Source organism: Gigantopelta aegis, chromosome 3 (genome assembly GCF_016097555.1).
Source record: "Gigantopelta aegis isolate Gae_Host chromosome 3, Gae_host_genome, whole genome shotgun sequence".
Taxonomy (NCBI): domain Eukaryota; kingdom Metazoa; phylum Mollusca; class Gastropoda; order Neomphalida; family Peltospiridae; genus Gigantopelta; species Gigantopelta aegis.
This window is the reverse complement of record NC_054701.1, coordinates 32,818,975-32,869,745: the sequence shown is the minus strand read 5'-3', so window position 1 is coordinate 32,869,745 and position 50,771 is coordinate 32,818,975. Positions and strand designations below refer to the sequence as shown.

At 38.9% G+C, this 50,771-nt stretch overlaps 1 protein-coding gene and 1 long non-coding RNA gene across 2 annotated transcripts in view; both read left to right on the top strand.

Moving 5' to 3' along the window:
- Window positions 1–1,323: 1,323 nt before the first annotated feature.
- Window positions 1,324–39,006, top strand: LOC121389841 (MFS-type transporter SLC18B1-like). Its single transcript, XM_041521493.1, has 13 exons — window positions 1,324–1,732; window positions 2,992–3,087; window positions 12,085–12,158; window positions 12,821–12,968; window positions 19,690–19,758; window positions 21,510–21,597; window positions 27,815–27,954; window positions 28,191–28,292; window positions 30,265–30,359; window positions 34,224–34,319; window positions 35,464–35,538; window positions 36,995–37,088; window positions 38,142–39,006. Exons 1-13 carry the CDS (start codon window positions 1,469–1,471, stop codon window positions 38,238–38,240), a joined length of 1,440 nt encoding a protein of 479 aa, XP_041377427.1. The 5' UTR covers window positions 1,324–1,468; the 3' UTR covers window positions 38,241–39,006.
- Window positions 39,007–50,742: 11,736 nt separating this feature from the next.
- LOC121368443 overlaps window positions 50,743–50,771 on the top strand; it is a 6,036-nt gene continuing 6,007 nt past the window's right edge. The window contains exon 1 of the long non-coding RNA XR_005957518.1: window positions 50,743–50,771. This exon is cut by the window's right edge and continues 109 nt beyond it. This is a non-coding gene — a long non-coding RNA (uncharacterized LOC121368443).

Below are 50,771 nucleotides of genomic sequence, written 5' to 3'. Positions count from 1 at the left end.
TATATATTATTTATTTATTTATCCTATAACTTACCCATGATATCCATGTAAAAAGCCATGTGATAATTTACGTTATTAACCCGGTTAATAATGGTATGCAACTTTACAAGGTCTCTAGGTAATGTGTTGCTGTGGATGGGTCATTTGTTTACAACCCAACAAGACCCATGTACCTGAGCGTAACGTTTTCAAAGATTTGTTTAAAATGCGTGATGTCAAAGTAATCTGTGCTAATCGTGATGACGTCATATTATCGATGGCGGCGACTTTAGTACTGTGATCTCACATATCACCACATTGAATCGTAAACTTAACATATCGTAACGCAATACAAGAACCACATTCTACACGTTTTCTAACGTAAAAGGTATCAGAGTGAAACGCCCAAAAGGATCACACTAAAAGGGCGTCTTCAATGTGTATGTATTACACATGCGTCAGATTGCTTAACAATGGTCTCAGTATCACTAAAGCTATGTCGTGATTGCCCTGTTATTTTATAAATTTTTACATGAATGTGATTACTTAAAACACTAAATGTGTGAAACAAAATGTCACTAAACCCATGGCTAATTGAGATGAGTACGCATGGAAGTGTGATAATTAACATAAGTAGGTGTTGATTCTGCCAACTTCACAATTCAAGTTCTAATATTATTTATAGTACCTGATGTCAATTCATCACTGCTAAATTGTTTGCGAACGCAGCACAGATCCACACAGTTAACGCACATTGGAATAAGACTATTCTTAAAGTTTGTTTTGTTTAATAACACCACTAGAGCACACTGATTATTAGTCATCGGCTATTGAATATCAAACATTTCGCAATTTTGACATATAGTCTTTGAGAGGAAACCCGCTACATATTTTCCATTAGTAGCAAGGGATTTTTTATATGCACCACCACACAGCCAGGGTAGCACATGCCACGGCCTTTGATATGCCAGTCGTGATGCACTGGCTGGAACGAGAAATAAAGACGATTCTAAAGCCCAGGTTCCCATTGTGGCCACAAGTAATACAAGCACATGATATGTGGCTTTAATTGTTGCCATCTGTTGACTGGGTTTGTGAACAATAAAGTACAACAATGCTTTCATAACAAAATGTTACCGTGGGTAACTGCCACTTTTGAACTTTATTGTGTATAATTTATACAATAAAAAAACTGAGAGCCATACATTTCAGAAATTAACCGTTACGTGCTAATTTACAGACCAAGTATTTGTTAATACGAAAGTAATACCTTGTCTTTTCAGATTACAACAGCTGTCAATAATTTGATGTATAATATTGTATATTATGCATCCAACGGGAAATCCACGCTTGAATGTGTTCATTCATTTATAGCTGCATAGTGTTTACAACGATGAGTAGAACTAATTTACGAAAAGACATATCGTAAAGAACGTGTGAACCTGCTTAAATTAAAAATATATATATATCTATATACAAATCTCTAATAATGAATGGACATGACTCGGGAGAAGATATGTCTCCAATAATTAGTCAACATTATTTAGGTGAAGTCGGATCGTCATGTGTTCACGGACAAGAGCTGCAAACAGAAAAGGATGGAAGTAGTGTTTTTAAAATAAAGAACAAAAGAAGTGGATTCAAACTTAAGGACTTACCAAGATGGAAGATCATAATGTTGGCGATTCTCTGTTTTGCCAGTACACTTCTAGAAATGTGGTTCTCCTTATTGGGACCATTTTTCCCTCGAGTGGTACAGTATTGTGTTAACTAATTTCAACTATACCCCCAACCTTCCTCCCTCTCATTCTTTCTTTATACATTCCTCCGCTCTCAATTTCATTTTCTCTCCCTTTCCTCATTTCCTGCCCTCCCTCCCTCCCTCTCTCCGTCTCTCTCTCTCTCTCTCTCTCTCTCTCTCTCTCTCTCTCTCTCTCTCTCTCTCTCTCTCTCAATCTCTGGGGGGGGGGGGGGGGGGGGGGGGGGGGGGGGGGCGGCGTAGCAGTGGTAAAGCGCTTGCTTGATGCGCTGTCGGTTTGTGGTCGATTCCAATTAATATTTTTTCTGTTCATATTTAAATTGCAAAAATATATATTTCCGTTTATTCTTTTTCTACTCTTTAATTTTTGTGTACGTCAGCATTCTGCGTCAACATGTTCAATATTTAAAGTCATTCTACATTTGAATTAGCAATGTTGGAAAAAGCAGGTTTTTGATCACACACAACAATGTTTTTGTCATTCCACTGAGGTTTTTGTTTTTTATAGAAAGAAACAACTGACACACTAAACAAAATCCTATTAAACGGGTGAAACGAGGTTTTCAAAGATTTGATTGTCTAAATTTTAAACAAAGATCTATTTTCCAGACAAAAGACCGTGGACACCATTTGCCTCAGTTATATGGCAATCTTATTTCAGTGTGGCAGTGCACCAACAGATTATGCACATGGCAGTTGTATCGCGTAGCTGTCAGAGACTTGTCAAAACACAACTTTGATTCCGTTTTATGCAGATATCCTATTGTAGACGCAAGCTCCTATATGTGCAGTATAGAACTAGCTCATGTGAAACAAGCATGTGGGATATTACATTCAGTGGTGGGTGTTTTGATCCCTGGAATCGACAAGCCCCGTCCCAAGTTGAAATTTCCACTATCCTGGGTGTACTTTTTTCATCCCACATTAATATCGCATACGATGGAATCTTTATTTTTTTCTGATCTGTAGTTCTATCTCCAAGTTAAGACATTGAAATTTCTCCGAGATACCAAATTTTATTCTAAATTTCAATTTTATTCCCACCTGTGATGTTTGTATTTCACACAGTGTGTTTGAATTTAACCTTTGCAGTTTTATATTGATATGTTCATCGATTTATTCATTTATTTACCATTGTTTGATACCCAATAACCGATATCTGTTTCGTGCTGGGGTATCATTATACATTAATTCATTCTTTCATTCATTCAGTCATTATTCCTTTTGTTAACTGTATGTTTATATTTTTTCAGGCCTACAGTAAGGGTGTGTCTTACACAGTTATTGGAATAATATTTGCCAGTTTTGAGATCCCAATGTTTATCTCATCTCCCGTGTTTGGATCACTGGTACGTTTAGTTAGATAATTACAGTCAGAAATGATAATATAACAATATTTATTATGGACATTTTGACTCAAAAGGGAACAGATGAACTGGCGTGTAGTTTAATAATGAATAATGTTAAAGCTCGTACAAATATAGATACAGTGAAACCCCACCTAACGACCACCCCGGTTCTAAGACCACACCACTATAAAGACCAATATTTTAAAGACTGGAATATTTTCTTATTATTTTATAGTAAAAAACAACAACTCCCGATACTACGAATTACGACCAGTAAAGATAGACCCAATGGTCGTTTTTAGTACATTTTACCCCACATTAATTCATTTCAACTTATGTTCGTGCTTATATCCAATTAAGGTTCACGCACGGGTTAGTTGTTAGTATAGTTGTTAGAGAGAGAGAGAGAGAGAGAGAGAGAGAGAGAGAGAGAGAGAGAGAGAGAGAGAGAGAGAGAGAGAGAGAGAGAGAGAGAGAGAGAGAGAATAGGAGAGGGTGTAGTGGTCTTACACCCACCGATTGAATTGTTAAAATTCGCTCTGAGTGGCGGAATGTACCGGGTTGCGAACCCTGTACCTACCAGCCTTATGACTGCACCAAGACCAGTATGTTACCCTACAAATGCGACCACAGAATTTTGCTGTCATGTAACACAAGCGACAAGCCATACAAATATGGTAAACTATTATCTAATTGTCCTCGCCATGGTGTTAATTGCGTTTCCCAAACAAAAGATCAACAATAGATTTATGTTTATGTAGCTGAAAAGACAAAGGTATTTTCGTAGCAACAAACAATTGGAATGTGACCCAAAGGTCACGCGTTTTATTACCTTTGGGCAGTGAATGTTTCGTTTCATTCATTTCAACTTATATTCGTGCCTATTTCCAATTAAGGTTCAAGCACGCTGTCCTGTGCACACACGTCAGCTATCTGGGCTCTGTCCTGGGCAGTGGGATAATTGTTAGTGGTTAATGATTAGTGAGAGAGAACAGGGTGTAGTGGTCTTATATTGAGTCGTTAAAACTCGCTCTGAATGGGAGCCGGTACTGGGTTGCGAACCCTGTACCTACCAGCCTTAAGTCCGATGGCTTAACCACGAGACCGACCACCGAGGCCGGTACACCATCACGTCGGGAGGGTGTTATTTATCAAGACAGTTGTTAATCTCTTTGGTGTGATAATTAAGAAAATTAACGCACCAAAGCTTACAAATAACTGAAGTAAGCTAGATACTTGATTATTCTTGCATTTCAAAGTAAATGTCAATACAATATACCAATACCTATTTATTTTATCAATTGAGACATTGTTGATGACATTTGGGAAGGAGGGTTGGACGTAAAATATTTACTAACAATCATCATCTCAACATTCGTAATTCGGTATATAAGGACCACCCCTCTATAAGACAAGTTTTAACAAGACCCGCCGATGGTTGCAATAGCAGAGTTTCACGGTATAATATTTTTAAGTGCTAAAATCATATCAGCCCCCATAATAATCTTTACAAAGGTATCTTAACACATTACCTTTAAACCGAATAGGTTAAATCTCCTTATTTGATACAGGGGTGAAGACAGCTGCTGGAAGAGCCACGATAAAGTAAGTACACGTGTATCTTGGCAGTTCCATAATTTTCCATCCCTGTATTAAACATGAGATTTAATCCATGAAATTTGATAATGTGATAAGAAATCAATTGTGTTACACTGACTGTACTTTTGTTAAAGATATCATGATAGCTGGTATGGGTTTAAAAGTGAATAATATATCATTTTGATTCTTGAGATACGATTGTGTGTATGATAATTATTGTTGCTTGTTGCAACTCTATTTAAATCAGTGGCGTAGGAATGTTCCAAAACGTGGGGGGCACACTTTTATATTTACACATGTTTACACTATTATAAAGCAAATATAAACATGTCCCCTTGCCCCCCCCCCCCCTCCCCCATTTCCTACGCCAGTGCAAATAGTTATAGGCAACATACATTTGATATTCAAATAGGTATTTTTTTCAACACATATTGCTGATGTAACCTTGGACATTGACATCATGACCTCTGTGTGTGCTATTCATCATCGCGGTGCAGGGGTGGAAACATTCTTTTGGGTTTCCTTGAGAGTGTCGAATACAGTACATATCCGATATCTCTTAGACATTTTAAAAACAAGTTCTATAAGTTATAATGTTTTCAAATATGTTTTTAGTTTTGTGCAATATGGGTTTGTTTACCACAGCTCTGTACACTATGTCCATGATCTGGCCACAGCGTTTGGTTTTTGTCCTTTCGAAGATTTTAGTTTTGGTATATTGTGTTGATCGTTCGAAACTGTTTACATTCAATTTTGTTTTTTGTCTTCATAATTCGGTTCAATATTGATTTGTTTACAACAGCTCCATACAATCTTTGCATGGTCAGACCACAGCATTTATTTTTATCTTTTTGAAGATTGTATGTTTTGGACTTTAATGTCTATATGCTTCATTGCGTCTTTCAGAAATACTTTTATTTTGAACGTGTGCTTAATAAAAGGCATTTCATTGGAAAAGTTCTTTTTGCACTTACTTGGCCTTTGATATTGTGTGACCTTAACCACGGCATTTGTTTTCTTAAGATTTCCATTGAAAAGAAATTTATTTTGACAAATTATACATTATAGGGCCTCAAATTATTCTTATTTGGTACGTATGCCTAATAAAAGGCATTTCATTAAACATGTTGTTGGGAGGTGGGGGGGGGGGGGGGGGCACTTACTTTTGACATTGTGTGACCTTGTCCACAACCGGCCAATCTAAGATGTAACTTTTGTAACAATTTAGGGCATTGCTTTTTCAAAAATGTCGAGTTTTACGAGTTTTAGCATTATTTACTATGCATAGTACGCCAATTCATCGGTTTCCTATTTGACGCAAACGGACTATATGCTGCAGACTGTATTTGGATTTTTAGTCTTAACCCAGAACCATTAATTAATACGCCTGACTTCACTTACTAATGACGATATTAGAGCTGGGCGGTATTGAAATTTCAGGTTCGGTATCGGTAATTTGGGGTGACTTACCTCGGTATCGGTACAGTATTCCGTATGGACACAATACTGATATCGAGCGGTCTTTTCAGTATATTCGGCTTTAACTGCATACTCGAGTTAAGGCTCACGCACTAATTTCATCTAAACAAAACTAAGTGCCATTACATAAGCCCATCATCTCTCTCTCTCTCTCTCTCTCTCTCTCTCTCTCTCTCTCTCTCTCTCTCTCTCTCTCTCTCTCTCTCTCTCTCTCTCTCTCTTAGCTATTTTGCGTTCGTCAAATATATTGTTAGTCCCTTACTAAATGGCGGGAAACCTTTTCGGTATTTTGATATTTGCTCGGTACAGTAAATCGGTATTGACATGATACTGAACTGTATATACGGTATACCGTTCAGCTCTAGACGATATTCCTAATTTTTTCTATCAAATAGGTTGCAACACAGAGTTAAATTTACCATAATTATGCATTCAGTTCATGTATATCAACATGATATAATCTATTATTTTTATCATGGTTCACATAGGAAAGTGTTACACTCGTGAGCAGGGTTTCTACGCAATAATCTATCTTTATTATAGTCTATGCGATCTGCAAACATGGAACAATTGCGGTTTGTTAAATTCACATTGAATTGCATTCATTAACACGAAAACCCCCCAAAACATTATGGAATAAATAACTTAATTGATTAATTATGGCTGGATTTCTGTTGTTTTGTTCCTGTAAAAAACCCAACCTGGAATGCAAAACCATTTTCCTATGTATTTAACATTAGGATATTACTTTGTAACTGACCTCATTCAGTGTTATGAATATCAGACATAATTAATGTTGGTTATTATAAATTACATTTTGTAAATAATCAATACATGATCAAACTCGTGTAAATGCTAGGAAAACAATTATGGAACTTGTTTGGGAACCGTTTTATACCTCTCGCTCTCGCTCGAGGAATATAATTTCGGAGCGCATTCCATAAGTTTCGTATGGCACTCCCACTCACGCAATAATATATATTTATGTGCACTTTGTTTATCTCCAAGTCGAGAAGGATTAATAACTCAACAAGGATTTGTCGATTAGGCCACATACGTGACATGTAATAAAACTAAGACATACATATAATAAAACAAAGACAAGAACCATTGATATATCAATTTAGATACAATTTAGACATTATTGTCACACAACAATGCTGACATGATTGTTACCACTGACATCCATTGTATAGCAGTGACAATAATTGGAATTAACGTCTGATATTGCTGCGAATGGTATTCCTGGCAAAGTTCTAATGTGTAACTGTGCTCAAAATGTTCAGAAAAGTAAATTCCTTCCAACTGTTGTATCAGGATGGTTGTGAACCCACAAACTGCAATTATAAATGAAAAGCAAGCAGAAAATGTATTCCCGAATAACATTAACTCAATTCCGAAGTACAAGTGTATATAATATCTCTAGCTACATTGTATAAAGTAAATGGGAGGTGATGGGTTTATACGGGAGGTAGATGGGGCGGTGGTAAGAATTGTTGTTGAAATTTTCCCATCAGGTCAGCGTGACAATTGGGTCCGAAAAGATAGACAAAAGTCAGTTAATTACGCTTCCGGTTATGTAAAAAACGGACCGGACTGATTGAACTGAACAACATTGATACGGACATAGATATTTACAAATTCCCCGTAAAATCTTTTACTGACGTAAAATGTCTTTATTTCTTCAAATGTTTTAGCGTGTGATAATGATACTCCAAGAGGTAATGGCTTTAATACGATTTTTGGTAAGGATTGTTTGGAAAGTGTATTTTATGTAAAAAGTGGTGTTGATTCCAAAAATAGCAGTCTTATTGACCCTACTTAAGACAAATTTGCCATTGTTTTGCCAAAATTAATCGATTTCAGCTAATTATACACACTATCTAGTATTGTACCTAATAAGCTACTGAATATTTTACATTGCTATTGTTTGGTCAACGTCCAGCCAAAGAAAAACAATCTCATCAATGCCAACATTTTGCCACATTTAGCCAATATTTGGCCAAAACCAGCTATTTTCCATAGGAATAGTAACGAAATTGTACTCGATATGAATAGCAGTAAAATTCACGAAATAAATCAAATTTATGAAGCCAAATGCAGATCAAAATACATAATGGCACTTTATGGTTTTAAAAATGCGGTTTTAACTCAAATAATGTGCTGTAACCTCACCGTGGTGCAGGGGTGTAACATTCTCTTTGAGAATGGCCAATACAGCACAAATTGAAGTTTAGAATTAAAGTCAGTATCTATCTGTGATATTTGTATTTGTATTTTTGCACAATTCTTTACACTGTTTTTATTTATATCTTGAATTTTTCTGTTGATGTTGATCATCACCTTATTTGTTGCCATTACCATAGTTTGACACCCAATAGCCGATGTAGTTTTCGTGCTGGGGTGTCGTTAAACATTCATTCATTCATTCATTCATTCAAATAATGTGCAACATTTACGCAGGAAAACGATATGAAGTACATCAACTTCACCATGCACTGTCATCATGATTACCACCACTATCCTGTCTCATGGTATGAGATGACACATTTTGCATCTGATTGCTGGTAAACCAGTGGTAGAAAAACTGTATGACCTAAAAACAATTCTAGCCACGATCGGTTGTTGTATTTAACGACCCCACTAGATCACATTGATTTTTTATCTTATCATCGGCTATTGGACGTCAAACATAAGGTCATTCTGAACATTGTTTTTTAGAGGAAACCTGCTGTTGCCACATAGGCTACTATTTTACGACAGGCAGCAAGGGATCTTTTATTTGCGCTTCCCACAGGCAGGATAGCACAAACCATGACCTTTGTTGAACCAGTTATGGATCAATGGTCGGTGCAAGTGGTTTACACCAACCCAGGGTTTGGAGTTGGTATCTGGATTAAATTCCCATGCCTCGACTGAGATCTGAACCCAGTACCTACTAGCCTGTAGACCGATGGCTTAACCACGACGCCATCGAGGCCGGCAGCCACGATCGGTGTTTGTATGTCGAATGCTCTCTGTGAATGAAAAGAAACATGTAATGATTCTTTTTTAAAAGTGTGAGGAATATTGCATAACGACGACCTATAGTCAATCCAGCTTCCCAGCTACACTATACAAGCAAAATATAAGAATGTCTTTGCTTTGGAGCTTTCCATTCTATGTTCAATATTAAGAAGTAATCTGTATATGTTAAATACTTAAAACTTAATATTACATTCACAAGTGTTGACGCATGTTGTCATAAACAATTCAGATAAAAGCGTTTATTATTATTTATTAATACATATAATTCGGAACCTATTGTAAAATAAACGCAGCCATTTGTTTCTTCAAGATCAGTATTTAGGCCATCTTAGTTTGCTGTTAAAATCAATGTTATAGCCATCCTTGTGTATTAATCATGACAACTAAACTTAAGTGTGTGGATGGACTTCGGATATTTGCATATCATTACAGTAGAAAACTATAGGTAGCTTGGTCCTATTGTATGCGATGCATTGCCAGATTTTGATGATCTAACACGATGTTCGAAAGAAAAAAGTGAATGACTCGTCAGTCTTGGCGATAACACCATCTTTGTTGGTGGAAAGCTTAAGAGAGTTGCGTTTGTGAACGAGACCAGGTTAAAATATTTTCCTACAGAAATACAAATCCACTTATCCAGTCAGGCAAATTTTCAACATGTCAGAAAGGTAATTATGTGACACACCTAAGTGGACCACGAGAGTACATCCAAACCACATAGCATGGTTAGAAAGAGGATAATGGAGTTTCTCTACCACTAGGGTTTATTGGCAATCAGATATACATTTTTGATATCATGGAACATGAAGATGTTGCAGATAGAGATGAGAGATGATGATGATGATGATGTTAAAATGTTAGATTGTAATTTGTATTTATATTTGGCTTTATAAATGAGAATTTTCAGGAGTTTTTACATACTATTCATATCGGGCACAATATAATTAGTAATCCTATGGCAAACAACCATTTTGGGCCACACATTGGCCAAATTAGGCCAGATATTTACCATATTAATGAGACTGTTATTCTTTGGTGAAATCTATACCACAAAACAGTATTACAAAATATTTAGACGCTTGTTAAATACAATATGATAACACAAGACTAATCAAATAACAAATATCTGATTTGGGCCATTTTGTGCCAAAAAATGGCCAAAATGGCAATTTTGTCTTAAGACTGCTATTTGTTGTTTTTTTGGAATCAGCACCAACGTTTACAAAAAGTAGGCTCATCAAACCTTCCTTACCTAAAATTCTGATTAAAGCCCAATACCTCTTAGACCATGATGCATAAAACACAGCTGCAAGCCAATTGATTATCATACTACATCTTAAGACAGTGTAAGAAAGATAGTGATTGACCCAAACAGGAAAGCTGAATGGATGAATGGATGGATGAAAGGAAGGAAGGATATATGGATGGGCGTCTGTGTGGATGGATGGGTGCATGGGTTAATGGGTGTGTGGTGGATGGACGGACGCGTGGGTGGATGGACGGATGGATGGATTGGTGAATGGGTAGATGGACGGATGGATGAGTGGGTGGATGGAAGGAAGGAATGATGGATGAATGGATGGATGAATAAGCTACGTAGTAATTAAACCGGAAAAGGAATGTTTACCTTTCTGCCTCAGACGACGAGTATATAGTGAGTCCTACTAAAACAAGAATTTCGTCACCTAAGCGAGTGTAGTGAGTCCATGTGATGTCATTCTACTAAAACAAGAATTTCGTCACCTAAGCGAGTGTAGTGAGTCCATGTGATGTCATTCTACTAAAACAAGAATTTCGTCACCTAAGCGAGTGTAGTGAGTCCATGTGATGTCATTCTACTAAAACAAGAATTTCGTCACCTAAGCGAGTGTAGTGAATCCATGTGATGTCATTCTACTAAAACAAGAATTTCGTCACCTAAGCGAGTGTAGTGAGTCCATGTGATGTCATTCTACTAAAACAAGAATTTCGTCACCTAAGCGAGTGTAGTGAGTCCATGTGATGTCATTCTACTAAAACAAGAATTTCGTCACCTAAGCGAGTGTAGTGAGTCCATGTGATGTCATTCTACTACAACAAGAATTTCGTCACCTAAGCGAGTGTAGTGAGTCCATGTGATGTCATTCTACTAAAACAAGAACTTCGTCACCTAAGCGAGTGTAGTGAGTCCATGTGATGTCATTCTACTAAAACAAGAACATCGTCACCTAAGCGAGTGTAGTGAGTCCATGTGATGTCATTCTACTAAAACAAGAACATCGTCACCTAAGCGAGTGTAGTGAGTCCATGTGATGTCATTCTACTAAAACAAGAACATCGTCACCTAAGCGAGTGTAGCGAGTCCATGTGATGTCATTCTATTAAAACAAGAACATCGTCACCTAAGCTAGTGTAGCGAGTCCATGTGATGTCATTCTACTAAAACAAGAATTTCGTAACCTATAGTTAAACAATATTACCACTCTTAACTTTGAGGGGTCTGGAAAAGAACACAACTCGCATGAAACACAGGCAACACACTACATCGATATGACATTCAGTTCTAGAAACATGAAACGCCAGTATACAGGCAACACACAACATCGATATGACATTCAGTTCTAGAAACATGAAACACCAGTATACAGGCAACACACAACATCGATATGACATTCAGTTCTAGAAACTTCAAACACCAGTATACAGGCAACACACTACATCGATATGGCATTCAGTTCTAGAAACTTGAATCAACCCTGTTTTTATACCATAATTATGGGAGTTGACCCCATCTCCAAATTGCATAATTTTAGCAGTCAAATCAGTTCTAATTCTAATGTAAATAAATCAATGAAAATGATACCATTTTTAATGGAACTATATTCGTTATCAAGCGTTTGTTGTTTTTTGCAGATCTCCACAATAGGTCCGAAGTTCATGCTAGTTTCTGGTTTGTTTATATGTGCAGCCTGTTCTGTCCTGTTCGGGTAAGGCTACGTACAATACTACACTAGGCGCCTGTGCAGGAGTGGGTTTCATGGGTCGAATATCTTCCCCCACCTTCCCCCCGCTCAAGCAAATTTCGTCTTTTTTAAAATACATTTTCAGGGGAGCATGTCTCGACCCCCTTATTCACAGCTTGACCATACAAACACACACTAAAATTACTGCACACGCACCTGTACACATATATACTGTGGTATACGAAGTTTTACTTCATAGAGGATTTAGAATGTTTTATTTACCCACTGACTCGAGACATTTTTGTTTACAGGGGTTAGAGATGATTAAATATCAACCGCTTGTAAACAGCATTATATTGGCACGAGACAAACTGGCTTTGGGCATATTTCTCAATGAGCAATATATTATACATAATACACATAATTATATTAACATGACAAAGAGTAGCTATGGGGATTATTTCTAAATGAGAACTAAGTACATAGAAGTATATTACAATGAAAAAGGTCGTCTTTCAGGATATTTTTCAATAGGCATCAAATACGTTTTTGCTTTGATATGGATTATTTTCACAGCATTGACTGAACTAAACAAACAAAAACAAAACAAAGTATTAGTTTAGCCTAAGCTAAAAAGAAATGTTTGCATATAAATGTGTTGCTTATGTTGCTGTTTACATTTTCAGTTTTTTGGATGGGAGTCCCCCTGGAAATACATTCATCGCACTGTCTATTGCCACGAGGTGTGTAGAGGCACTGGGATATTCTGCATTTTATGTCTCAAGTCGTGCCATTGTTGGATATGTTTTCCGAGACAACGTCGCTATGATATATGTAAGCAACAAAGTATTTAGTGAATGTGTTTTATATATATATATAATATAATATAATATAATATAATATAATATAATATAATATAATATGTATATATATATATAACACATTCACTAAATACTAATACATAAACCATACAAATACCAAATCAATACAAGTACATTTCTTCCCAAGTATATGGGACAAGGGCCCCTACTTGATATCAGCCCACAATACTGGTAACGTTCATGTGCCTATAAAAACAAATAATCTACTATAAGCACACGATCAGCACATTATACACTCTATAAAATAAAGCTTAATATATACAATGTCTTCAAAATAAAATGTGTTAAAATACAAACATGCTACCCACCGAATTCAACAAAGTATAAATTTACGCATCCATCAAAACATATGCGCATGCTACTTTATTTAAATATATTAGCTTAATCTCACATATACGGGTACGTATATTTACTTGAGAACCTTAAATTAATAACTACACAGATTTAAGGTAAGTAAATTATTACCTAAATAAATATTCTAACACATAACACATTTGGATATATATTAAAGCCACTAATTATATTTAATTCTATAAACGACAGACTAACAGTTTAACATTATAATACTTTATCTATTTACTAACGTTAACTTGATCTTCCAAATCTTAGAAATGGTCAATACTTTAAAACTACTAAACAGGTATGTCTTGTCTCTCTCAAAAGTCTGAGTTGGAATGCCCAGAATGTAAGTGTTGTACAGATTTTACCCAGGTATGTCACCTAACACCCACGCTACAGGGGTATACGGCAAAGGGAGAGGGCATTAGTTGACAGAGAGCATGCATGTGTTCAGGTGAGTAGTTTGGTATAACTAAGTGAACTGCTGACACTGTGTGCTAAATTAAAACTACTACTGGGGGTCACTTTTGACAAGAGACAGACCTGGAAACCACATGTGGAGAAAGCCGAAGCCAAAGCTCGAAGAAAACTTGCCATAATGAGAAAACTAGCTGGCACCAAGTGGGGTGCAGATCATAACATACACTGAAAATAGTCTACCAAGGAGCAATCAGACCACATATTGAGTACAGATCCATGCATGGTCAACAGCAGCAAAGTCACATCAACATAAACTAGACAGGGTTCAAAACCAAGCACTCAGGATAATAACTGGAGTAATGAGGTCAACCTCCATTGAGAAAATGGAACAGCTCACTGGCATCGTACCCCTGCTCACTGGCATCGTACCCCTCAGTAAACGCCGGGACTCCAAGCTCGTGATACAAGCCACTATGTTCAACACCCACTGAAAAAGAGAATGAATGACTATCCCTGCAACAGACTCAAAAGAACTAGCTTTCATAAACAGAGCAAATCACTCCTGAGGCAACATAAGGGGCTCTCATTCATGCTGCCCACATCATCAGCACCAGAGAGGAGACTGCTCACATGTCGTCTTCCTGACAGATGCTCTCTCTGCCTAACAGGCTCTTGAAAACAACAAGCTTGACATACTTTCAGAAGCCCGACATCCTATCAGCAGTGTCAAGCAAGTCGTGTTACAATGGATCCCTGCTCATTGTGGCATACCAGGAAATGAAAATGCAGACTCGCAAAACTTGGCGTAGCTAAAGAACAGGAGGATAACTGGGTGACATACGAAGAGATGGAATTCCATATTAAATCTCTCTATAGACCTCCCAAACAAACTAATGATTATTACCTGCTGTCCCGTCAGGAACCAGTCATCATTTTCCGACTAAGGACTGGACACAACAGGCTGAACCAGCATATGCATAAGAGGTTCCGGCTGGTACCTTCTTCCGTGTGCTCCTGTGGAGAAGCAGAACAGACGACCGAACATGTCATCCAAGACTGCATAAACCTACAGCAGCTGAGGTAGACTACCTGGACAACTACAACAATTCTCCAGAAGAAGCTGTACAGCACAAGAAGTGATGAACAGAGAACAGTATCGTTCATACTCACTGCTGGCCTCGACGTGTAGTCAACAAGCGAACAAAAAGAAGAAGAAGAAACTACTAAAATACATATAATAAATAAATGACATACACATAATACAATGACCCTGTTACATATATAAGTTTTATAATGGGGCGACAGGTAAATATAAAATGCAGTGGGGAAACAAAGAGGAGTGGTGAAGGAGGGTCATGTGACGCACGACGTCACCGTTTTATCGATTCCATTGTACATTCTGTTTTCAAGTAACTTCATATATAAGAATAGATTTTAATTATTACTTGATCATTATTACTACAATACACATTATGACGTCACCATTAATAAACTGAATTCATTTCTCATCCGATTTTCATGAAACTTCACATATAGGAATAGGATCATGATATTTTTAACCAGTTCGCTTTCTCGTCTCTGCGTCAAAGGTCAAGGTCAAGGCACTATTTTTTAAATTAATAATTATGAATTCACCACTCTCACGGCTTCATTTCTCATCCGATTTTCATGATACTTCAAATACAGGAATAGGGTCGCGGTATCTTTATTTTCAAATGTTTGAATATATGATTTGGAAAATGTCAGAAAGTCCCATTTGTTTTTGCACACATCATCTGTGGTGCCTAGGTAATATTTACTCTTATTGACCATTTCACTAGGGTAAAACTTGCTAAACGTATGCTCTACTGGTGTAAAGAAATTAATTATTCTGTTTATATATGAAGCAGTTCATGATTCTCTCAGTTCATTACCGACGGCAATCTTGATGTATTGGTCACCAATAATGGATTACGGATTAGGGAAACGTATTTAAGACCATGAAAACATAAGAAAACGATATATTACAAGCTATATATCGTTTCAAATATATATGATTATTTGTGTCAGCCATATTGAATTTTAAGCCGCCATATTGGATTTTTTGCCACGTTGAACTTTTTAAAATGGTTTTCCAGCATGGAAACGTGCACAGGCACCTAGAAAACCCTCAGCGGATATACACGGGGGAGGGTGTGTGTGGGATGGGGGAGGGGTAACCGTTAGCATATAAAATATTGAAAATGTGTAGTTGGTTCACAGTTATGAAAGGTAAATCCATTTTGTGATTGTCAGGGTGTCAAATGTGATTAATCAAAAATAGAACCATGCTGAAAAAAATACAAAAATCATCAGTCTTGCAGCATTTGTGTTGTCATAAATTAAACATAATTTTAGGGCTATATTTTTATGTTGCAAGTATTTAATAACCATTTGTTTTGATTCCAAGTGGAAAACGAATTAAGAAAATAGTTCTTAACATTGTGTATTTTTTATTCATGTTAAATGACCTTATTGAATTATGTGACCTATAAATGACCTTAATATTAAGCAAAGTGAAACTGGCAACCACCTTAAACGTGTTTAGTAACCCTGTTGAATAATATTAACGTGGGGTACTGCTTTTAACACGTAAATCCCATCAATCCTTTTTTTCGACATGTTGGATGGTCTACTATCGGTTGATGCATCTTCCGACGCCGGTGACACTGAAACGCGTTTTAAATGTGACTATAATGGTCATTGTACATATATTTATTATGTAACATTTAGTGAAATATCTTAAAATATCAGTGAAATAAAAGTGTTATCAGTCACTCAGTGACGATAACACATTTTAGAGTGAAATTCACTCTAAAATGTGTTATCGTCACTGTAGAAAGTATTATCGTCACTGTAAGAAAACCGGAACTATTTTGTTGCTGGCATTTTAAAAATAAAAGTAAATTGCCAAAAGGTATGTAATAAATGGAACATTTCATGTTTTTTGTCAAATATGATTTATATCTCATCTCGTGAAGTTTGCAATCATATCACACTCGTCGAGCATGTGCGACTCGTGAGATATGATTGCAAACTTCACTCGGTGAATTATAAATCATATTTGACAAAAAACATAAAATATCCTCTATATACACTTGTGCTATTCTAACACGGTTTCCCTTATAATATAGGTATTATATCTTGTTGGCGAAATGATCCTTTTCTTTGCCGAAAGTCAGATTAAGTTGCCGAGTTATTAGCATTAATGAGAAGTCGAAGTCGTCGTAATATTTTGGACCTAATCCGATTTCAAAAACAAAATAAAACACGTCAAAACCACGACTTGTTTAGTGTCATAGCTCACTTAGCACCTTGTGGCCGCATAAATATGTTTTAACTTATTAATTTAAGCTCCAGGTATAAGTTGGGATAAAACTCTATTTTCTCCAAGGTTGTATTTTCTTTATTTAAGCCGAAAGCTTGATGGTTAAGCCATGGTGGTTAATGCAGAGGTTAAGCCATGGGATGTAAGGCTGGAAGGTACTGGGTTTAAAGATTGTTTTGTTTAACGACACCACTGGAGTACATTGATTAATTAATCATCGGCTATTGGATGTCAAACATTTGGTAATTCTGACACGTAGTCATCAGAGGAAACCCGCTACATTTTTCCTAATGCAGCAAGGGATCTTTTATATGTACCATCCCCCAGACAGGATAGCACATACAACGGTCTTTGATATACCAGTCGTGGTGCACTGGCTGGAACGAGATATATTTCAATGAGCCCACCAACTCACGATCTCAGACCGACTGCGCATCAAGCGAGCGATTTACCACTGGGCTACGTCCCGCCCCGTACTGGGTTTAATAACTCAGTGTGTACTTTCGGCGGCGGCGAGACGTAGCCCAGTGGTAAAGCGCTCGCTTGATGCGCGGTCGGTTTGGGATCGATTCCCGTCAGTGAACCCATTAGGCTATTTCTCGCTCCAGCCAGTGCACCACGACTGGTACATCAAATGCCGTGGTATGTGCTATTCTGTCTATGGGATGGTGCATATAAAAGATCCCTTACTGCTGATCGAAAAGAGTAGCCCATGAAGTGGCGACAGCGGGTTTCCTCCCTCAATATCTGTGTCCGACGCCATATAACCGTAAATAGCATGTGTTGAGTGTGTCGTTAATAAACAAGTTCTTTCTCACTAACTACTAACAACTAATCACTTGCCCGATTCTTGTGTTCTTTGTACAATACAATATGTTTTAAATCAACTAATCACTAACTCACTGTCCTAGGCAGACAGCCCAGATAGCTAATGTATGTGTGTGTTCCCAGGACAGCGTGCTTTAAGTGTATAGACCACGAAAATACGTATAAATGAAGTAATGAATACTTAAGGAACGAAGGAAGGAAATGTTTTATGAACGATGCACTCAACACATTTTATTTACGGTTATATGGCGTCGGACATATGGTTAAGGACCACACAGACAGGATAGCACATACCACGGCCTTTGATGTACCAGTCGTGGTGCACTGGCTGGAACGAGAAATAGCCCAATGGGCCCACTGACTGGGATCGATCCCAGACCGACCGCGCATCAAGCCACTTTGCCCCTAATGAATACTTAAATTCCTGTATGTATTAAAGGGAAACCTTTACCCTCACTATACAGTATAATACGCTGATTTTCTTCTATATACATTTTATACCGTTCTGCTATTCAACTTCAAAAAGTGTAATTTTCAGTGAATCACCCAATACAGAATATTTTATTACATATTAACAGCTAGGTAATAAGGCCAGTATGACACAAACGAGTGTTAAAGTTAGTTATCCGACAGCAATGAGTGTGGGTGCATTTATTACCCACAGAGTGAACATATGGTTGTCCTAGAAACAAAATTTAAAGCAGCATGTGTTGCGAATAACAAACTACATGATGACTAATTGAACCGAGCCTATTTTCACTGGCTGCACAGCAGTTGTCGTTAATACTATGTTAATGGTGTAAGTCTTTATAGTGTTGTTCAGCTAGCAGCGATTGTGAATATGATATATTCTCAAGATGGCCGCCATTTACCAATATGGCTATCAAATGCCATTTTATTTTACACTTTTATATATATTATAAGAGACGCCTAGAAAATTGATGAGCACAACACCGACTACACAGTTGGTTTGTCACGTCAGGCTGCTTGGGGAATTGAAAAGATTGGTCTTAAATATGGCAACGTTTCTCGTTTTTTAAAGTGACATAGCCTTGTTTCTTCACATTATTTGTTTCTGGTATTCGTTGTGTTTTTTGTCATGTCAACTTATTTTCGAGCTTATATCCAATTAAGTTCAAACACGCGGTCAGCTATCTGGGCTGTCTGCCCAGGACAGTGGGTTAGTGCTTAGCGAGAGAGAAGTCGATGTAGTTGCCTTGCAACTACCCATTAAAACGTTAAAACCCGCTCTGGGTGGGAGCCGGTACCGGGCTGCGAACCCAGTACCTACCAGCTTTATGTTCAGTGGCTTAACCACGACACCGCCGAGGCCGCTCCTTGTGTTTTTAAATTTTTTTAAAATTAATTTAAGAACGCACAAACCTCCGAGAAATAATGGTAATGTAGACAAGCTCCACTCTAAAACATTTTATAGGTATTTCCCTTTCATTGACACAGACATTAGTTTCACTCTATTGTAACTTTATCTCAGTGTGTTACGTGTTTGAAGATTAACCAAACTTACTGTCCATTTTCACGGGTTGAAACTAGGCTTTGCGACTTTAAGCCCATGGACTTCATTTCGTATAGGCTTACATAATTATGGGTTCGCCTGTTTTATCCTGCTATTAACAGCATCTCACTCTGCTTTTTATTCCGTAGTATTCTGTCCATACAAAAGTTAGCTGCAGGATAAACATCTTTATATATTCTAGAACATCCTTCTGTTTGTGTCTTTCAGGGTATTTTGAACATATTCACTGGACTCGGTGATATGCTGGGCTACCCGTTGGGAGGTGTGCTATTCGAGGTTTGTGTCTTCAGTTTTGTTCAGTAATCCAGCAGTGTATCCACCCGAGGTCATGAGCTGTAAGCTGCTGGGTCAAACCCCTTTTGGAAGACCCACTGACATAGTTTTCTTTGTTATTTCCAATTGTACTACGCTTAGGTAGTTTTCCATCATTGACAAAAGTGTGCAATAGATCTGTATAACCACACACGTTTTAAACTACACCTCTCACAGAACCAAACGTCCTTATCGCATCATGCAATTGTCACTTAGTGGCGTGGTACCAGTCAATTACCGCATAAAGGTATGAGTGCTATGCATGATTACTGCGCAATTTCGATGTATCTCGGCTGTCAGTTAACCGCGCATACTACTTGTAACTTTATGCGGCACCTATATCGCGACAGCGCACTTTTGTCATGTGACAACAATGACGTCATGTATTGTGAAGCGTTACAGTAAAGTCTTGTGGCGGATTATTATAGTCCAGTTCTACGTTTTGGGTTTAAACAAATTACAATAAAACAAAATTATTTATAAATGTAATATAACTGTATATAGTTCCTGTTTCTAAATATCATATTAAAAGTATACAAACTGTAAATTATCGAAAGTGTTAAAATGTATAATTAATTACATTATCAGACATATGACTCGTGCCGTTATGGATTTTATCAGTGCTCCACAGCAAAGTCCTGTCATCAGCATTGAATGGAAGTGACGTAGTTATCCAAATTTTAAAAAACACAATTTATCACAACCGTCAAATGTACTTGTAGTTGAAACAGCATTGAAACACTTATTTCTTAGCAACATACGTTTTTTATTTAAATATACAAACGTTTGTCGTCACCAAATTTTTTATACAAAGTCATTATTGTATAGAAAATTATAAATTAGCAGTTTGATAGTGATGCATATTCTTTATTTCTAAATATGGAAACGGGTTTGTGTCGTCCGGACACTGAATTGGCCATCATTTGTTTGTTTGTTTGTTTGTTTTTGTTATTTGTTTTCTTTCCTTTTTTTTTTTTTTTTTTTGGTTTGTTTGTTTGTTTTTTTTTTTGTTTTTTTTTTTTTTTTTTTTTTTTTTTTTTTTTGCGGGGGGGGGGGGGGGGGGGCTGGACGTAGCCCAGCGGAAAGGCGCTCGCCTGGTGCGCGGTCGGTATGGAATCGATCCCCGTTGGTGGGCACATAGGGATATTTCTTGTCACAGCCAATGCACTACGACTGGTATACCAAAGGCCGTGGCATGTGCTATCCTCTCTGTTGGATGGTTCATATAAAAGATTCCATGCTACAAATGGAAAAGTGGTAGCGTTTTTCCTCTCTAAGATTATACGTCAACATTATTATTAAAAAAACATATAACATCCAATAGCCGATGATGAATAAATCAATGTGCTCTAGTGGTGTCGTGAAACAAAACAAACGTTTTTCTTTTTCATGATGATGATGCTAATTTTTTAATCTCACTGCCTCCTTTCCTGTCTCTTTTGAATTCCATCTGGGGGTTTTATCTCCTGATCTGTATTCTCTTCTTTCCTTTGTTGTTTACCTGTACATCTGAATCTTTTCTCTCAAACATCGACACGTTCTAGATAGTCTCTTGTAGCCATTTGAGCTTCACATTTGTAATTTCTCGACATCGTTTATAGTCCGCACGGCATCAAAAGAAGGGTCCGGGGTTGGGGCGCTCTTAGAAAAAGGTCCTAACATGTTGTTCGAGTGCAAGAAAAAAAACCCACCCACTCCTTTCATTCTGTTTTCAGCTTGGCGGGTTCGGAATGCCGTTTTGGAGCGTTGGTATTGCTATGTTGGTTTGCACTGGAGTAGCCTTTATGTTTACGCCATCACAGTGTACGTATATTCATATAATATGCAAATGATTTGTTGGAATGGGTTGAATAAAAAAGGTAACATTTTGTTGTTTAGAGAAAAGCGTGTTTCCATTTAGGATTCGTCACGAGTATTTTTTAATATGGAAAATATTAACCGAGTCTATGTTAATCGGTATTTGTCCAGGCTCTGCCGAGACAAATGCCGATTAACTAGATGAGGTTGATATTTTAGATATTAAAAAAAAAAACGAATAGCGAATTCTATTTATCCTATAACAGTTCTAAAATAACATTTTAATTTTAAAAATTAGGAAATCACAGTACTAAAATCGCCGCCGTTGGTAATATGACGTCATCACGATTATCACAAATTAGTTTCACGTCAAGCATTTTAACTTAATGTTTGACAACGTTACGCTCAGGTAAACAGGTGTTGTTGGTGTGCAAGCAAATGACCCATCTACAGCAACACATTACTTAGATACCTTGTAACCTTGCATACCATAGTTAACCATGTTAATACACTGAATTATCACATGGGTTTATGACATGGATATTATGGGTAAGTTATTGGATAAATAATGTTACATACCACACGATGAAATCTGCTGTCATATTATACGGTAATCCGGATGGACGTAGTTAGTGTGGTATTGCCTTAATGTGTCCCGTGCACTAATTATAAGGGGGCGGGATCTAGTTCAGTCGGTAGAGCGCTCGCTTGAGGTGGTTGTGTCGTATGATCGAGCCACCACATTCTCTGAATGAGTTCATCCCACCGCCACCCCCTACCCCTCCGTCTCAGCCAGTACCCCATAACTAGTATATCAAAGACTGTGATATGTGTATTCTGTCTGTGAGAAAGTGCATATAAAAGATCCCTTGTTATTAATGGGGAAATCTAGCTGGTGTCCACAAAAACTACGAGTTGAAAATTACCCAATGTTTGAAATCCAATATCTGATGATTATTAAAGCATCGTGCTCTAGCAGTGTCGTTAAACAAAACAAACTTTAACTTTTAACTTGTCATATTATGACCCAAGGTCAAATGTAGAATGGTTAGTTAGTAAATGGTGGGTTCTTATAAAACAAAAATCCTTAAATGTTTTAAACTTTAATTTCTTATTTTCTTCTCTTTTTTCTCTCTTTTTTATCCCACTGCCCCCTTTCATTTTTCTCTCCTTTGACTTCCATCTCATTTCTTCCCGATCTGGCAGCTCCTCCTATCTTTCAACTTCTTTCGCTGTCCACCTCCACATCCCAGTCCTTGTCTCTCCAACCGCGACAGGTGCTTGTCTTTTGTGGCTATCCATGACACACATCTGCTATTCCCCATCAGTTTTAGCTGTGGGCTTAACCGGACTACTTCGGAGAATGTTAATAGTTGATTTCTAATTTTCTAATCAATTGGTATGTTGTTAACAGTGATGACATACGTGTACGTTACACACATATTTAGTTAAAACTTTCTAAAATATAATTATCAAAACTAAAATTTAATATGATTATTTAACACGAAAGTTAATGATTACTTAACAGGAAAACAAAACAGTTATAGAATAAGAGATTTTAAATATTAAAAAAAATCCCACCTTTATCTAACTTGCCCCTTGCAAGGGATATCAGCTTTTGTCATAATTTCTGAAATAAAAAAGAAAGTTTGCTTTGTTTAACGACACCATTAGAGCACATTGATTTAATAATCATCGGCTATTGGATGTCAAACATTTGGTAATTTTGACATAATATATAGTCTTACAGAGGAAACCCGCTACATTTTTCGATTAGTAGCATGGGATCTTTTATATGCATTATCCCAGACATGATAGCACATACCACGGTCTTTAATATACTAGTCGTGATGCACTGGCTGAGACATGCACAGACCAATGCTGTGTGCTAGATGATGTGGTCTTGGATGGCTTGAGAGACGCATGGTTAATATTTATCAGTTCGATTCGTCAGATAACAACAGCTATCAATATCGATGCATAATAATGCATAAGTATGCATTTTTGTTACGCTGTGATATATATGTATATATGATAAGTTTTTACTGCCGTGTATGAAACGTTATAACATGGAAAGAGAAATGTCCGAAGGTATGGAAACGAGTAATAGTCCATGAAAAGGGCGCACCTGCCATATGCAAATGAGCCACATCACTAGAGGGGGTCCAGAGCGAAATTCACAGTCAGTAGTGAGTGTGCCCACCTTGAGCATTGATACAGGACTGGCACCGTCGGCTCATTGAAGCCACTAAACGGTGGAGAAAGGGATGGTACGGGCTGTGAGGGTTGCTGCCTAGAACCTGTTTCGCAGATGCGTGGTTCGGATCCATGTGTCTTGGCGAGAGGTTGTCGCGGGTGGTCGGCCGCTACGGGGACGGTCCCTGATCTGGTTGTTTTGTTGATATCGTTGCCATTAGTACTATAATATTATGGTGTTTCTGTGGACGTTAAATTGACGTGCGATGTCACGCTGCAAGATACCAGATTCAAGCATCCCTATGACTCGCCATCTGTCATTTTCACTGAGGCGTGGCATGACGAAAATTGCATCAAACAGTCCACTAATGGTGTTTTTCTGACTTCTGGACTTCTGAAGGCTGCACAGAGTGGCAATGATTTGCGACTGAATGTCTGGCCTTTTATGGTGAACACTGGACAGCATTTCTCCCGAATATTCCATGTTTCTTGCACAAAGCATGCAATCGCTGCAACAACTGCTTGGTTGCATTTCTTTGAGCAGTTTCATGCACATTTTCTCTGGTTTACATCCATAAATCCATTCACAAATTTATTACTCCAAACAATCCATGTCACAATACCTTTTGCCTTTGAGTATATGTTGATGTCAGAGTCAATCTGTTTCAATATCCTCTGTATACAGTCTAACATTAATTTCAGTGTTTAGTATCTATAAAATGTTCACAACTATATGCTAAGTATAAACCACACGGTCAAAACTAGGTGGTGCTTAATTAATGTCCAGGTGTATACACACAGACATATATAAACATACTTTCACACGTGATTTAATGTACCAAATTGTTTTATTACTCGTTCCTGAATACTGATTTTATTTGAACTAATGTCTACAATACACACGTACCTTAAAATTAAGGTGTGTATTTTCATGCATTTAAGTGGAGTAAAATGCTATATGCTCGAACGAGAAATAGCCCAAATGGGCCCCCGACGGGATCGATTCCAGACCGATCGTGCATTAAGTCCCGCCCCACGCAGATTGACCTTGCAAAATGAATGATGTAGATGACTCACGTGCACGTTCCATATACGTCTTAGACTTGGATATAAACGATTGCTGTCATTTGAGACAAGCTGTGTGATTTTAGGTGCATCTACGTTATCCATAAATAAATGAGTAAATGTAATAGAGTAAAATTAGAAACACACTTTGTGAATTTCAAACAACACGCGAACACAGGAGCGCATGAGAACACACGCATACATAAACACATACATACATACATACATACACACATACATCTTCCTGCTAATAGGAAAATTACGACTGGTTTATCAAAGGCCGTGATATGTACTATCCTGTCTTTGTGATGGTGCATATAAAAGATCCCTTGCTACTAACGAAAAAACATACAGGGTTTCTTGACTAAGACTATATGTCAAAATTACCATATGTTTGACATCCAATAGCCGATGATAAATATATCAGTGTGCTCTTGTGGTGTCATTAAACCAAAAACAACCAAAAAACACACACAAAAAACACACAACAACAACAACAACCAATAACCGTCGGCTTGATGATTTATCGAATAGGACATTATACAATGTAACAGAAATTTTCAAAGTTCTTAGTTATGTCAATTTTTGTGTTGATTATGTTTAGTTAAAGTGTACTGATTACAAAAATGTCACTACTTCTTCTATAGTGTTAGTTTTAGTCACAGAATCTCACTTTCACTATTTTTAGGAAATGTTTTACGAATTTATGAGATTTCTCGCTCCAAAGACATATACAGAACACTATATTGATGGATTTGTAATGGCATTTATTAACACAAATATTACATAGATATTCTGCATGTTCTACTATATAGGTATAAATCAACAACAAAGATTACAAATCACAAATGAACAGTTTGATGAGTCATCACGTATTAACCCCCACAGATAGTCACCCATCATGTTGCAGTCCCATTTCCCTTGATCTCTTTTTTCCATAGTTGATATATCTTGGTGAAATCTTTCGCCGTGTTCTTCACTAATGTCACCCATATTTTCACTGAAGAAATTTAGGTGAGAATGGAGGAAATGCAATTTCATAGCCATCCGGCATCCAAGCTTTTTGATGTCATTTTTTCTTCAAATTCTTGTGAATGAAGCATCTTTCGAACATCTGGTCCGGGGAAAATACCACCTTCGATTTTTGCTTTTGACAATGTGGAAACATGTTGGAAATGTATTTGAAAGCTTTGCCTTCTTTGTTAAGTGCTTTCACAAACTGTTTGACAAGACCAAGTTTGATATGCAGTGGATGGATAAGGACTTTCTCTGATTCTACCAAGGGCTGGTACTTCACATTCTGTGTGCCTGAAATAAAGTGTTCTCTTTGAGGCCAGTGTCTTTTGCGGTAGTGTTGAGATGTAGCACAGCTGTCCCACAGGTATAGCCTCCTTGGTGTCCTTTTAAGAAGATAATCATTTTGAAATCGCCACAGACCTGCCATTTGTACCTTACATTTACATTTTCGTAGTTTTCCTTTATATGCACAGAGTGCCCAATTGGTATTGATGGATGCTGATTTCCATTGTGCAGAAGAATACATTTGAGACTTCGGGAGGAAATGTCTATGAAGAAATGCCAATCATTTGGTTCATGACCAATACCCAGTTCTTGAAACAAGTTCTCAATGTCATTGCAGAAACATAAATCATCTTTCACCGTAAAAATATTTTGAGAACCTTTCATGTCTTTTCCTAGCAGCTGTTGATCGACAGCTGTTCTCCAAAAGGTTGCACTCCATCAGTCTTGATGTTAGAAGCTCTGCATTAGACTTCGTCAGCCCGAGATTTCGAATCAAATCATCCAGTTCCTGCTGGTGGTTGCTTCTTTTCTTCGTTAGTATGACCAACATAAAATTCTTCAGATTCAGATTCAAAATGTTCACCTTCACTCTCCAAATCTTTAGCAGGCAGACAGTTCTTCAGAGTGTGGAACTGGAGCAATAGATGATGGAATATCTGGATATGTGATATCATGTCGATTTTTCGTTTTCTTGAATCTTGAAATATCCACCATACAGAAGTAGCAGTCATTCACATGGTTCTGTGGTTCTCGCCATATTCGGGGTATGGCAAAGGGCATTGAGGGGCGGTCACCTCGCATCCATCCCTCCACATTCGATCGACATGTACCACAAATTACGTGTGGAGCCCATGATTTGTCTTGATCCCCAATGTTCATCCAAAAGTATAATTCATAAGCTTGTGCAAATTTCGTAGATACTTTGATTCCATGTTTTACCTGCCTTGGGCTAATATAGAATCCACAAACGTAACAAAATGAATCGCTATAATGTAAGCAGCTTCGCGATGAAGACATTGCGCACCTGAAAAATACTAATTTGACCTATGCACGTCTAGGCTTATATATACACCATCTGGGGAGGGGGGGGGGGGGGGGCAGCATTAGGACATTCTAAAAAGCACTGGAACATTCTAGACAACACTGGAACATTCTAGAAAGTACTGGAACATTCTAAAAAGAACTAAAACATAGTAGCCATTGGAAGATTCTAGAAAGTACCAAAATATTCTAGAAAGCATCAGCTCCCAAAAGGTACTGGAATATTCGGTGCTTGGAATTTCAAGAATGTGGAATATTTTTCTAAAACCTGACATATAGTACAAGTTAATGCCAATTGTATGCTTAATCTAGCAAAACTGAATGTAAAATGCAAAAATATCAACATAACCTTTAGTTAGGTGATTTATCGAATAGGATATTATTGAATAAAGTGTAAAACTAACACTGTCCTTTAGGTTGGTGATTTATCGAATATGACATTATTCAATAAAGTGTAAAACTCGCACTAACCTTTACTTTGACATGATTTATCGAACAGGATTAAATGAAGTGTAAAACTAGCATTCACCTGCGGTTTGGTGATTTATCTCATAGGACTTTATTCCATGAAGTGTAAAATGTTTTTCTTTTGTTTTTTCTTCTTCTTCTTCGGTTTCAGATGGATCTTTAGTCACACAATCGAGATCTTTCATTGGTCTGTTTAAAAGTCCAATCGTCTGCATCGCTTGTTGGTGTCAGCTTTGTTTTGCTATGAGGTTATCTGTCGTCGAAACCACATACGCCGTTTATATTGAAAAGGTAAGAAGATCGTACTGATTTTGCACTTTCTAATGTTTTTATTTTTATTTTTTATGTTCAAGTGTTGCCCTTGGACGCATTACCCTAATGGCCGCTTAATAATCACTGTGGAAGAGTTGTGATCACTGGTCATTCCTTTTGACATTCAGTGGTAGGAACTGAAGGTATCAACATTCATTTGCATTTTCTGCTTGATATCAATAAAATATATTCTTCTTCCATTATTTTCCTTTCAGGCATTTGGGTTTTCACCTTTGTGGATTGGACTTTTGTACCTCGCTCCTGTTTCGTCGTTTGCCATCATAGCACCCGTATGTGCCTGGATAGTGGATAAAAAGGTATTTTTATTATCTATTATCATAGGCAAAGTGTCATATTTCTATAGTGGGTTGTTGTTAGGGTTTTTTAATAATATTTGTGATATTTCGCCAAACGTAAACGATTCCATACATACATTTTGAAAGTGTTGGAAAATATGAAGATTGTTTATCTGGTGGCACTGGGCTTAAATTGTGATTCTGAAAGAAACCTTGGTTGAAAATAGGATGTACACAGAAAATACATTTGTATTACATTTTCTGGCCGAATCAGTAGTGCTTTTCTTTATTTGTTTTCTAGCTAATTTAATCAAGAACAGTTGATATAATAATGTGTGCTAAACATGCCCACATAACAGGGATGTAGATCAGTGGTAAAACCCAGAGGGGGCGGGACACAGCCCAGTGGTAAAGCACTCGCTTGATGCGCTGTCGATCTGGGATCGATCCCCGTCAGTGGATCCATTGGGTTATTTGTCGTTCCAGCCAGTGCACCACGACTGGTATATCAAAGGCGGTGGCATGTGCTATCTTGTCTGTGGGATGGTGCATATAAAAGATCCCTTGCTGCATTAGGAAAAATGTAGCGGATTTCCTCTGTTGACTTCTAATCAGAATTGCCAAATGTTTGACATCCAATAGCCGATGATTAATTAATCAATGTGCTCTAGTGGTGTCGTTAAAAAAAAAAAACACAGGCGAATACAAGAGGGGACCAGGATATTCATGTGCCCCTTTTTTTTCCTTTTTTTTTTCTTCCATTCGTATGCTCCTTTGACGAGGTGGTCCATGTGCCCTATTCCTATTACCACGCCACAAATATTTGCTGGATCCACCCCTGATAGCCATACCGGTATAGTGAAAAGATTTCCTTCAAACTTATAATGATGCGTGATCGGTCTGGGATCGATCCTCGCCACTCACAGATAGTTAAAGAAAAAAACCTCTGTCACCTGTGCTATTCTTTCCGATTAGCAGCAAGGGATCTTTTTGTGAATCATCACACAGACAGGATAGTACATACCACGGCCTTTGTTATACTAGCTGTGAAAAGTACTGGCTGAAACGAGAAATAGCCCAATGGGCCCACCGAATGGAATCGATCCCAATACCGACCGTGCGAGCGCTTTACCAACTGGGCTAATTACGCGTCCCGACCCCACTTATTAGTGAATCATAGCTGAATTCACCATAACCTCTTTTAGAATCAGTCTTCTGCAGAGATACGTTTTTAAATGAGTTAATGGAAGGTTCATCATCTGATGGCTGTAATTATCACATATCTAGATTAACTCATATTATAAATCAATTTTCTCAAAAGTATCTTTACTATTATTTGGCTGTTATTTCTATGGACATCAAGCTGTATCTCTTTGTAGTTTAAAGCATTTCAGCAATGGATTTTTTATTTAATAATTTATGCACAAACGCATAAAAATGTGTGCCAGTAAACATACAAAACCAAAGTCCAGTATTATCAATAATTAAGGCGCAAATTCCATTTATCCGTACTCGGTCTGCGTACACGTGTACACAATTAATAATGCACTGATACGCACACGCGTATCAGACGCATCGATGTAACCTACTCAACCTATTTACGTCGAAAGTTATTCCTACGGATTACGTTTTGCAGACTAGTACATATGGTAATACTACAGTTTACGGACATTTCATTTCATCTTATTTTCGTGCTTATATCCAATTAAGGTTCAAACACGCTGTCCTGGGCAGACACCACGGCTATCTGGACTGTCTGTCCAGGACAGTGGGTTAGTTGTTAGTGGTTAGTGAGAGAGAAGAGGGTATAATGGTCTTACACCTACACACTGAGTCGTTAAAACTCGCTCTGGGTGGGAGTCGGTACCGGGCTGCGAACCCAGTATCCACTGTCCGATAGCTTAACTACGATACCACCGAGGTCAGTGCTTACGGACAAATGGAATTTGCGCCTAACGGACGTATTTGAGCACACGTGTATTTTTGTTAACAGGGCTATTGCACATTGTTCCTGGCCGTTGTCCCATTTGTAGCTGCCATTACTTTGATGTTATGGGGGCCAAGCCCACTACTAAAACCATTAAAACCGTGAGTGTAATAACTTTTTTTTATCCCTCTGCCCCTTTCCGTTTACTCCTTTGAATTCCATCTCAGTTCTCCCCGATCTGTCAACTCCTATCTTTCAACATCTTTCGCTGTCTATCTCCACATCTCAGTTCTTGTTTCTCCAATCGCGAGAGGTGCTTGTCTCTTGTGGCTATCTATGCCACACACCTGTCATTCCCCCATCAGCTTTTAGCTGTGGGCTTAGTCTGAATACTTCGGAGTGTTCAGTAGTTTCTTCTGGCATTGTTAAGAGGCACTTGCAACCACCTACTAGTGTAACAATTATTTAACATTTTTATAAAAAATACTCATATCAACAACTGGTCAAAGGTCGTGGTATGTGCTTTCCTGTCTGTGGGAAAGTGCATATAAAAGACCCCTTTCTGCATTAGGAAAAATGTAACGGGTTTGCTCTGATGACTACCAAATGCTTCACATCCAATAGCTGATGATTAATTAATCAATGTGCTCTAGTGGTGTCGTTAAACAAAATAAAACTTTAACATGTACTAACATACGCATATACCTATCCATAAACATGTGTTTACATACGTGCACACACATACTAGCATACATACATGTATGGGTTTTTTTAATAAAAATAAAAAATGGTACCTCAAATGTGTCATAGGCATTAGACCAAAAGACACAACAATGACTGTTATTCAGCATAACTGAGGTTAGTCGGTCACCTGTTATAAAATTTAAAAATTTCACAATCGGCTGGGGCTGAAAATGTGAACTGTAACGGTCCTACGTTGTACGTGTTGCAATTAATAGTTATGGTCCAGGAAGTAGATAAACTTGTATAAATGGTCCTAAAATGAATTGTACGTAGTGGGATGACTTGGTATTTACCACTTACGAATATCTACTTCGAGGCACTACATTGCCGCATTACGTGTTTGTCGATGTGGGTGGGGTGGGGGGGGGGGGGGGGAGACGTAGCCCAGTGGCAAAGTGATCGCTTGATGCGCGGTCGGTCTGGGATCGATCCCCGTCAGTGGGCCCATTGGGCTATTTTTCGCTCCAGCCAGTGCATCACGACTAGTACATTAACGGCCGTGGTATGTGCTATCCTGTCTATGAGATGGTGTATATAGAAGATCCCTTGCTCCTAATAGAAAAGAGTAGCCCATGAAGTGGCGACAGCAGATTTTCTCCCTCAATATCTGTGTGGTCCTTAAACATATGTCCGACGCCATATAACCGTAAATACAATGTGTTGAGTGCGTCGTTAAACAAAACATTTCTTTCCTTGTTTGTCGATGTGTGCAGTCAAAAGATAACAACGAGCTGATACTGTATTACAGTAGGCCTAGATATATTAGTACTACGAATTCTTATGTCTGGTTACATCGTCGGTATTAATAATACATACGTACATACACACACACACACACACACACACACACACACACACACACATAATATATATATATATATATATATATATATATATATATATATATATATATACTCTTCAAAAAAAGAAACCCATAGAGCATATTTTTCATAACATTAATTTTGAAATAACACAATAGTGAATGTTTTAATATTATCTTATTCTATAGCTAGTGGATATGATATCATGCAATTCTGAAGCTGACAAAACGCATGATTTGAGATTAGCACGTGCAAATATGTTTTTCACAATATCCATAATAATGGTTGCAGAGCTCACATTTATCACGTACAAATCATGCACGTACAGCACAGCACGTGCACTACCCCTTGACAGAAAATTGAGATACATTCACACACGCATTATCGATCGTGTCGCTACGTAACGTTGAAATTATGCCCAGGCTGACAGAACCACAACGTAACAACGCAATTGCCGGATGGAAGCCGGGGAATCGCAATCAACAGTTGCACGTCTTTTCAACACATCTCAGAGTACAATATCTAGGCTTTGGCACCGTTATCAGCAAACTGGAGTGTCACGTGACCGCCCCAGATCCGGTCGTCCCAGAGTTACCACACCGGCGCAAGACAGATACATACGTCTACGACATTTACGTGACAGATTCCTAACTGCTTCATCATCAACTTCTGCCATACCTGGGATGCGAAGAATTTCGGACCAGACCGTAAGAAACCGTTTACGTGAAGCCAATATCCTAGCTAGAAGACCAGCTAGACGGATAATTTTAACCGCGCAACATAGGCGTCTACGGCTTACATGGTGCAGACGTTGTCTGATATGGCGTCGACAGCAGTGGCGAAGAGTGGCTTTCAGCGACGAGTCGCGTTTTTTGCTTCAACGCGCCGAAGGCAGAGCTAGAGTTTACCGACGACGTAACGAGCGTTATGCCAATAATTGTGTGCGGCAGGTGGACAGATATGGAGGGGGAAATGTTATGGTATGGGCGGCCATAACTTACACTGGCAGAACAGACCTTGTACATGTCCCAGGTCATCTAACAGCCCAACGTTACTGCAACGAAATTCTCCAGCGTCACGCCATACATTTCATCAACGCAGAAAATGTCATCTTCCAGCACGACAATACACGACCACATAGCGCTCGTATAACAACATACTTCCTGAATCAACACAATGTCGGAGTGATGACATGGCCTTCAAGATCACCTGATCTTAACCCCATCGAGCACCTGTGGGATGAACTAGATCGACGTTTACGGCAACGTAACCCTGCGCCACAAACGCTACCCCAGCTGCTCCAGGCTTTGCAACAAACATGGGCTACAATTCCCCAGCCTGTGATTCAAGCATTATTTGATTCCATGCGTAGGAGGTGCCAAGCCGTCATTGCTGCTCATGGGGCTCATACTCGATATTAGTGTCCATGACCGTGACCTTGATACGGTGGCCTAATCCTGTTGATTTGATAGACGATTTCATTCCAAGTGATGATCTGATCATGTTTAACAAGTTTCAATTTTACTGCTCTGGTATTGAGCAAAGATATGATGCTATACATTTGCAATCCAATCCTAACATATACCAGTTATGCGTTTCTTTTTTTGAAGAGTACATATATATATATATATATATATTCATATATACATACATACATACATACATACATACATACATACATACATACATAATAATAATTAGTCCATAAGTTGAGATCCCAAATTTGACCACTTGGTACCATCCGAGGGCACCAAACTTACCATACGTTTTTGATAGATGTATGTATCTGAATCTCAAAACAACATGATGGACTGAGATATTGTATTGCAAACTGAGATATTGTATACTTACTTACTGCCCATTACGCCCTCTGGCGTTTAGGGCAGCGACGAAAGATATTGTATAATACTATATTATTTAATCTAAGATCGCCATAAAATTACCCAAAAGAGAATTTTCTACTTCCCGGGCCGACACCGAATTAATGTAGGCTAAAACAATTAATGTAGAATTTTGAATATGTTTTCGTGTACATTAATGTAAATTAAATATTAAATGGATGCTAAAAGGTCAAATTAAAGAACTGTAATGTCTACCCCGGTGAATAATTAAAATCATTTTAAGTTCATATAATTCTAACCGATTGTACAATCGATAGCTGATATGTGCACAACGATTATAATCGATGGTCGATGATGAATTTCAACACTAGGTATTATGCTAGTCTCAGACTGTCAACTGTCACCACAAAGTTGGCCAAACGTTGCGTTGTAATTTCCCCAACTCCCGACGGTGGGTGCACTCCGATTAACAACTAATGTGTTTTATGGTGAGAATCGAGCTGTAAGAGCGCTCAGACTAGCAACTGGACAGTCGTAGAAGTTGTGACTTGGTCAACTTTGTGCTGACAATTGGTAGCCTGACGCTAGCATTATAGGCATCATGTATGTGTATTTGTAGTTCCATAGTGATGAACTGTGTGTTTGGCGTGGTCAGTGGGGCTACACTGGGAAGTATGTACATATCGACAATCGGCTGTATCCTCATTGGTGTCAAGTAAGTATTTTTATGTCACTAACCTCACATTAGGTGTCATACTTATAGACTCGAGTTGTTTTTTCTTGGCCCAACCACAATCAAAAGCCGTGGTATGAGAACGTGCATATAGTTCATATAACGTGCTGCTTTATCGTTATGAGTACGCTATGTCTCGGTAGCGGGTTCCCCCCCCCCCCCCTCTCTCTCTCTCTCTCTCTCTCTCTCTCTCTCTCTCTCTCTCTCTCTCTCTCTCTCTCTCTCTCTCTCTCTGATGAGCGCTCGGTCTAGGGTTGATCCCCGTCGGTGGATCCCCATTGGGATATTTCTCGTACCAGCCAGTACATCACGACTGATATATCAAAGGCCGTGGTATGTGGTATCCTGTCTGTGGGGTGGTGCTTATAATAGAACCCTTGCTATTAATGGAAAAATGCGGCGGGTTCCTCTCTAAAACGATATGTCAAAATTACCAAATGTTTGATCTTGGGTAGCCGATGAATAATAATCAATGTGCTATAGTGGTGCCGTTAAAGAAATCAAACTTTAACTTTTATCTGACTGGTCCGCCCCCTTTCATTGTGTTTAATAGTTACTCCCTTATTCCAGTGGTGGGATGTATATCAGTGATAAAGCGCTCGCCTGAGGTGCGATGAGTCTCTGGGTCGATAGTCATCGATGGATTCGAATTATTTCTCCCTCCCCGTTTAGTGACATCAAATGCCGTGGTATGCACTGTCCTCTCTATTTTTGGAAAATAGTGCCGAGGAGTCTTTAAATAGAGAGACAAAGAGGGACGGGAGAAAGAGAGGGGCGAGCGAGTGTGTGTGTGTGTGTGTGTGTGTGTGTGTGTGTGTGTGTGTGTGTGTGTGTGTGTGTGAGAGAGAGAGACAGAGAGAGAGACAGACAGACTGTGTGTGCGCGCGCGCGTGTGTGTGTGTGTGTGAGAGAGAGAGAGAGAGAGTGAGAGACAGACAGACAGACAGACATACAGACAGAGAGAGGATGAGAGAGAGAAAGAGAGAGACAGAGAGACAGTCAGAGAGAGAGAGAGAGAGAGAGAGAGAGAGAGAGAGAGAGAGAGAGAGAGAGAGAGAGAGAGAGACAGACAGACAGACAGACAGACAGACTACTCATTTCGTCAGTAATGTTTCTTCTTCTCCAGAGAACTGGGTTACGACGACAGTCTCGACACTCATGGGTTGGTATCATCCTGCTACATCACGTTTACAACTGCTGGGTAAGTAAATTATGGCAGCTAAAAAGAACCCACCTCGATCGACTACATCACGTCCTTTATTTCCAAAGAATCATTACGTTATCGCCATTTACATTGGAATTATCATCCATAACACAGACGTCGGAGCGGTGGAGGGGGTGTGCCGTCCCCTAACTCTAAATAGTATATAGCAACCCCCCCCCCCCCCGTCCCCATTTTTGCAACATTGCTAGCAATGAGAATTACTCTGATGTAATGCAACCTTTAAACAGGCGTTCTTATTAAAGTCGCAGACCCTAGTTTCAACTTCTGAAAAAAGACACTAAATTTGATTAATCTACAAACCTGTAAGTCATCTGTATAAAATTACAATAAAGTGAAACAAGAGTATATGACGTTTAAGGGGGGGGGGGGGGGGGGGGGGGGGGGGGGGGGATACATTAAACCTCGTCTCCATAACCTTTACTTCTCAGAGGTACGTGCGTTTTTAGAATTATGGAAAATGCATTTCGCCATATTACAAACACCAGGATGACCATAAACACTCGGATGTACAGAAATTAGTAATTTAAACAATAAAATGAAAGTAATATCTGATTATAGTTGTTGCCCTACAGGCCGCTATTTCCATATACTTACCATTTGTGACACCCAATAGCCGATATGTGTTTTTGTGCTGGGGTGTCGTTAAACAAACATGTATTCATTCATTCCCTGCAGGCCGCGGGGACACTATGGCTAAGTCATGTGCTAGTTGTTAGTGGGTAGTGGCATCGCGATAACGATTCTAACCCAGAGTAAATTTTAAAGGTGCATTTTGAAATCTGCAAGTGTAACATATCGCCATATGTACACGCATTTGTGATACACAACTACAGATAATTGATCTTACAAATAATGTTTGCAATATTTAAATTAATTAGAACTATCAAAATTGTAATATGCTGCCACTCAGTGTAAACAGTGGTTTCCTCAAAAATCCTTGACGAAAAGGAATCTTAATTCCATATCAATTAAAATAGCCAGTTCTTTGTTTCTTGTTTTTTAGGGGGGTTCTTCTTTTGTTTTTCTTTTTTTAATTCTTTTTTCTTGTTTTTTAGGGGGGTGGGGGGGGGGGGTGTCAATATGGAGATGTAATGCAGATTCAGACTGTGACGTCAGGTTAACGTGTTGGTAACCGTTATTTCATTTTGCAGTAATATATACATTTTAAAATAACAACAAATGAAAGTATTTAGATGTAATTTTCTCTGGGCATGAAACTCACGGTTATATGTTTACATTTCACAAATTTGAAGCTTGTTTAATGGATCAAGGGAGACTATTCCGACTTCCCTAGCACTAACGACTAATTATTAAACTGTTTCGGACAGATTTCTCAGATAGCTTGTGTCCAGGACAGCGGCCCTGAACTTCCAACTGGATATAAGTACGTAATACAGCTAAATAAAATAAATGAAAGGTGTTGTCGTTGCAGTTTTTTCTCGGGTGCAGTATTTGGAGGAGTGATGACACAGCATGCTGGGTTTGAGTGGTCTCTCACCGTCATTGCAGGATTATACGTTACCTGTGTGAGTTTTTAGAGACAGCAAGTTTATAGTGCATTGCAGGATTATACGTTACTTGTGTGAGTTTTTAGAGACAGCAAGTTTGTAGTGCATTGCAGGATTATACGTTACTCGTGTGAGTTTTTAGAGACAACAAGTTTGTAGTGCATTGCAGGATTATACGTTACTCGTGTGAGTTTTTAGAGACAACAAGTTTGTAGTGCATTGCAGGATTATACGTTACTTGTGTGAGTTTTTAGAGACAGCAAGTTTATAGTGCATTGCAGGATTATACGTTACTCGTGTGAGTTTTTAGAGACAGCAAGTTTATAGTGCATTGCAGGATTATACGTTACTTGTGTGAGTTTTTAGAGACAGCAAGTTTGTAGTGCATTGCAGGATTATACGATAATTGTGTGAGTTTTTAGAGACAGCAAGTTTGTAGTGCATTGCAGGATTATACGTTACTTGTGTGAGTTTTTAGAGACAGCAAGTTTATAGTGCATTGAATGATTATACGTCAATTGTGTGAGTGTTTAGAGATAGCATGCTTAATATATTAGAGTGCATTGAATGGTTATAGGTTACTTGTGTGAGTTTTTAATAACATATAGATTAGAGTGGCGGCAAGGTTCAGACAAATACACCTGTCATTCCAGGAGTATACATCACTTGTGTGAGTTTTTAGTGACAGCATGTTTATACATCATTCTAGCCAGCAGGTTTTTATATTTACACACACACACACACACACATGCGCACACACATGCTCTGTCTGTCTCTCTGTCTCTGTCTCTCTGTCTCTCTGTCTCTGTCTGTCTCTCTCTCTCTCTCTCTCTCTCTCTCTCTCTCTATATATATATATATATATATATATATATATATATATATATATATATATATATCTGTGGTCCCTAACCATATGTCCGACGCCATATAACCGTCAATAAAATGTGTTGAGTGCGTCGTTAAATAAACCATTTCTTTCCTTCCTTCCTTCCTTCCTTCCTTCTTTGACCTGGAGTGTTGTTAAAATTAAATTTGTTCATTCATTTATATGTTTCATTCTTGTTGCAGGGAACGTTAGCACTCGGCCTGCTGCTATACAGATACATGAAGGATGTGACATCTAAGAAAAACGAAGACTCGCCTGACATCCTATTATTGACAAAATAAACTGCCCTGGTTTCCGTCCAATCTTTAACACGCCGGCGACCGACGCAGAACAAAACCGAACAAAGAAAATGTTACGGCTAGGGTCACACTATGAACGAGCTAATCTCGTATCTGTAGGCTAACGTTGCTAAATGTCATATCCACGCCCTTTATGTGACCACACTATGGATGCGACAAAAATGTAAATACAATCCATACCTGACAACATGAAACCCGATAGCTAAGTTTGACCGATAATTGACGTATACTGGTTATTTCATTTCGTTGAAATAACTAATGGTGAACTTTCACCAGTTCAGTATACGCATGGTATCTCATTCATTTCAAATTTATATCCAACGAAGGTTTACGCACCCTATCATGGGCACACTCCTCAGCTATAGGAGATGTAAGATGGTGGATTTTTTCTATACATGGCTTAGAAATTGATATAATTTTTACATCACATTTCTGCAGTGTTGACTACTTTTTCTTTGCTTTACTGTGTCTTGTTCACTTTTTCAAACTCTTTCCACTTCTTGTCCCAGGAAAATAATCCCTAACTACATACTTTATTAATATATTTAAAATATATGCATTTAAAACAAAGTTAGGTGAACATTAGTAGGTATTGCTATATCTCAAATAGTTTCAGAACCCCCAGTTAGTTGAATAATGTATAGAAACCCTCAAATAGTTCAACACTATTTGAGGTTGAACTGTTTGAGGCTTTTAAGTACCACGTGACAGCAAAGGTTCAACAATAACAACACATTCATGCACAAAATAGTTTTTTGTTTTAATTTCCCCATTAAAATTTGAATGAAAGTGTGGTGCCGTCACTGAGTTCCGGACGAAAGTCGCGAGGTTGCTCAGATGTTTCTTCGTCATGAGATGTCAAAGTTGATGCTGAGGCCTTGGAGTGCTGCATATGTGGTGTTTTCCTCTGGATGATGCAATCCACTTTAGAAGCCATCTCTGCTGACGTTCTCTATTAAGACAACTAATAATAATAATAGTAGTAGTAGTAGTAGTAGTAGTAGTAGTAGTAGTAGTAGTAGTAGTAGTAGTAGTAGTAGTAGTATTACAGTGAAACTCCTCTGAACCGGACACCCTCGGTACCAAGTAAAATGTCCGGTGTTAAGAGGTATCCGGTTTAGAGAGGTTAAGTTCTCTACTGAATTTTAGAAAAAGGACAAATGTCCGGTTTTGAGGGAATTCCGGTTTACAGAGGGTCCGGTTTTGTAAGGTTTCACTGTATTATTATTATTATTATTATTATTATTGAGAAGAAGAAGAAGAATTTTTAAAAATAATATATAAATAAATAATTTTTAAAAACCTAAAAAAGAACAAAAATACAACTATAAAACAAACAAGCAAGCTGATCACACTAGTGTTTTAAATGTTCATAATTAGTTATCTATTTGCACAATATAACTACAGGGGAAGAACACAAAAAGGCCTCTTAGAACAGATGGCCGTTTATGATTTTATATAAGTTATTTCATTTGAATGAAAATGAGCAGGTTTAATAACCCGACAACCTGAAATGGATAAATAATAAGTGTATGTATTAACACAATTACCTTGCATGCCCGAATAGACACTGACTTGTGTCCCGTTCTCTCGGCTATCAGCTGCTCGTCTATACCAGACTGATACAGCCTAGTCGCAGTAGTCGCCCGGATGGAGTGGTTGGTGTAGTAGCCAGGTGAAACCTGCCGCTTTGCAGAGTCGGCTAATGGTCGAGCATAAGGGGTGAATCCCAATCGGAACATCCGCATACCAGCAGTCGGATGTTGGAAATCGAAGTGGTCTTAGATAGAAGTAATAACACTTTCCATTCTTAGGCCTGCAACATAGAATATAATACTGTCTTTAGACTACTTAATATGTTGGGCGTGTCCCCCCCCCCTCTCCCCCCCCCCCCCCCCCACAGACAACCGGCGCAATACCGTACGGAACATCCGCATACCAGCAGTCGGATGTTGGAAACCGAAGTGGTCTTAGATAGAAGGAATAACACTTTCCATTCTTAGGCCTGCAACATAGAATATAATACTGTCTTTGGACTACTTAATATGGTGGGCGTGTTCCCCCCCCCCCCCCCCCCCCCCCCCCCCCCACACACACACACAACAGGCGCAATACCGTACGGAACATCCGCATACCAGCAGTCGGATGTTGGACATCGAAGTGGTCTTAGATAGAAGGAATAACACTTCAGTTCCGTAGCCCACCCACCCCCCTTACCGGTGACCCTTTTCCAATATACCCACGGACCCCCTTCGTGCCTCACCATTAGCCTAAACGACCGCCCCCCCCCCCCCCCCCCCCCCCGGCTACGGGCCTGCACTTTCCATTCTTAGGCCTGCAACATAGAATATAGTACTGTCTTTGGACTACTTAATACGCCCCCCCCCCCCCCCCCCCCCACACACACACACATGGTCGATCATTAGTAGTACAAAAGGCCGAATCACGTAAGCCTTTCATTTGGCTTTCTGAGAGTGGGGTGCCGAAACGTAACGATTTACCGTTCAGTTCATTTTCAATGGCATTAGTTGCCTGCAATACCTCGTCATCAGAATTTATGGTATCCGTGTTGGCAAAACCAGTTTCATTCCTTTCATCGGCGCTGTTAGAATTACCTAATTCACGGTCGAAATTAACACTACTTAAACTTCCTAAATTGAAATTGTGCATTTCTCCCAAAGGTGAAAAAGGCACAATATCAAATTCTGGATCCAAATTCAATTCAGGTTAATTAGAGAAACTCTTCTGAGTTGAAAACAAATCATCATCGGTTTTTTTCGGTCAGGGTGGGACGTAGCTCAGTGGTACTGCGCTCGCTCGATGCGCGGTCTGTGTGGGATCGATCCCCGTCGGTGGGCCCATAGGGCTATTTCTCGTTCCTGCCAGTGCACCACGACTGGTATATCAAAGACTGGTATATCAAAGACCGTGTCTGTGGGATGGTGCATATAAACGATCCCTTGCTGCTAATCGAAAAAGAGTAGCCCATGAAGTGGCGACAGCGAGTTTCCTCTCTCAATATCTGTGTGGGCCTTAACCGCATGTCTGACGCCATATAGCCGTAAATAAAATGTGTTGAGTGCGTCGTTAAATAAAACATTTTTTTTTTTTTTTTTTTGTCATTTTCAATTCACCAACCTCACAAGCGTGCACAACTACACGTGTCTAATCCTAAAATAGTATTGCACGGTGGCTTTCGAGTGACGTAAATTTTTATCAGTTTCAGTCACCAGTAGGCTATGTAGTATTTGGGTGCACATTAGTTAGTAGGAGAATTTTGTGAGGGTACTTTGTTTTAAGTAGCATAATGGCCTCAATCTCACGATTAGTTGCGCTCGTGAATCTCTTTCCGGCCTAACGCCTCAAACGAGATTCACACGCGCAACTAATCGTGAGATTTCAGACATTATCCTATACTTACAGGCAGTCATATATGTGCATTATGCGTGTGTTTGCTAGCGCGTGCGCGTGTGTCTGTATAAACATGATAAGATGTATAGTTATATGTAGGTAAAATATTTTACTATTGATGTACATCATGTAGGTGTGTACATATATGATATTATATATAATTATATGTATGTCAAACATTTTACTACTGAGGTGTATGTTACTTTAAGTATTCATAACATATATGTACACAAACACACACACACACGCGGCGCGGGCGCGCGCGCACGCACACACGTATATTATATATAATATCATATGTGTACACACCTACATGATGTACATCAATAGTAACACATTTTAAATACATATAATTATGTAAATATATATGCACATGTTTATACATAAAAAAGTAGGGGAACTCTAATAAGAATTTACAATTGCCAAAAATGTAAGGTATATTAGCTGTGGGGAATGGTTATATGATAATAGTGAATTAATTGGGCAAACATTACAAACGGTAGTTCAGTATTACAGTAGGTTTTATGACCACCAAAGTTCTTGAAGGACGATTGGGGTGAGAAGTGAAATTTGAAAGCTGACGTTTTTTTATCAGTAAATCGCAAATGCAAACAATAAAAATGACTAAAAACAAAACAATAACAACTGTATGATCAACAGAATGAAAAGGATTGACAGAAATAATGTTCAACAGTGATTAATGGACCTTCCTGGAAATTGTCAAAATCGAAAATAACACCCTACGCACGTGTACGGGGCAACTGCGTGATGCATGTGCAAACTATGGAATGTGTTTCAGTGTGTTGATAAACAGACCTGGACGTTCTTTACTAGGATGTCTGTGGTCAAAACGTATGTTCGGTCTAATAGTTGATATTAACATTAATATTTCAGGTTCCCCTACTTTTTTTGGAAGAGTATATATATATATAACATTTAGTGAAATATCTTAAAATATCAGTGAAATAAAAGTGTTATCAGTCACTCAGTGACGATAACACATTTTATAATAACAATTTCACCGTTTCACTCTAAAATGTGTTATCGTCACTGTAGACAGTGTTATCTTCACTGTAAGAAAGTCGGAACTATTTTGCTGCTGGCATTTTAAAAATAATGGTAAATTGCCAAAAGTTATATAATAAATAGAAAACTTCATGTTTTCTTTGTCAAATATGATCTCGTGAAGTTTGCAATCAAAGCGCGACTCGTGAGATATAAAATTGTAAGTCCGTTGGCTTAGATCACTGCGCCATCGAAGCCGGTTATACGCACGATATATAAGCTGGCACTGCTGACGTAATGGTTGAGCTGTTAGTTTTATGGAAGTTTGTTTTGTTTAGCGACACCACTGGAGCACATTGATTAATTAATCATCTGCTATTGGATGTCAAACATTTGGTAATTCTGACTCGTAGTCATCAGAGGAAACCCGCTACATTTTTCCTAATGCAGCAAGGGATCTTTTATATGCACTTTCCCACAGGAAAGCACATACCACAGCATTTGACCAGTAGTGATGCACTGGATGGAACGAGAAAAAAAAAATCAGTTGAATGGATCCACTGAGGTGGTTCAATCCTGCGACGTAAGCACCTCAGGCGAGCGCTCAACCGACTGAGTTAAAACCTACCCCTAGTTTTATAGATGACAGATATTTGTTTGATGGGCGTTATGGGTAGGTGGGGTTTTTTTTACGAAACCAGTGCCACGTAATTATTGTACTGGTCGCTAATAAACATGTACATATGCAAAAGCTTGTAGACAATGGTAACCATTTTGACCTTGTCGTAGTTTTCTTTCTGTATAATTTTACGTAGTACTTATTTAACATATAATATATAAAATGTGTTTTCACATCCTGATAACCAGTGATTGTACCAACCTTTAAAAAGAGAAAAGAAAAGGAAACAGTAGGGAAATGGAAGGGAGAACGCCAAACTCTTAAACAGCTGTGAAGAAAATGAAACTGAGAAATGTATGTTTCAAGGGTTATTTGTATTATTTTTGTCCATACTGCAATTGTAATGAAATATTACCTATTTTAATAACATGTAGTAGTATATTAAACACATGATAAATATATATATATATATATATATATATATATATATATATATATATATATATATATATATATATATATATATATATACATATATATATATATATACATATATATATATATATATATATATATATATATATATATATATATATATATATATATATATATATATACATTAAATCCCGTTGGCTCGAACCCCGTCGGTGCTCGAGAAAGTGTTCGACCCATCGGGTAGTTCGACCGAGCCATTCGGTCAACATCGAACAATTCCGTAACATCAGCTGGTGATGATGATGATAACTAGTTTAACGTGCCCATATACCACTAGGGTTTTGAACACGCCCATCCCGAGTCCGACCTCCGATAAGATCGGTGGCCTGACTCGGGATGGGGGGGGGGGGGGGGGGGGGGCGGTGAAAATGGGCAGAATTTTGAAAATAGCAATTAGTAAAAAAGTTAATAGATTAAAGAAAAAAAAGAAAAAGGTTACAAGCCAAAAATAAAAAAGAATTGACTGCTCGGCCGAATATTTATATAATTTGGAGCATTTTAGAAGGACAGTCCAAAATTAAATAAGAGAAAGAAGAGAGGATCGGACTATTTAATAATATTACAAAAAAAGAAGTAACTTCGACATAAAATTTTGAACGCAGATCTAAACGTTTAAAGTCCGATCGATATGTCCACGCGAGTGGCCTCGTTAAGGCCGTTTGGGTGCACAGCTTAAAGGGACGAGATGGGTTGCATCCCGTCAAGAAAACCCCTAGATTGACAGTCGATAGACGTTGAAGGTGTAGTGCTGTGCTGAAATACAGATCTTGAGAAGCCGGATCCGTCTGAACGAGTAGAGTATCAGACTAGGGTATAGTCCAGTCGTCATGGGTTGGTATGGTGGTGCGGACGGGCCCGACTCCGGAGAATACGAGATGGTATCACTATAAAGCAATGTAAAGTCTAGAAAAAGAGTAGTAGGGGCCGACACCGCTTCCTATTTCTTCTTAGAGTGGGGCGGTCAATCTTCCAGTGCTGCTAGGACAGGCTCGGACATGTAGAGACAACCGCGAACAACCGTGGCGTTCTGCAGAATGGCCGTCATACCAGTCACGAAAAAACAAGTCAACATAGTCAGACGGAGAAATGACGTGGAGGCGAGGAATCTCGCTGAAAAAGAATCCAACCTGGTGGTGCAGACTGTGGAAACGAGAAGCGTTCCAGCGTTCAATCAGTTCCAATGGCCGCATACATCCCAGTAGAAAACTTCATTTCGCTGACAAAAACAACGAAATGAAGGACCCCCAAGTCGAGCACACGAAAGCACGTGCAGTGTGCACAAGCGAAACAAACACGTTTTACCGCGTGGAGCTCCAGACTGGGAATGCATCAGTTGGAAAGTTGAATTAGATACAAATTGTGTAATACATGTAAATGCACTGAAATCAAATAAATAAATGGCAAATGCTTAATCTGTATTTACATGAATTTATTACTAAACAATTTGAATATTTCAACAATAAAAAACGTAGCACTGTCCACTTTCCAGAAATGTAGTCGTTTTCAAAGTAACGCTTTATGCTGAGGCCCGTTTGTGCACTAATTGTTTGATTGGTATCACGGTTCATCTAACAGTTACAGTAACACTAGCCGTACTTGAAAAATCATTACCGACAGTCGCTTAACAACCAACATAAGTGTGGTGATGAAAGGATTGCATGGCTAGTGTTGCGATTCCTCGATTCATCTATGTCTGCGTCGTTAAATAAAACATTTCTTTCTTTCTTTCTATAGTTCGTTCCGCCTAAATAATTAATTCGAAGGTTATAATAACCAACTGCGCAAGCGCAGCAATTGTTAGTCCTGTTTGGTGGTTTACCATAAGGCCAAATAAAAAAAAGAGTTGGTGATAGTCCCCGCCCGTACCTGAAAAATACGCCCGCCCCTGAATTTTTTTTTTTATTATTTTGTTAAAAACTGTTAAAAATGCTTCGAAATAGCAGTAATTCAACTTTCGTAAGCATTGTAACGGGTTAAACCATCACCAGGTCCACCTGGTGGCCAGTGAAGGAGCTACAACATCCAGGCGCATGCGCTGTTGGCTGCTACTCTTGGTATCCAGGGTTTTATAAAGTTTTTCACAGAAAAAAACAAAACTCTGTCCCCCCCCCCCCCCCCCCACCCTGATTTGTGTTATCAAAAGGACGATCACCAACTCTTTTTTTTTTTTTTGCCTAATTGATATTTGATGGATCACCAGTTCGAGGGACATATAGCTATTAACATAGATGGGACCGACAATTTAGTTCGAGCGAAGGCGTATAGTCGACAATGGACGTGTTCGACCCTTCAGCAGTTAATATAAGGGTTTACCGAACAAAAAACTCGGGACTTCCTTTTTGGTTCGAGCATTGCGATGTCTTCGACCCTTCCGAGGTCGAGCCAACGAGATTCTACTGTATATATATATATATATATATATATATATATATATATATATGATACGTTCGTCATTCTGAATATTAAAATGTTAACAAAGATCAATTAAATCACAACTCAGCATCATCTGCAGTATACATTGTTTTACAATTTTTAATACCGATTCCAATTATACATTTGTACCATTTCCTTGGCAGAGAGAGAGAGAGAGAGAGAGAGAGAGAGAGAGAGAGAGAGAGAGAGAGAGAGAGAGAGAGAGAGAGAGAGAGAGAGAGAGAGAGAGAGAGAGAGAGAGAACACGTGTGTGTGTGTGTACATACTTATACATACATACATATATACTCTTCAAAAGAAGAAACGCAAAACCACATTGTCGTAACATTCGGAGAATTGATTTAATTATTGAATGGTGAGTCCGATAATTACCAAATGTTGCAGGATTGTTCACAATTCACTCTAGTCCATTGTGAGTAAGTGATAGGACACACCACCAAGGTCAAGGTCATCTGGAGTCAATACCGGGTGTGGCCTCCGCGTGTGTTGACAACTGCCTGGCACCGCCTGCCCATTGAAGCAACCAGAGTACGGATGACGTCCCGGGGGATGGTGGCCCACTCAGCCTGCAAGGCTGCTGCCAGCTCGGGCAGGGTCTGGGGCTGTGGTTGTCGCTGTCGGAGGCGTCGGTCCAACTCGTCCCATAGATGCTCAGTTGGGTTCAAATCCGGTGATGTCGATGGCCAAGGAAGGACATTAATGTTGTTGTTCTTAGGAAAGCCGTTGTGAGACGTGCTGTGTGAGGCCTGGCGTTGTCATGTTGGAACACTGCGTTGGCGTTGGCCATAACTGGAACGATGTGTGGCCGGAGGATCTGGTCAATGTAGCCCTGTGCATTCAGGTTGCCCTGCACGTGGACCAGGTCAGTTCTGCCAGTGTGTGAGATGGCTGCCCACACCATGACACTACCCCCGCCGAATATGTCCACTTCCTGCACGCAGTTTGCCGCATAACGTTCACCACGACGCCTATACACGCGACATCTTCCATCATGACGTCGGAGCAGAAATCGGGACTCGTCACTGAACCACACCGGTCTCCATCGCAGTTGAGGCCATTGTCGATGAATCTGGCACCACTGCAGTCGGAGTCGACGGTGTGTGGTGTTAAGATGACACCTCGAACTGGACGTCTGGCACGAATTCCTACCTCACGTAGGCGGTTCCGTACGGTCTGGTCGGATATCCTGCGCAAACCTGGTATTGCTGCGGCTGTGGAGGTGGCAGTAGTCAATCGTTCCCGAAGGTGGCATACCCGGATGTAGCGGTCCTGCCCGGGGGTAGTGACCCGTGGTCGACCGGATCTAGGGAGGTCACGTGTTGATCCATGTTGCTGGTAACGGTCCCACAGTCTGGAGATGGTGCTTGGGGACACATGGAATGCCCTGGCAACGGCCGTTTTGGATTCGCCTGCGTCTAGTCGGCCGATGGCATTGTTTCTCTGCGGTTCACTGAGACGTGGCATGTCCTGGATTGTCAACTGTCGGCCAGATACAGAGGCCAGGCAAGCGAACACCCTGCACTTTTATACTGTCGGTGTTCATGTTGCACGTGCAGACAACGCACGTGCAGTGGTGACATGGTTTGCACGTGGCTGCGTTTTTGCGAATATTTACATTTTGGAACTTTATTGTACAGTAGCTGCGTTTTATCGAATGTAACCGTGGGAATGTGTTTGGGACATGCAATGACCTTATATTCACAAAGCATGAACCGGTAGGAAACATAAAATCGGAGTTATAACCCATTTGTACCCTTTTGCGTTTCTTTTTTTGAAGAGTATATATATATGGATACAAAAATCATACCTACATGCATACACATACATACAAACGCACGCGCACGCACACACACACACACACACACACACACACACACACACGTGTGTCTGTGGGTGTGGGTGTGTCTGTGGATGTTATTTCGTATGTTTCAGTTTATAACAGATCGCGTTGAGTTGCAGAAATGTGATATTTCAGTCAATTAATAAAAATCCCCAAAAGGCTAGCAGCAGTACTACAGATCGCGAGATATTATCTGCATCAGGGTTACCACATTTATTTTACATTGACGCCACGCTTAGAGGTCAGGTTCCTACGTTAACCCCACAGCTGCAAAATTAATTAACCTAGCAGGTCTGCATATTCACATTATCTTGACATCTGACAGTGCCATAAAAGCAGTAACCTGATATCCCTTATACGAGTCATTAACGACTTCCACCCCATCTGTGTATATAAATGTTCCCTTGCTGACAATACGAGTTTCAGTATTGCGTAATGATCTAAAATAGCCGATAGCAGGGCCGTAGCTAGGATTTTTTGTTTGGGGGGGGGGGGGGGGGGGGGGGCAACTGAGTAGTTAATAGTCTAAAACTCCTTAAACAGTTAAGAAGAGAATTTTGTTTATGTTTCTATAATGCTTTCCGGATTTTTTCTTGCCCCGCCCTATTTAATGGTTCTTTGATATGCAAATTAAAAACAAAATGCTTCTGTGTAGATCTATAAAATTAATATATATTCATCAGGGTTGGTTTACAATTGTAGAATATGTGAACCATAAACTTTCGGAGTTGCCACCCCCCCCCCCCCCCCCCATCTTTTTTTTGTTAGCTGCTTAATATAGAGTCACAACCCGAAACCGAAACAAACTAAATGTAGCTAACATGTATAATATCTTCCTATAGCGACTTGTATCGCATTCACATGACTGTGAGTCAGCCATTGTGTTTAGCATGCCTTCTTTATTCAGGACCAGTCCATTTGGCGAAATGGGTGGAGGAGGGTCTCTCGTCGAATTCCTGACTCATCGTTAAAAATAATACATGACGCAAAATGATCCAGAATGCACAGTATCAATTAATCATGTATTTCTACGAGTCCTCACGTTCCAGTGTAGAGTGTATAGCACCAAATAAAATCCCATAGACGACCATAGTAACATATGGGGCTATAACTGTTTCATGCAATGTATCAATCAACATATATAAATACTAGAACATCTCCCCCTTGAAATAAATCATACCGCTGTTCTGCACAAAAATTGACAAGTTTATTAATATGACATCTTACCTATCTTTCAAGCATCACAGTATGTGGTAAACATTAACACTGGTTCAAATTAAATCGCAGCATGTTTTTGGTAGGATAAAATAACACTTTATTACAACAAGTCCTGTCACATATGTCACCAATAGCATTCGAGGAACCATGAAGTGCTGTATCAAAAGTACACCTCGAACTTTGACCTGGACGAGATACTATTTGGCATCAGACTAGAGTTACCCACGAATGCGAGAAAATATAGTTTTCTTGTTATGTGATTAATGGCTGGGGAGCTGCTTTGTATGCTGAATTGTTACACTGGGTTTGACAGGGAAGAGGATGCAGTTAGTGAATATGTGCACTTGGTTTACACTGGATACTGCATACTGTCCCCCACAGCACCTTGAAGTCATGCAACATTTGTATAAAATGCACAGAAATGGGTGTGGTTCGGTCCCTTGTGTTTGTTTACATGGATATAACGTGAAAAATAGATGAACAACAGGCATCGTCCTTTTGGGTGTTCACTGGCCCCAGGCAGGTGAGGTTTCTTGTGAAATGCCAATGGCCTGGTGAAATTAATAAAAGTGCTACAGCCACTGGGGCTATATGAGAAAACATAGTGTAATTAATTGTGGTCTGAGGCCATTTGGTAGACTACTACCTGCACCACCATAGCTGTTCGGGCTCCCTTTTCCCCTTTTTTTTGGGGGGGGGGGGGGGGGCAGGCTGGCTTTTGCCAGATTAAACGAAAATGCCCGAATCTGGATAACAACATTTATTCATATTAACATTAGAGCCAAAGAGTTATACAGGGAATAGAATAGAATAGATGTTTAACAACACCCCAGCACGAAAAATACATCGGCTATTGGGTGTCAAAGTATGGTAAGCTATATAGGGTTACAAACGAATCACTACGCGTTTTTGCATGGTTTACAGCTAATTTTGCAGGTATAATGATTGAAATAAATTGTAAAAAGATGTTAGGTTAGCACATTTTGCCCGAATATTTCTATCATTTTTGCCCGAATTCGAGGCTTTGCTACTGCACTTGCCTTCCCCCCTCCCCACCCCCGTCCCGTACGCTTATGTGCACCACGGCTGGTATATCATAGGACGTGGTGTGTGCTATACTGTCTGTGGGATGGTACATATAAAAGATCCTTTGTTACTAATGGAAAAATGTCTCGGGTTTTTTCTAAAACTATATATTATGTAAAACTTGTCAAATGTTTGACGCCAATAGCCGATGATTAATTAATCAATGTACTCTAGTGGTGTCTTTTAACAAAATTAATTTTAACATACATACATACATTCATATATACATTACACACACACACACACACACACACATGTACATATATTCATATACATTATCTATATTTAACTTCTTTTCGTGTTGGGGTTTTCCTACTTTCTTCTTTTCTGTTCAGTGGTGTTATATACTTGGACAGTTGCCAACATCAGTATTGATGTTTTGTACCAGAATGGGAATTCCAGTGTC

Bases quoted from the DNA above. Each gene is read 5' to 3' on its own strand.
- LOC121389841 (XM_041521493.1), top strand. From the start codon at position 1,469: ATGAATGGACATGACTCGGGAGAAGATATGTCTCCAATAATTAGTCAA. The intron at 12,159-12,820 runs GTAAGGCTACGT...TTACATTTTCAG, and splicing joins GCCTGTTCTGTCCTGTTCGG to TTTTTTGGATGGGAGTCCCC. The intron at 34,320-35,463 runs GTAAGTATTTTT...CTTCTTCTCCAG, and splicing joins TGTATCCTCATTGGTGTCAA to AGAACTGGGTTACGACGACA.